General features: G+C 38.5%; 1 protein-coding gene across 1 annotated transcript; it reads right to left on the bottom strand.

Moving 5' to 3' along the window:
- Positions 1–19,338: 19,338 nt before the first annotated feature.
- On the bottom strand, positions 19,339–35,093 carry N4BP1 (NEDD4 binding protein 1). The gene is made up of 7 exons (XM_050311384.1): positions 34,671–35,093; positions 30,525–32,290; positions 25,945–26,075; positions 25,460–25,556; positions 23,681–23,788; positions 22,012–22,119; positions 19,339–19,938 (listed from the first exon to the last, which is right to left on the bottom strand). The coding sequence occupies exons 1-7, from the start codon at positions 34,908–34,910 to the stop codon at positions 19,623–19,625; spliced, it is 2,766 nt and encodes a 921-aa protein (XP_050167341.1). The 5' UTR covers positions 34,911–35,093; the 3' UTR covers positions 19,339–19,622.
- Positions 35,094–60,948: the final 25,855 nt, after the last annotated feature.

The following is a 60,948-nucleotide window of genomic DNA, read 5'->3' as shown; positions in this document are numbered from 1 at the left end:
AAATGTGCAGTTTCTCATAAAAGATTTAACTGGTATTAATAACCTCTAAACATACTTTCTGATTTATATTCAGCTGAAATTAAGAATGCATTTCAATAATAAAATCCAAAATAATCTGAGAGTTTACTTCAATTGGCCCATGCAACACCTCAGATTTTGTTTATTCCAACCAAACTATTGACTTGTCAAAACATGAATGTGAACAATTCCTGATAGAGGTTTAGTGTTATTTTTGCCAACCTCCCTAGAGACTTGAAAGAAGTTAGTTCTGAAAGACAATAATTTTCTGTCCATTCACATCCAAATCAAACCTCAAGACTTAGGGAATCCAAGAGACATAAATTAAATCATGATGATACTGTGATTGATCCCATAATCATCTCCTTGGGTGTCAGAGAATTCACTAGATAAAAACAGCAGTCCCTGTGATTACCACCTCATTAGGCATAATCCAGATCTTGGGAAAGGAGTTGAAAAGTGTTCCAGAGTTTGTGGAAGAAAGCAGCAGAGATGATGGTGACAGTGCTCGTGGCAAAGGAACAATGGAGAAAGTAAGACTTGAGAAACAATTTTCCTACACTGAACATTTTCCAGTAAAAACCTTCCCTTGTCAATATTGCTGGCAGAGTCTGATTCTTGAAGACAATGGGTTAAAAATGCATAAATAATGACAATCCATATTTGTGCAACAGTCATGGAGCTTTCAGCTGTCCATACCACTCCTTTTGTGAATGAGGACTTCAGCAATTAGGTTTAGAATTCTTAGTATCCAAAAATTTCAGGTAATAGTATTTAAATAAACACCTTTCATACCTGCTTCCATGAAAGCAAGTAATGACTGCTCCAGATACCATAATAACAGATTTCATGTGATCTCATGTAAGTCATTCTGATTGCTGTCTTCTGAAATAGCACTGTCACCTCTTTGCCACCAAAGTTATTTTCAGAAAGACCAATCATCTGTAATTACAGCTGACAACGATGAGAGATGCATACATAACTTCAGCTCTTTCCAAGCCACCAGCTCCTAATTTATGAGTACCCAGAGAACCCCCAAATTTGTAACAAGCTGGGAACATTTTTCTTGCTGGGCATGAAGATTCAGTGGGGCAGTTCAGTGACAGGAGGGAAAAAATACTGGATTGCCCTACTTCCAATTCCCACACGTTTCTCCTACATTTCTGACTTGGAACATAAAGTAGTAATATAAACATTTATGCCATCTTATGCAGCATAAACCCTCATATTGACCCTAAGGACCCTACAATAAGTCTGTACAGAGTAAAACCCAGACTGCAACACACAAATACCACCCATAGGCTGCTCTCAACCACACTAAAGGGAGATGCACACATTTCTGTGAGGGCAGAACCATGCACAGAATAATCAACCATCTGGAGAGGGGCAGGGTATGTTATGAAGGGAGTGGAAGAATAATAGATGGAAGTTTCTTGTTAGAGCAAGAAGAATGCACGCCCCAGGCTGCAATAAAGAACAAGATGTCCCAATTCCCATTGTCCTTAAGTAACCACTGTAGCCATCTCCACAGACAACATCTTTGTGGCATTAATGTCATGCTATTATTCAGGCCCTCCTCCCCCAAGTACAAAGACTAAACCTTCTAGCTGCAGTTTTGGTCACCTATGCTTTCATATATAGGTCATGTTAAAAAAAAAAAAAGAAACTCCCAGAAACCAGCCTATTTGTGTTCAGGCCTCCAAGAAATGCTTAGTTGGCGTAATTCAATTTCTTCAGTGTTGTATCAACAAGAATTCTGCTAATAAAAGAAAAAGTAGCCTTCGTGGTATGAAAAAAAAAAAAGGCGCTTATAAATGATTCATTATTTTTCAAAAAGCATCTATATACAGAAAGATGAGGTCAAAAAAATCTCTTGTATAAGATTTTTTTTTTTTTAGGAGTCAGGGTACCATTATTTCAGTAACTGTGTAGAAATTTGGAAGCATTTTTTTTTGTTGTTGTTGTAGGAAATGCTTTATGAAAAAGGTCCTTTCAGGCTGGGAATGGAGTGCTGGATTATAAACCATGTTATGCAAGCCTGCTGCTCCAGAAGCCAAAACCCTGCCCCATCAATTGCATAACCAGCTCCAAGGGAGATCTGAGCCCTGCTTCTTTATGAAGGAGCCTCCATGGAAATTCAGCAAGTTACCAGCCTTCCCCAGGCCATAAACAAGGCATTTACTGTCACTTGGCATTTACTGGAGCCAATTGTGCACAGTTTGATTTTTTCCCCCCTTCTCATTTCACAGTGTAAACAAAGAAACAACTTACAAAAAACCTGACACTAGGCAGACTGTCTCCTGTTGACACCATTCTGATCGGGGACTCGTATTGCCCCTTTGAAATGCTGAACAAGCCTGGAGGCTGCTGGTACAGTTCTGAAAGGAAGTGGGAGAGGCAAAAGCAAAACAAGATGCTCTGCAATGGAATGCACTAAAGAAAACCAAATATTTGAATTCCTCAAGTGTGGGACAAAACCTACTGATCTCACCCTGAACAACCGAAACCGCTACAAAAACCCCATAAGGCTGGTGGTATACAGGCATTAAACCACATCAGACTTCCCTGCAGATCAAGAGACACCTTATACATTCAGTTGCCATGTTTTTTCTGTACTATTCTATTCTTTCGAGACTGTAGCCTTCAGTCCTGTTACAGGGCATGCCAAACTCTTGCCAGCTTTGTACAGAGAAATATAACTGAAAGCACAGCACAACTTCCATTTCCCACGTACACCTGTTCTGTCTTGATCAGTATTAATATTTTTCTTCCTCGTTTGTATTTGCAATATTAGCAGTGCATTCCTAAAGCCTTCAGCACACATATTGTTCTCATCTTTACTGATTTAACATGCAGGATGCTGCACTGTTGCTTTTCCTTACAGTAAAAGGCAAAAGGAGAAAAGAAAGATCAAAAAGCCTTTCTGAGTACTGAGAGCCCACAGGGCAAGTTTGGTTAAGGGATTACATTTTCCATAGCCAAAACCACACAAAGGACTCTTATGAATATTGTTGTTTCTGAGCACTTCCCCCTCCTCCTTATTTCTTCTCCCATTGTCCTTTCAGTATCATTCAGGTTGGAAAGGATGACTGGGAGTTTCACTCCAACCCCAGACTGGGGTTAGTCTTAAGAAATACAGTTTTGCCAATTGTTTTCCTGCAAAGCATTTTGAAACACCTGAAAAAGTATAGCACAAATCATACCCATCTCTGAAGAAAACAGCTGCAGTCATCCAAAAGAAAAACTTACCATTCTCACACCATTATGTATCACAGTTGACTTGAAAAAATTAAACACCATGAAAAAAAATCAAGTTCAGTACTCCTAAGTCTCTAAGCAATTAACTGTAAGAAGAAAGCAATGTTGCAGTTTGTAATATAGAGCCCAGAAATCAAAGAACTGTGCACAGACAGGAAGCACTTGAAAAAAGGCCTTTTGAGTTTTTGGTTTCTAGGATTCCTTGGATATGATTCATAATATTAAAACTGATGAAGTTCACAGTCAGCACAAATCCCCCTCTCTCCCTTGAAGCAGATTGCGTAACACAAGTGATTGAGCAAACTACCCTAGATATCTTTAAGATTTATTCCATTATCCTGCTCATGGCTCAGTGTGGACTTTATTATAAACAACCAGATAAGCAAATGCAAAGATAAAAACTATGAGATACATTAAAAGGAGCAACATTACATGTGATAAACAAAGCACAAGCTGGCTACAAGAACTGTGATCTCTGAGTACCTACAATGCAAACCAGCTCTGAATAGGTAACTTTTCCCTCTTCACAATTAATTGTCCTATCAAAATAATAATCATTAGTCAGAGACTGATGATCTTACCTTGGGCACACAGAGAATTCCCTTTACTTTGCTACTTTATTAAGCTGACTACTCTCATTTCTTCCAAATCGCTTAAAAATCCATCTGCTTTGCTTTGAGACAGCTAAAATTCCCCTGAAAGACCATTTTGGCCATACATGTTCCCGTGGTGTTCTAAAAGTCTCTTTAAACACTGGCAAAATTAAGTAATGCATGATGGAGCTTAGAAACGAAGGCCTTTCCAGCCATCACCTTAACCCTCACATTGTTTTCTAATTAGTTACTATGTTTGAACCTCTGCCAAACAACACACCCTTAGCTAAGCAGCCGTTAAAACAGTAAATTAGGCAAGTTGTGCAATCCCTTTTAACTCTCTCAAGCCAAATAAATATTGCCTTGACATTATGGAGACACTTTGAGTAATCAAACTAAAATGTGGTCATAATATATACCCTGAACTGTTTTCAATTAATGAAAGACTCCTGGCAGAAGGGTAGTGTTCCAAAAACACTTGTTTTCCCTTGAAATCAATGGGAAGGAGCCAATTAGGCAGTTCTGAAAATTCCATTAGGTGTATCTGAATATTCAGTTACCAGAAATATATTTATAGCCAGAATTTTCAATGAACTGTAGTGGTCTGGATAAGCTGCATATTTACAATCCATTGTGGTAGCTAATGCTGTGGATTATACTTTTAAGAGAGAAATGGATCTTCTGAAGCAAAGGATATCCAAATGTATTGTTTGAATGATTTTAAAGAAGTCAATAGAGATCATGTCATAGTGTATTATATAAATTACTCACTTTTTTAGTAAAAGCATTGTGTTCCCAGAAAATAAAAAGACATTAGGACAGATAAACACAGATAAAGAACAGTCAGGCTACATCAAGCTGCTACAACAGCTTGATGTATAAGCAACTTGATCTATAAGCAACCTGTGGACCTTATTTTTAATCTGCAATATAATTTTCAGCCTAATGATCTCCACGAGCTCAGTTACATAGGCTGAGTTTACTTTCCATTCAGACACTTTCAGTGAAACAAAAGAAGTTACAGCTGTATCTACTTACAGACAGAATTTGCTTAATGGTTATAGTCCAGGTCAACTTTCCAAGATTTAGTTATTTATTATTAAACATATATTATTAGGTGATTGCAAATATAGTTTTATAAAGTATGTTTGTAATGAGCTCTACTTATTTTGTTGCAAACACCACCAGTCTGCACAAAGCCCTGATAAATGGTCAGTTATTGCTCCAGTTATAAAGAGCAGACCATGACAAATAAGTCTGTGCAATTTATAGGGGAAAAGATCAGCAGGTAAGGTATTTTACCCTGCATATACCAGAGCATTTCATTTGCTATCATACACAAATACATATGACATACATATAGAAGATACATATATATAAAACATTCTATTTGAAATAGGGACAATACTGAAAGGACTAAATGCAGGCTGACAATACATTTGTAAACATAACTACCAACATCAGCAGGTTACCAGATAATCCATTCTAGGATCATGCCATTTATACTTGCACAGGCAATATAAACAGTTGTGCAAAATATTTACTGTCCACAACTTTATAAGATGTCAAGTTACATTAAGGAGATTAAATCATGGTTTGATGGTTATGTTGAATATTAATATCATTGAGTGTATCACAAGATATTTAGGAAGGAAGAAGGAAGGGCACAAGAACAGTTGGTTAAGATGGAAGCCATCCTGAAAAGCAGCAATTCACAGGAAGACCTGAGGGTCATTGTAACCAACACAATTCAGCTCTTTGTGTAGCCTTTTAATAAAAAGGGTCTGCAATGCCCATATTAATAATTTTATTACTTCAGTAGTACTTAACAATGGATTTTTGCGCATTTTTAAAGAAGAATATCAAGTAGAAACACAACATTTGGAAAGACAACTTCTCTTCAACTACAAAAATATTCTGTAGATTATGCACTGAAACCTGTGCCTGACACAGGCACAGGAGGTTAACAAACCTGTTTTGCCAAAGAAAATTTTGTTAAGTGCCAGTCACTAAGCATGGGTATTTACACACTAAAAAAAACCAAACAACAAAAAACTTTTCAGTTCTGCTGATGAACAGAAATGGATGCAAGAAAAATGTCAATATTTCCTACCAGTGAGGTTCCACTGTTTTTGATAAACGTTTTTATCAGTGTGGGAGGCAGAAGAATCTCTCACCTAGCCATTTACTCATCATTAAATGGGTCTTAATAGCATGCTCTCTCCTAATTCTCCATCTGCAGCATTTAATCTCCCAGGATGCAAAAAGCTGAACCCTAGGACAATCATCCAAATTATCAGGTGAACTACAATTGCCTGTCATCTACATGTCAGGCTATACAATCTGCTGGCTGCTTGGCTTTAAACTCCATGAGAGTGCAATATAACTACATTTACTAACTACATAGCAGCATGCAGACTAATTATGAACACAGCAGAATGTTAGTGGCTTCTGGAAAACCAGACACAGCAATTCCTTGAATAGCAAACATTAAGTATTTAAAAAGATATTACTTATTTACAATTACTTACGCGTAATGAAGAAGCCAGAGTTAAAAAAACAAGCCAGAAATTTGCTTGATATTCAGTAAGAATAATTAAGTTGTTTTATCAAGGCATCATTTTGCTTCAGGATGTTTGTCAAATGGCAGTACTTCTACACACAATAGCAATATAATACCCTAAACCAACTTACAACATATGGATCCTATGAATATAAATATTACATCCTTTTCTTCCCCATATTCATTAAGAATGTAACAGCATGCCCATGACTTTGCCAAGAAAATCTCCTGCATTCAGTGGTAAAGAACACACATATTGAATTAGGCCAAATAAATAGAATACAAGTTTCTCTATCAGGATCAAACAGAATTCACCAAGAAGTTGTGAAGTTAGTTATTAGCAGTTTTTTTCTTTCACTTGCAGTTTCAAATCTGCAAAATTCAAGTCCTCTCAGGCTTTCAGTGGTTTTCTTTATATTTCTTAACACAATCTACATAACAAGGCTAATGTGATAAAGATGGCTATGTTAAATTTAATATTTTGCACGATGAAATGCAAGGCATATCATTTCCTATAAACCTCAAATGTGAAGAACTAGAGCTATAAGAGGTTAGGATTTGTTGCCATCACCAGCAAAATAAGGATATTTCCAAGATACATTTGCCTTAAATTCACTTTGTTTCAACCAACAGTAGCACATTCAGGCACAATTTTTAACAAAGCAACTCATTATATTATTAAACTTCCAGACCAGACTTTCAGCAGATGGAGTTAATTAAAAAATGCAGAGCACTTAGACAGGCAAAGAATGTCTAAAAAAGTTAAAAGTAAAATGTTAATACATGGAACATTAAACAATTCCATACCATTTGCTAATTGTGTTACCGTTAAGCAGATCTTGTCTTTCCCAGATTTACCTTGGTGACTAAACAAGCATATAATCTGTGAAATTTATACTCACTGTGCTAAAAACCCCCAATGACTTTCTGTTGGAAACCTTGTCATGGGCTATTTCCTGTTGATTTGTTCTGCTTAGGTATCTAGCTCTTTTTCATTGGCAGGATTTTCTGTTGCCAAAACTGGAATGTAGAGGCTTTTACGCTGGCATGCAGGTTTTCTGTGTGTGTGATCTTCCTGTTTTACATGTCCTGGCCATTCTGAAAATGCCAAATCAAACTGAAGTGCTGCAGAGTAAGATTATTTCCTTTCCACAAAATATACGATATATCTGCTGTGTCTGCAACTGTGTCTACCAACTAATGTATGTACATAAAAGCAACAGGCAAAGATGACCCTACTGAAAACCACTGTGGTTTAATTCTGCACACAAGACACATCATACTTGTCAATTTAACTTTTGCTCCACTAACAAATTCTAAAAGAACTTCAGGAAACATTTCCAAAATCACATCCAAACATGCAGTTCCTTAGACTAAAATCATCATCAGAAAGCTCTTCCGTACTTCCAACTTTATTATAAGCTTAGCTTAAAATATTTCAACTTGAACTTGAATTGCAGCTTGGTTGGTGTGTCTAAATTGGGGAAAACCAGTCAAGAGGCTTGAGGGGAAGTGTCCCACATAGAGGGACTTCAGACAGGCTAGTGGCTTTAGTCAGCAGAAACTTATGAAATTCAGCAAGGACAAGAGCAAGGCTCTCTATTTGGGGTAGAACAACCCTGTGGAAGAACACAAACTGAGGACTGTGAGCAGCTGTGCTGAGAAGGAGCTGGGAATCCTGGATACCTGCAAGCCAGGAGGGCCATCAGCATCCCGAGTTGTATTAGCAGGAGCAGGCCCATAGATCCAAGGAAGTGATTGTTCTCCCTGTCTTTGACACTCATTGAGCCAGAAGAAAGAGCACTGACAGAGCTGGAGAAGGAAAGCCTTTGTGGGGACTGGACAGCAGCTCCCTGGTGCTTACAAGGAGGTTATCAAGCAGACAGAGCAGGCCCCTCACAGTAACGTAGGGTGGAAGGATCAGAGGTAAAAGACAAATTGAGTCAAGGTTATATTGATTCAAGGGAAAAAAAATCTTTTGATCCTGGGCACAGCCAAGCAGTGGAATAAGTTGCATGGTCTCAGTTCCTGGAGGTTTTCAAGACCCAACAGCATAAAGCCCTGGGCAGCCTGATCTTGTAGTTGACCCTGCTTTCAGTAAGAGGCTGGACTAGGTGATCTCCTGAGGTCCTTAACTCAAATTAATCTTGGATTATATTGCTTTGTTAAGCAAAATTGGGCCCTATCTTGCACTAATTGTTAACCAAATGCAGCTGCAGGGACAATAAAAGAAAGTTAAGATCTTTCATCAAACATGCTTAGACTTCACAAAACCATTCACTACAGAGAGTGTAAGGAACACAAGTACTGAGAAAGTCAAAGTAAATGAAAAAACCACAATAATATTAAAAGAAAAGAGGAATAAGCCTACTAGACACTGGCTTTACTACTTTGAAAAGAGGAGCTGTATAGACATGATACTGTAATTCATGGAAACAAGAATTTTCATATCAAAGTTCTCATATCTATACATAAGGAATTCCATTTCTCCTATCCCTCTCCTCAAAAAGATACTCTGGAAAATTATCTTGGGGTCCAACACACAAGCTTGGAGCGTTGGTTTTGCTTCAACAGTAAGATTTTTGCAGTTCCTGTGTTTATGGGAAATATTGAATCCTATTTTGCATATATACAGCTGTAAAATCTCCCAACACAGGAGGATCTGTAAAGCCACAATGTGTTTTGTTCACTTAGATACACGAATATTCAAGGACTCTATATAAGAATTTGAAGTTAAGCAGATCTAAGTTACTGCAGGTGTAAAAAAATAAAGGTAGTAATTTTTTTGTGTTTAGAACTTGATGGGCATTCAACAACAATGGATCTTCAGATGGTTTCCTTGATTCTACAAATGAAATTCTATTCTTTATTTTCTAATTCAAAACCTTATATTTGACACTGAGTAGGCAAACAGTGGGCCAAATAGAACTAATAGCAAACATCATCAGCCTCTTCAATAATACATTTAGTGGAAAAAATTCAGTCCTGGAGATAATTTTCCCCAAATTTTAAAAAAACCAAACAGGCATATAGTCCTATTAGCTCAGCTGAATAACACGTGTGGGACTGGAAAGATGATCTATGGTGCTCAAGTTTAGAGTATTTCATAGACATTGTTAATGAAATTCACAAGGCTATAAGCTTCCCAAATAGAAATTTCACTGTCTTTGTGCCACGGCTTTTCTTTAATTTCTGAGCTATTTTTTTGACGGGAAACAGTTCCAGTAAATAGATTACAATGGGAGCTGAGCATCCTTGCTCAAATAATGAAATCTTACCCTGCCTCCCCAAGCATACTTGCAGCCTTGCCCAGGGAACACTCCAGTTTACCCCACACATAAACCAGCTGGGAGGTTCTGGAGCACTACAATGAATGCCTTCTTCCACACCATATGCTCCTTGCAAGACCATATGCCCTTTCTGACAGCCCCAGATTAACCCAGTTTGTGTGAACTCAAACCCCACACATGGCACCTTTGGAGGCAATAGGAATAACTAATAGAGTCCCCTTCTCTCCCTCTCAAAATAATCCCCCAAGAAAACAAAACCCACCTCCCTCCCCAAAAAAAACCCAAACCTACCCCCTCCAAAAAGCACCTCCCACCAAAAAGCAAGACACTCCCCCCAGACGAGAAACTCCACAGAAACTATTTTGTTTTCTTCTTTTAAAGTATTAGATTTTCATTTCAAAGAGAAAGGAAGAGATTTACCTTTTTTTTTTGGTCCATTTGAAGCAGAGTCAAGGGTGGATTTTCTAGAAGGATTTGCTTTATTAAACTAGTTTTATTAGTTAAAACATAAACCCCCAGATTAGGGCACTTACAAATTGGAACCCAAACTACAGATGTTATGATGATGCCTCTAGAATTTAGAAGGACATGTCTGCAAGTCTTCTCTTCTTCAAATCCACAACCAATTTTGTTTCATGAATTAAATAAGTGGTATGTTCAATATTCCATTTGCAAGTGCATTCACTGGGTCTTGCAACTTAATTAAATGCCTCACTAACTTCACACATCCAAGCATTTCTGCATGGTTGCTTCATATTAAACAATTCACAAGAACAAGAAAATACCACGAAATGCTTCTGTAATCAGATATGGCATTGTACTATAAATTACTCTTGTGTTATAGAAACTGTGCTAATAAATACAGAGGCAGCTGGTAGAGAAGCCTTTATGGTTAAATGGACCATCATCTCTTTATCACTGGTTAAGCAGAAGGGAATTCCTAAGGAGACAAACACTTGTAAGAAGCTTACCTCCCAACTGCCAGGCTGGGCAGATTAACAGCACTGTCAGTCACACCAGAGCACCAGGACTGCTCCTTCACTTTTATGCAAACACTCTGCTGCAGGGGTTAACAGCAGGTCTGCTCGCTCCCTGGAAGAAGAGGTTGACTTGGGAAACTTCTGAGTGTGGCCTTGAAGTTAAGTAAGTTTTACACATGGGCTGATTGGGGAGCCAGGGTGGACTGTGAGTCCATAGATTCAGTGTGTGAGAACCACAGCCTTGTCCTTGGGCATCTCCAGGTGTCTCCCGATTGCTGCAAGTGTATCGGTAATGATGAGCAGCCAAGTAGGATGTTGTTGCTTGCTTGCTGCTTTTTGAAAAGGATATAAAAGGAGCTGGGATTTTAATAAAGAAAGAGCTTTTTCTTATGTTGCCCTGAATCAACCTTCTTGTGTGGTTTTTATTGGACTGTCACGACATAATGGTGACACTCTGTTGCTTGCTAGTTTTGTATTTTAAATTCACAACAGCTTATTCTAGTGGAAGGGGTCCCTGCCCATGGCAGGGGGCTTGGAACTAGATGATCTTTAAGGTCCCTTCCAACCAGTACCATTCTGTGATATATAGATAGATATCATATAGAAATATATATATATAAAAAGTCACGTGTGTACCCAAATCTCAAGTAAACAATTTTATGCTTACTTTTGTAAGTAAGCAGGAGTTGCAGGAGTTAAGGTCTATGAGCTATGGGCCTGGAAACCACCAGCAAAACAAAGCTCCAGAGGGAGAGGGAGATAGGGAGCTTGTCAGGAAGCGTTTTCAGGCCAAGAAGACTCTGATTTCATATTAATCTAAGATCAAAGCATCAATACATTTAATGTGCCAAAGACATTCACAATGGCTCTGTGGCACACTTCATACTGGAAATGCTCTTTATCATTCTGTGCCAGGCTTGGACAAAAACAGACACTTTGATGCACACTGAAGTTTCTGTGAAATCATTTCAATGTCAGGCACTGCAACAAAATACTGAACTCACTGCCTTTACTACCAGTAAGTGACAACTACTAGTCCTGCTATCTCAGGACTCACGACTTTCCTATGGGCTCATTTGTTAAAGCACCAAACATGTGATGAACCTTCTAAACACAATCTCTGCCTGAACCAACAATTGTAATGAACCCAGTGCAGCATTCCCCACATCCTCAGCATTCAGGGTGCTCATTCCTGAGCAGCTGCTGCAGGACAACCTGCCTCATGTTGTCACCTCCAGCTTTGAGTCTCTACCCTTAGACCCCTTCCATCTTCACGACAGCAAGTTTAATCGTGATCAGAACTGGAACTGCATCCAGTAAGCTTAGCAAGTCCACAGTTTTATTACTGTGAAACCAGTCCTGTTTTTCCCCTCTCTGAGAGTACAAACTGTAGCCACACTTGGGGCAGTTTACATGGAAATGCTGCACAGCCACATGGCTGCAGTTGTGCATTCCTGTGGCATCTGACATACTGCTCCAGATGGTGCTAATGGCATGGGACCGAAAACACATTTACCTCCCGCAGTAAATCTACATCTGATTTGATTTCCTGAGGTAGTCACATTTTGGTGATACTGTATGAAGACAAAATACGGGCTTTTCAAAACTGTAAGTGCTTAGGTGCTAAAGCCACATTTTTTAAGTTACCTAGAGAACTGCGGTCTTTCAGAAGTATTTATGTACATATGCACTTATGAAAATGCCATAGAGTTCCTTCCTGTATCTTTAGACCTCTAAGTGTGCTGTAAAGCTCTGAGAACCTTCTGGAACAAATCCTGCCCTGTTAATGAAAAAAAAAAAAACCAAACCACCAAAAAACAGAAAAAAGGAGTATTGCTCATATATCTTCACATTGCCTACAAAATTATTCCAGATTTAAAACCAAAACCCATGACTGATGAATAGCATCCCTACTGAAAAGCAGAAAAGACTAAGAAAATTGAGCTCAGATAGTTTGATTTCCTCAAATTCGCATAATATTCCTTCTTAAAAATTATTAAACAGGTTCACTATATTAAGTGTCAAATTAACAGAAAGAGAACATGTATAGCACATTACTGTCACTTAGAAAATGTCTATATATTAATAGGTAACAATGATACGTATAAATAGTCATGTTACATACAGTGATGCAAATATTATATTTACCTTCTTTTTTGGCAAAATTTTGGAAATATTGTGAAGGTAACAGCTCTAACAGTACAAACTGTGCTTTCTCTACAAGATTTTTTTTTCCTATCATTTTCTTTATTACCATCTCCAACTACAGGTTTTCCAAATTGCCTAAGCAGACCTCTTCTGGCAAAACTCTGGACTCTTTTGCACTTCAAATTTCTTTACCCATCAGTGTAACTAAACAGTATGCACTTCTTCATAATAAGTCTCTAGAGTTTGCAGGTAAAGAATCCTCTGTATATCTCAAGAATTATTTTTAGTCTGAAAGTATTTTGTTCTGCAGCACCTTTAAAGGGATTTCTACCTACAAAAAGCTTTTGTAAATAGTTTAGCAGTAACTCATCCTTACAATTCACAGCACCACATTTTGATAAACGAACAGCTTGAGGACTCCTTGACAGTCTGCTTCAGTCTTGGGGGAGAACATGCACAGGCAAAAGTTCAGTCAAGTAAGTGCACTAATTTTATATCAGGGTTGATACATTATATGTAGCTTGGAGAGAAATATTACATCTAACTAGCTCAAATGGCATAGAGGCACCTGAGGATACCAATGAGAATCATAGCAAGACTTTTAGGAGCTATTTTTACTTTTAAATTAATTCTACTCTGAATCAGAGTTGTCATGGGAAATGAACGCTATGTAATGGAATATCGGGTCTAACCTGCTAGCTTATTTATAAATACACCATAAATAGCTACAATTTTTTTTCACTAAAACATTTTGATATACCTCACTATTTAAGATGCAGCCAGATGACTATGACCAACATGAAAATGGTCTTGCATAGGCATACAAAAATGTCACTTACAAGCTGTCCTTACAAATTAAGAGTTGGTCATATGTTTTTCAAGCTCCAAATTCTGACTTTGCATTACTGGTTTAATTTCTTCCCCATGCCCCAGTCACTCACCAGTGCACTAGAATCAAACCCAAAACATCACAGGCTTACCCTAAAGCAATAACTTCCATAGATTACTAAACCAAAAAATTGATTAAAAACAACAATCAAAACTACAAGATAACTAGAAAATTAGAGGAACAAACAAAAAGACAAGCAAGAGCCTATTGGTGTGGAAAGAAATGAAGGGTTATAACATTTTTACAGGAACATTACAAACTTGTTTAAGCTGCTTTATTATTTGTATATAATTAAATATCATATTAAAAGAAATCATAACCTCCCCTCCCAAATAGCTCCTCAAGCAGCAATTACATTCACCTCCTACCAGAAACATTTGAATAATGCCCCTGAAAGGCCCTGAGACTAAACCCACCAGATGGGATAGATGAGATATCCTGGGCTTTTGCATGAATTATTTCAATCCATCATCATTTGGAAGACTCATAGCTGCTGTAATACTGGAAAGCTTAATTTGATTTCCATTTACAAAGTAGGGCTTTGATGGATGCTATAAAACAAAGGATAACAATCTAGCTACCATATCTGTATCTCTCTGCATTTCTGTTGACAGCAGAGAACTGAGGGCTCAGACTCACGACCTACAACAGTTTAAACCAACATGCCAGCTGTGACAACTGGGAAGGCAACACACAGAATCCTGCAGGAGCAAGGGCAGCTGAAGTGAATCTCCTGCAAACACCATGGTAACACCATGGCCACTACAACACCTACTGCTTATGAATCAGAGCCCTCAATAATTAGTCAAAATTAATGTATTGAATGGTTTTAAACAAAAATAATCCTGTGCACACACTGAGATTGATAGAGACCCTGCAAATTAATTTCAAGATCATGCTTGTGTTGTCTTAAACCATTTCATGTCTAGTGCTATCTCCTTATTCATTTACTCAGAGTCTGTTTCCGGCTCAAATCTGGAAGGGAAAGAAGTCTGAACATTGTGAAGCCGTGTGTTGATGTTACTTGTTTCACAAGTTACATTCAGCCCAGGAAATTTCTCTTTAGATTAGGTGCTAACAGCTGATAGACACACATGCCAAGAGAATAAAAGTTTGGTCAAAAGTTAAAATATGACAAATTCTATTTTCCTAATGAAAAGAATCCTTGGGTAGCTACAAGTGCAACAGAAAACATTCATTTGTTCCCAGTGAATGTCAAATATTACTATTTTAATGTCCCTTCACTTTAGAATGTCAAGAATGTCCTTATCCATATTCTTGGTGTCCTGCCAGTAGGAGATCTGGCAAAGGACTTTGATGTGCCTCTTTTAATTCAAGGCCCTCTGCTGCAAAGATCTCCCACACAACGTATTTATAAACCACAGTGTATCTTCTCCTCCTTGCAAGAAAATATTGTCAGACCTTCATGCTCTGCCTTTTAGAGATTCCCAATTTCCTTCTGTCTTTGCAAAACACACAGCTGAGTGGGTGCAGTGGATTCAGGGGGCAGTGAAGCTCCTCACATGCTGCAGTCACACTCTGGAGTGGATTCAGTATCACTCAGTCCTGTGTGCTCCCAAGTCCTTGTCCCAGTGAAAGGGCTGCTCCCTTCCTGCCTCTGCTTTTGGATTCTGCTTTACCCCTAACCAAGTTTTAGGCAGCCAGCTCTGCTCTCATGCTGTTATGTGAGTCTCTGTGATGTCTTCTCCGATTTCTAATGTAATGTCTCTGAATTTCTGAATTTATCTTATTTATTTTTTTAAAATACAATTTCTCTTGTGCTGATATTGTAACTTTTGAAAACCAGAATTGATTCTAACAGCAGACTTCCGGCTGCAATTTTGAATTCAAAGAACTCGTATAAAAAGTAAATATGTTACTACTAATGTCATTTGCATATCAAACCTGAACTGTTAGCAAACAAAAGAACAGTACCTGAGCCAGGAAGCAAATGAAACCTACCACACAGCTGTGAGGATATCAGTAAAACACTAAAAAGACAAAAATAAGACCTACAAGTGAACTCCTGCACTCTAAGGCAGGGTCACTGTGCAGGCACTGATGTGTTCAGACATCACCCCCAGCACTCTCCATCGCCGCCAGAAGCCGAGCTGTGTTGGAAGGCAGGAGTGAGCCCGTGGCTCCCTCTACTGTCGCAGGAAATGTCAGCGCTAGTATTTCTTTCCAGAAACACTTAAAACTCTTTAATGTCCATCAAAACAATCACAAAAAATTAAAGAACTGAAACTCTCAGTTTGGGTTCACCTTTAACAGTCTTTGTAAGAAGGGCGTGTGCCTGTGTTTCTATATAAAACACATGCAAGGCAGCATTTTATTTTTTTACCAATAGCCTCTTGATAATATTTTGCTCAGCAAAGTTTTATTTTAAAATTAACAATACTAAGATTACTAACAATACTTTGCACACTGCATGCTCATTCAAAATTATACACTACTTGGATTTGAATCACAATTATTCCTACATTTAGTGACAAATTATAAGAAACTAAAAGTTAATTGGTGTATTTCAGCAGAACTCTGATGTCTTTGGACTGTAGTTTCTGGGGTTTTTTATTAAAAATACGTAATATTTTAATTCTCTTATGTACCCCCGAAGTATAATTTCTGAAACAGTTAAAAATACTCAAGTAGAAGCTGAAAAGGGGACCCAATGCATTCAAAACTTAAAAAATGCTTCATTTGAACATGCCATTAAATTTATATAATGCAATCTGACAGAATTTAGCTATCCATAAGGCAGACAGCAAGACCTGGTTTGTCATACACAGCTGCAGTTTCAGTAGTACAATGGAACCACATTCCAAACATAAATGCATGCACACACAGGTGAAAAATGTACAAACCTAAAATCCACCTGTTTTTTAAAATCCATCGTCTATCCCGTGTACGTGAGCACTGCAGTATTTCCACTTCATGCAGACCTAAATAACAACATATATGTGCAAAACTGAGCACACAGAGTAGGTGTCAGGAGCACTAAGAGTACTTTGAACACAGTGAGTTGCACTGTTTTAAGGCACTTGGGTTTCTATTCTGTGATAAAAAGGAGAAACTGAACACATCAGAGACACAACTACTTACATAACCAGACTCCAAATACCAGAATACTCTACGATAGCTTTACTTCTCAAGGCAGATTAGGTTTGAATCTGCAAAGTCATCATTACTCAAAACTGTGTTTATGAAAACAAGAGGTCCTGTACATGAATTATAGCAGAGCTAAAGCTTCCCAATAAAACAGAGCCATCCAGGACATAAATCAGGCCCAGATCTAGAAATAGCATTGGGTGCAGCTACACCAAATTCTAGCAAGAAAGGCATTCATATCAAATACAGCCTGCAAGCTTGCAAAACAGAAGGAAACTCTGCCAGTATTAGAAGGACACTGTATGAGTCACTGTTTGTCATGGAACTTTCACAGGCACTTTCTCTGCTGTTACAAAAGGCAGTTCAGAAATGCTCTTCCAAAACACAAGCTCCCCTAATATGGCACTGAAACAGAAAGAAAAACAGCAGCACTGGCACTGACTCCTGGGACTCGTTGGAGCTTCACTTGTTTACAACTGGAATTAAATTCTTTACATGACATTCTCTTAAAACTTAAGAGAAAAAGCTCCTTTCAACAGAAAACTGTTGCATTTGTCACAGAAATTTTTACTCAGCCTCACCCCAGGAATCAGAACAAAGTCTCAGGACTTTACCCCTTTAAAGGGAGGGAGAGGGAAATGCCACATCGCTCACATAGAAGGGAAGGTTCCTGTTTTTTTCCACTCAAAACACTGCTTCTAGTTGTGTTGTTTCAGCAACCAAAGGTTGAATAGCTCAAAGCAAATGCTTCAGAAACAGACACTACACAAAGAAATAGAGAAAGAAGTACTGATCTCTTCACTCTCACAAGCAGTGACAGGACCCAAGGGAACAGCCTGAAGCTGAGTCATGGGAGGCTTAGGCTGGGTATCAGGAAAAGGTTTTTTCACCCAGAGGGTGCTTGGGCACTGGAACAGGCTCCCCAGGGAAGTGGTCACAGCACCAGCCCGAGTTCAAGAAGCATTTGGACAACAGTCCCAGGCACAGGGTGGGATTCTTGGAGTGTCCTGTGCAGGGCCAGGAGTTGGGCTCAATGATCCAGATGGGTCCCCTTCCAATTCAGCATTTTCTATGGAATAAAGATTATGTGTATCTCCCCACCAACACCTAAAAACTGAACACATGCAATCAGGATGTACATAAGCAAGAGAAGACAAGTTCTTCGAGGAGCCTGTTCAGACATGCACACAGGTAGAGCAAGGTGAAACTTCGATGATTGTGTAACAGTAGGTTAAGAACTACTTGGCAAACATCTGCTGGTCAGAATGGCTCTGCCCACCTGAATAATGAATTCCCCATTCATTTATATAGAATAAAATTTAATTAAGATGTGTCTGTTTGGATGTAGAAACATATTTGATGAACTTTCTTCATCCTCACTTGTATTTTTGACATGGTGTAATAACTGTTCCTAAAACTTTTTTTGTTGCTGCAATTCTCTTTCAGGTTGCTTCTGTTAAGGGAAAAGCAAGACTTCAGCTTCTGTTTCTGACTTCACAAGACACATGAAAGACCACTAATGCTTTAGGGTAAGGCTCAGTACATCAGAAGTTTAACATGGGCTCTTGTAGCCCACATTTTCTTTATAGTCCAATTTGATTTGATTAATGTGAACACTTAGCATCAGAAACTGGTTAAAGGGAAGGTGTAACAGATTTCAGTCTGTACAACAAAGACACAGACACACAGTAATCTTCACTTTGCTCCACTCTTGAAAGTGGTCCTGTTGGTCAGTTTTCATAAACTGTGTTGCTTTTTTTCCACATTACTTTTGGGATAGATCCCAGAAGAGATTTAAAGGGTGGGAGCTGACTGCTAACTGCAGTTTATGAACTCTGCATAAACATGTCCTTTCTATGTAAACAGCATCACTTTCTGTTAACATCACAACATTCAGGCTTAGAACAGGCAGGGCAAAGACAAACAGGTATCAGTGCAATTGTTAAAGATACTAAAACTACTCTGAAAGAGTACTGATGGTCAAGAGAATTTCCAACTCAACAGCCAATGTAGGTATCACAGATCTTTTAAAGCATCCAAAATATCTTCTATTGATGAAAGCTGTGATTTTATATTTTCTCTTATAACTACTCCAACACAGTATTTCTCAGCTTGAATGAACAGACAAATGGATTTTCCTGGATTTCACTCTGCAGGCACTAAGATTTACCCACACATACAGAGCTTCTTAGCTGCCCAAAATTTCAACAGGCTGTTTAGTATCCCGAAGTCATTGACATAATGCACAGTTTTGCCATAACACCCTTACTGATTCCTCCTGCTTGGCATTCAATCTTCCCTTACAGCATCCCAAGCACTTCCAAAGGTGGGAGCGGCATTCCCGGGCATCCTCACGGTCGCACTGATGCCACCTGGTGGCAGCGCTGGGGCAGCGCACCGAGCCCACTGCTCCCACACACAGGGCTCTCTAAACTGACAGGATTGTTCCCTTCTGGGAAAAGGATTTTAAAAAAAAAGTACCAACAGTCCATTTAAAAGTAAGTACTGCTACTGCTTTAATAAACAATTCAAGTGGAAGAGAAGATTTGGGTTTTTTTTTCATAGAAAATATTACTACAAATCCGTAGTAGCAGCAGTTTTTAATTTACTAAACCCTGAAGTCTATTAGCAACAGAACATACACAAAAATATCTTTGTTTATACAAATAAAATTACATTTTGCATATTCACAAGGTAATATAACAGAGTAACATTTTTCTTCACATTGATATTCGTTAGTCAGATCAGTGGTGATATAAAAGCTTTGTACAACACTCAGTCAAGCACCATGGCTGACAGTGCATTAAGATCTCTCATGAATGGATGAGACGACAGTATCTGATCAATCTTCTGTCTTTGATCATAATCAGGAAAGATTTTTATCAGGGCTTCCCTGAGCTGCACTGTTTCTGAGGCAGATCTCTGTGGTGGATGAGCCTCTATGTTTTCTTCCAGCGGAAGCCACGGTGATGAACGGCCATCTCTGCCTTCTGGCTGTCGACTGCTACTGGGTGCTTTGGGGATGAAGAAAGGTGCCTCAGAAGAATATTGTCCACTGCTCTGAAAAGTCTTCTGTGCTGACCAAGAATCTCTGTGGAATAAAATAAAAATGTTTATTAAATGAAGCTAAAGGAGATGGTAGCTGTAGCAGCCCCTGTACAAGAGGGAAATGTGTCTGACTTACACTTCACTGCTGCTCAGCCAGTTCCTGACTGGAATCAAGTGACAAACTTTCTTTCAAAGTGAAACAAGACAGCAGGTTTAGCAGTTCTCAAGTTGAATCTGGCACAACTAAGAACACTGATATCACCTCAATACGCTGTGAGTACCTTACCTGACAGAACACAGCAAGAGTCAGAGTTCATTTTATGAGGATATGGCTAAAAAGATACACTGAACACATATACATTGATTCAGAACATTTGAAAATACTGACAGATCAGAAGGGTTTCCAGATGCTCCACAAGACTGTTCCTCACCTATTTTTGCTCTTGACTGTGAGCTGTGCTCACATTTAGATCAAAGCCTTGTTTCCCTTATATAATATCCTTGATGGGGCAATGAAGTATTTGTAGCAATGTCAGAATTTGAATAGTCTTCCTTAATTATTGAGATTTCATTTCAGACTTTGAAAAGTTATTGCTACTCTACAAACTGCCAGCACTCCAAAATTTAAGGCCCAGTCTACTTCAGATGCCACCAGATAACACAGAAATGTGAACTGGAACTCATGTTACAGTCCAGTTTCCTACCACCAAGAGAAGGAGTATGTAAATTATAGAGCTCTATTTAAAAGCATTTGGGTTATGACACTTCCCATTACTCACACAGAAAGACTCTGTAATTGCTCAAGATTCTTCTAGTTTCTGATCTTATTCCTGGTGCCATTTATGGTTTCTGCATCACTGAACTCATGTAGAAAAGTCTCAGGGAAGGAACAAGATTAACTCTTTACACTGGCAGCTTTCTTGTCTTGTCTGTCCCCCCCTGCTCCTCGTGCCAAACAACTCCAACAGAAACCAAAGAAACCCCAAAGCCAGTTCCAGTTCCAAGTTTACAAATAAGAAACCGAGCTCTTAACAGGCCCTCTCAAAGGAGCCTCTCTCCATTCCTACAGTGATCACACTCACCTCTCAGAACAGTTTCAATTTCATTTTTCCTCAGACATGGGCAGGTAAAACACAATGTTCCAAATAACATCTCATAAGGGTTTTGTGATAAAGCTTAAATATTTTCTTTGCATTTCCTATTAGAATTCTAGAACTGAACTTGCTTTTTAAATGTCAGCACGCTTATTTTCTTATCAACTTGTGATCTATTGGTATATATATGTTTCACTTTCCTCAAATGTTTCTAATAGATGAGATTCTTCCTCATTCCAGGTATTAAGTACAGTTTAAGAATTGGCCTTTTCTATTGCCACGTTTTAATTACCTCACTTGTTTTTAAAAGCGCTCTCAGTACTTCTCAGAACTATTAGCATCTATTATTGGTAAGCTGGTGAAAGAAGAGCAGATTATTTTCTTGTGCAAAAGAGCAAACTAATCTTCAGGTCTTGGTAGTTGATGCAAAGCACCTTCATACTTTGAATACGTGCACAGCTAACAAGTACGTTAATCTTAAAGGAACGATATATGTTCATTAGTACTTATAATTATTACTCAAATACAAATGCATTTAAAAACAATGCCTCAAAAGCTGTTTTAACAGCAGTACTGTACCCTCAACCACCAAGTGAAACACCTCTCCAGTGACAAAAAAGAGTGCAGTGTTTATAGCACCTACTGTCCCACTGTAAGTGACCCACCAAGGTGTTTGAGATAACATCAGTGTCATCAGTAGGATGTCTGACTACCACATACCCAAATCACTGGCACCTCAGTGTGCTGTTAACACACCTTTGCATGAAAGCCACCACAACCAAATCTCAAAGGAAGTTCTTGTCTTACTTATCTTAGTTCTGAGAGACATCTTGATTAGACACAAATGTCACCACCAGTTTCTGGACAGGAAAAATAAGTTTGTTGTTAAGCCAATAAATACTATACAGTGCTCCTGCTTAATTTTACTGTGCTTTTACAGTGTTTCAGTGAACCAGGTAAACAGTTTATTTCAAGTGTGAAATCATAACTGTGTCAAACAAAAGTGAAAACAGTGCTTATACCTGGGACAGCCTTCACTTCGAAGGAAGTCATCTAATCTGGGTCCATTTCTTCCCAAAGGATCATCAGGAACCATAAATATGTCACCAGCAAAAGTGTACTGGAGCAACCTGCAAGACAGTTCTTTCAGTGTTATTAAATAACAAGGGAGCACACCCTTGTCCTTCACCTCTGTAGCACGGGACAAACTGCCTTAGAGTAGGGGCTATACATCAGGAATCACTGAGGTTTAATTAGTAAAAACCCAAGAGATACAACCAGAATTCACTGTCAAAATAATCCAATGGGAGCTGAGAACTCTTCCCATTACACTGCAGAACACAGAGCTTCTCTTTTTTTTTTTTTCCCGACAGCAACAGTTTTATGACTGCAAATTTTTGTAGCAAGACCAGGATGGAATTTTCTAGGCCATTAGAGAAGATTTTCTGGTTGTTGTAACTCTGCTTCCTCGTAAGGATCTTCAGTCATGTAGCTAAAATGCCTGTGTTAGCAGAAAGCCACAAAACTAGCAAACATAGCATTAGCTGTTTACAGTTAAGACACTAAGCTATTTTTTCTGGAATAATTTTGGGATGGGGGGGTGGGGGGAAGAAACCAAACAAAAACCAGTTAAACTAAAATTTGTCTGCAGGGAGAGAATTTGGTGCAGCGGAATTTCCCCAGAAGTAAAACTAAGAGCAGATGTTAACATAAGCTCTTAAAAAAACCACAGACTCGAGATGACGTGCCAAGTATTCTTGTACAGTTCTGTAGAACAGAACCTGACTTGGGTAGAACTCACTCAAGAAACAGTGTAAATACCTACAAGATTAGCAATATCAACTCCCTGTTCTCCCAGCTATACTGGGAGGACCCAGGGCAGTCTGTACTTATTTCATTAGATCTAGTCTGATGTACCTTCAGAAGATGTCAGTGGGAAATCTCAGTAGCAGATTGTTATAGATTGTTATACCTTAACAGTAAAGTGATCTGATTCAACTGAAAGGGAAAAAAACAAAACCCACCCAAACCCAACAAACAAACAAACAAAACCAAGGAAACTATTTGCACAGAAGAAACAGATTCCACAAGCTGAGGCAGGGATATTTGATAGCTAAGTGAACTCAACCCAAGGGACACTCAACATTTGCAGGGAAATGGCTACATGGACATGCTGCAAGTGCTCATTTTGTTTAGCTGCCAATCTGTGGTACTTGAGTAAGAAGTGATTGATTCTGAAACCTCAGAAGTGATACTGGGTGTGCATCAGCTACTGTGTCTTCTTGAAAAAAATGAACTTTTAAACAAGAAAGGCTGTTGAAGTGGACTGCAAAGTGTGTGCTCCAACAGGATCCAACACTGAGCTTCAGAGGTGCTGAAGCTGTGCTGTTACACCAAACTCCTATTTATGCGAGCAATTACAGACATACATTAGAAAATATGAATAATAGGAACATTAGACTACTCAGCACGTGATTATAAGGCCATGAATCAACATAGTGAAACACAGATAGTACTTTCTCCAGATCTAGCAGAATTCCCTGATAGATTAAGTAAAAATAAAATTAAAAACAAACCCCAAAAAAAACAAACAAAAAACAAAACAAAACAAAAAACCCAACATGAAGGCCGAGTGCCTACAACTGGAAGGACAGACAGCCTTTTAAGACTTCATAAAAATTCAGTGATTACCTTTTTTGAATAATTTCTCTCCAGGCAAATGATTCTGTCACAAATTCTCTGAAGTTATCATTAGTCACAATAACACCCCCAGTTTTATCAGCAAGGTGTAATAAAAACCTGTAAAAATAATGTCAAAGATCATTAAGACTGCTTTGCTGAAAAGGATCCAAAGATCTAGAAAACCAAACGTTTCATCATCCAAAAGCAATCTGTTTGCATGAAAACAAGCACTTTGATTACCAGGAAATGACTCTGTTTTGACCCACCTTAACCAATGTTTTGAGTAGCATTTAGTGCAGCAGAGTCTTTATGGGAGGTTTTCTTCCCGTAAAACCAACCACACAAGCAAAACCTCCCAAGCCCCATGATCTCAATATCTGAAGAGGTGAAGGGCTTGCTTTATGGAACAGTACAGTTTTTGTTACACATTCCAGCACAAACTCATTGCCATATCCTTTTTTCCTCAGCATTAATATCTATGTTCTGCAAGACAGTGTTATGCATGTTACTTGTTTGTTCTGTCAACAACCTTGTTGTTAAATAAATTCTGACAAAATGTAACTACTGATTTGTTTAAAAAACCCCCATATTTGCTTTCACTTTAACCTCTCTGAAAACAAGCTTTTTGCCATTTTAAACTATTTTAGAGATGAGATAATAGATGGTGTCCTTTTAAGGAAAGCATACACTTGTAACAGAAGTGTAAATATGTTATCACAACACTTATTTCCCCAGTAATCTCAACTGTAAATACTGCACCCATAGCATTTCATATGAAAGGCTGGGTGTCTATAAAACATTAGTGTGTAAACAACTCCAAGCTGGCTGCCTGGCACCTTTTTTTTTTTTTTGCTACAAGGTTAATAGTTAAGAAATCAGAGTTGCTGTATTTTAGCAAGAAAGATAAATTAGGTACATTCTATATACTTTTGCATATCAAAGTTTTGAAACCAGCTACTGGATTGTGCAATCTAACAAAAATAGACCTGCCCATGACACAAGAACTTGATAATTTTGTAGTCAGAAAAATAAAGTAGGAATGGTTATTTGTAGGAAAAAGACACCAAAACCCAGCAAACTGCAGTGATCTGCAAAACACAATTTCAAAGCTGCAAGCTGTGCATCCATGGAGAATTAGGAAAACTGGTTGTGGATAAAGGAAAACCCAAATAACTCAAGCAGCAAGTGCTTTTAACTGTGTCTCAAGACTGGGAAAATCTGGCAAAAGGAAGAACCAGGAAACTCCCACAACACAAACTCCTAAAGCTCCACTGTTTTGTTCACTGAAAGATGATCCCCACATTTTGAAGCTGATCTTTGGTGCTCAAATTAACTTGGAAATTTACTGTTATAAATACACTGCTCCAAATACACAGCAATGTCTTTATGCCACCATGGCATCGAGAAAAAAATGGAGCTAAATTGTCACTGATTTACGCCTCCAGTATAAAAGGCAATTTAGGGTTAGACTGAGGATCAGGAAAGCACAAAACCATTACTGGAAGACCAATTTCCTCCTCAATACATAGTGACGACATTTGAAATGGACTTTTGTTTTTTTAAATAGCCATGAAAATTTGCCATTTTCCCTGACTTTCTGAATACACAGGAGCGTTTCTTGCAACAGCAAAATAATGTTACAGGTGTAGAACTCAGTCTTAAGTTGGATGCATAGCTCTGCCTAGAGAGGTTGCAGAACTAGCTAATAGAACCACTCACAAAGCATTACGCTTTTACAGCCATTAGTCAGGTGTTTAAAAAGACTTTAAAACAATGTATGTTCTGTACCTGTCATCATGAGAAGCAATTCTTGCTCCTAAAACCATCCTTGCAGGGGTTAAAGACAATATTCCAACATCCTGGAGCTGTGTTAAGAAATCCTGCTCTGTTAAAACATGATTTGACAATTAGTCTGACATATAATTAGCAGAGAAGATGGGCTATTTTTGTACCCAATTATCCATAGAAATGACACTGATAATGGAAGAACTGCTAATATTATAAAAATGGGGAGAAAGAGGTCAAAACTAGAAATTAAAGAGCAAACAAAAACCAAAGCCAAAAGGCTTCCACTCAATGGCATCCCAGTTTGCCTAGACAGCATTTCAGTGTCTCACACTGCATACAGAAACCCAGTCACACGTGCTGAGCAGCCAGACTGCTCCTGCTTAACGTCCTATGAAATACTCCTTCCCCAGTCATTCTTCACAGAAGTATCCCAAGAAATAGTTACAGTCTGTTTTAATTAAAAAATATTAGGAAGTTTCCCTCACCTGTAATGAAAGGGTCACGTCTTGTTCTCCACTGTGGAACAAACACTGTTATATTTCTATGGCCACGTTTCCAAAAGTAGTCAACAGCTATTGCAATTCCTCGACAGGAGAAGAATTTCCTTAGACCATGACTGGGGGTGAAAGAGAGAAAAGGAAGATTAAATTCACTAGGGTTTTACTACTATGAAGACAAAAAATGGAACAAAGCCTTGCAAAGTGAAGCCAAAAGTTACACGAACAGCCTCAGCAAAAGAAAAGGCAGATGGATGTTAGAGATGAGGAATCATAAACGGAAAGAGATCCTCAGCAAGGGAACAGATACATCACTTGGCAATTGTATAGATCAGTCTCCTTTTAGTTGCTTGGGCACAACAATATTGGGCTAATCAGAAGTGGGTTTAACTTAAAAGAAGAGGTCAATAGTGATGGGTTTTGACATCTACAGAGTATGTGTGTATATATATATAATTATATATATATATAATCCAAATACAGTCCTACTACAAAATAGAAGGCCTTTGCTTTACCAAAGGTTGACCAAGGATTACATCTGTGAAGTCCTCTGACAATTCATGATACTAGGGACTCCTCTCCCTTCCTTTCAACAATCTGAACTGTTGTTCTAAAGCAAAGCAATGAAATTTCTTTGAAGAAGGATTTTCAAACACTTAATTTCTGTGTTAAACTTTTTCCTCCATTTAAAAATATAAGATGTTCATTACCTGTTTTTGCAACTCACTTAAGTGACTTTCCAGAAAAATCAGCTACTGCCTAATATGAGGGATACTAAGATTTGAGTTGATGACCTTGCAAAATCCCTCCCAACCGGAATTCTCACTGATCCTTTATGCCTATTTAATACATGGCACAAGTGTGTCCTTTACCAATGAACTGTCTAATCAGACTCTGGGAACTGAGTTTCTGTGGAATAATGGGAAAAGAATTTTAAAATAAAGCACAGAAGATAGCATCAAAAATACCTTTAGAGTAAATTCCTACCAAACACTATTAGCACTTGACATAAAGGCTAAATCCAGTTTTCATTCAGAAACTTTTCCCTGCATGTTTTCATGGATTAGAGGTCACACTTAGACAAAACAAAGATATGCTTTGCTAGAAAAGACACTGATTGAGCACTGAGGGCATGAGCAGACAAAGCATTTCTTGCAAAATAGTGCCCAGTCTATGTTTTGAGTCAGATGTTGAGTCACTGCAAAGTTTTTGGAACAATAAGTGAGCCAGTTGTATGAGCATTTGAAACCACTCTCCCAGTTAATATGCAATTACTTATTATAAACCTAATAGTGAGCCCTGTTGTTTTTCAACAGACTCTTATCTTTAAACCCTAGTTTATCCTACCAAGACATCTTCCCAACAGAATGGTCTTTAAGAGACTTCCATGGAAATATTTTACAGTGAAACTCAGCTTTCAGTAGCATTCATTTATCCTTTTTCAAGTTTGTAAATTCCTTTTAAAATAAATTTGCCAAAATTTAAATCTATTAAGATTCTCTGAATTCGGAGAGTAATTCTTTCTGTAGAAAGGTAGAAAAATGACTAAGCTACATCTGAAACATAAAAGGCAAAAGTCTGACTTACTAAGAGAGTTTCCAAAGGAAAACAAATACTATGCCACACTTGCCCTCATAAAATTAGTGATTCTTGGTGTCAAGTACAGTCAAATAAAGGAATGCAATTACCATAAGAAGCACAAAGTAGCAAACAGCAGGTTGCCTTCTCCGACATGCAATGTTTTCCCTTCGGTTTTGCCACTAAAGTACTGTTACAAATGAGTAGTTTGGCAGCTTAAAAAACTCCATCAAAAGGTATGGGCAAAAGCTGATTTTAATGTCAAGTTGTCAAAATACAACTTTACGGAATTTAGTGGTAACGGTCCCTCTTGGGAACTTGTGAAAAGGAAGTTCATTACCTACTACACAGATTAAAGCATACAAAGGAGGATCAAATTAGAAGCAATTTGGAATAATTCACACCCAAGCTGGGAATGCAAAAGCAGGTGGATGAAAAGATAAGAGTGCAAAAGGGTTTAGCAGTACTTAATCACCGAGTACTTGAACATTTACAAAGCGATTCCATTTACAGGGCTCACTACAGTCATAGCAGTGACCTAACTAGAGATTTGAGATGGTCACATTCATACCATAACCAATTCACATGCACACAGGTAAAGCAATGTGTGCCCCTATTTCTCTGTCTGGAAAGGTACCTAAGAAAAATTGACCTCAGGTTCAGTGGACTGCTCACATCAAATCCCTTCACGTTTTCCAATAGGCAAGGGTTGCACCTCAAGAGGTGTGGAGTCTGGTGGAGCCTCACTGCCAGTGACAGCCCTCTGAGTATCACAGACTTGAGGATTTGTGATTTCTGAGCTGTGTCCAACTCACAGGGAGAGCTCAAAGGGCCTCACTCAGGACGGCTCTTTATAGGGTCACAAGATGATTGACTATGGTCATCAGTGAGTTTGCATCCTGGCAACAACCCAACTCAGTGACTGCTGGGCTTTCCTCATGAAGTGCAGTAACCATGAGCCACAGTTCAGGTAAATGGTTTACCAAGGCTTCCAAGGATAATTGCTTATCCTTTGTTTCCCACCTTGGCTGGGCAGCTGATGTTTCTGATTGTTCCCACCTTTACTATGCAGGAGCTCCTGGTAGGATCAGGGAGTGCCTCATGGCCCCACTGATAAGGTCAGGGGACATTTCACTGCTCAGCCAGTTTGGTCAAGGCTTATCAAGAGCTTTTGGGACTGCAGAACAGACCCAAGGAGGAGGGGGAGCAGGGCAGGGGATGCACCACCCCAAGTACATATAATTTACAAACTGTTCTAGCAAGATACAATTCCATTCAGTTATTCTTTCATTCTGAGTTTCTTCCACATTTTAACAATATTTAATTTATAATTACTCAACAACTATCTGGATATTTCAGTCTGCTTCCAAAGACCTGTTTTCAGCATACAAAAAGAGGTAATTTTTAGCAGCTAGGGTAAACTCTGGGCTTTCTATCATTCCACAAGCACACTGAAAGTACAGATAAAAACACAGCAGTGTCCTGCACATGTCAAAAGAAAAAATTCTACAGCTTCTTGCAGTTTTCCAGACTTAGGATATAAGGCAAGCACTGGTTCAGAAACCCATATAGCATTAGGCTAAGCATGAGGGTTACACACTAATACCCATGCCCGTAAAAAACCCAAACCAAAAGCCCACAGTACTCAGTGCTCAAAAGAACCCCGAAACAGCATAGGCATGGAAGCAGCTGTCTGTAATTTCAGGGTACTGAGAAGAAAAACTGGAGAGGAAAAAAAAAAACCAAAAAATTCAAAGTAAAATTGCAAACCAATTCTTCACTTTCTAAGATGGAAGAAAATAACGAAGCTCTATTCAGCCTGAAGGAAGCTGCACAATACCTACATAATAAAACCAACAGGCCCCCATGCATTGATTATTTAGTAGGACATTTAAATATCTCAATGGTTCTGCTCATTTGAGGCAGCTCTGTCCTTTATGTTTCATAAGCAGTTTTCACTTGGTTGAGCAGGAGGTGTTATATAACCTCTTTTTGGGGACTGTATGCCAACACCCCTCAGGTACTCTGCCCTGCTCTAACATGGGGTGTGTGCACCCCAGCTGGAGTGCAAGGCAGTCATTGATGGATGAACGCAATGAACTCCAGTAATGAACATATATAGTTGGAACATACATGTATATTGGGATGTATACTCAAAGATTTCTTTATTCATGGGGTGTTCAATCAAAAAAAGTTAGGACACCACTGCCTACAGTACTGTCACAGTCAGAAATAAGATGTATATTCACCATCTTTTAATCCACTGGTTTCAGATATATTTAGTTGTTAAAAAAAAAAGACACAAACCCCCATGAAATGATCATGAAATACACACATGAAAAAAGTATCTTCATATTAAAAAAAAAAAAAAGACAAAGAGGATGCGGTACATTTGTTATTTCCCACATGACCCCCACAATTTGCATCTTTCCTCCACTAATACATATTTTTAAATGTTCAAGGTAGTTTATGACTCAGTTGCAACTTGCACTTTTGCATCACCATTTTCTAAATAACAGTCTGAACAACGAGGAAATGTTTACTTTAAAAACTATTCACTGTAGCAAAACACTGTACTCGAATTAAAGCAGTGTCAAGAGTTATGGGTAACATTAGGCATTCCCTTTAAATTTAGTAAGATTATAAAATGACAGAAACCCTTAATTCTCCAGTGACTGACCAGAGGAGCTATATTGCTGCCAATCACGAGGGACTATCTCTGAGCTCTGAATGTGGTGAAACCAAGTCAGCACCTTCTTCAATGAACATGGCTGCTCTCAATCTCAATTTTTCATTATGAAGCTTTACCAAAACTCATCAGTGCAGCCATCACTAGTAGCTGAAAAACCCTGCAGTGTACAGGACTGTTGCTCACCAAAAACACAGCCAGCAAAAACTTGACACGTGCCACTGCAACCTCTTAGCCCCCATTTTATTTGCAAGATCACTGAACTGTTAGTAAAGAGACAACTGAAAATAACAATACTCACGAAATTGCAACATTGCTTCCATCAATAATTATGTGCTTTAAATACGGTTTCCCAGGCTCATTTTTCAACTCCAGTCTGTATGGCTTCTTCAGAGAGTCCAAAAACCTTTGAACTCCAGTAACTGAAGGATCAGGATGACTTCTGTGCAGTCCCACTGCCTCTCTCTCAGGATTTGAAGGATGTATTTGTGAAGACAAGAAGTGGTTTGGGACTGAATTTTCACAATTTGAGGTTTGGGGAAGGCGTTGGTAGACAGATCTCGCTTGAGCAGAGCTGCAGTGTCCCAGTCTGTCCTCAGAAACAGGATGACTGTTCTGTACAGCTGAGGGTCCTGTGGATTTTTGATGAACTGCAGTTTTACTCTTAGTTGAGGCACGCTGCACATCTGAGCTCCCTCTGGCTACAAAGTCAATGTCTTTTAGTGCTCCAGCTTGTAAAGTGCTGAAAGTTACACTGCCATCAGTTTCTATATGGTTTGTCCTTGAGCTGTGACTCTTACCAAGGCAGTAAATGTCTCTCTCCTTACAGCACAGAGCTGAATTTTTGCTGGAAGGGGAAGCAGGTTTGCATACCACTGTACGCATTTTATCTTCTGTGTCAACTTGCATGTCTGATACATCTGTTACTTTGTGATATTCATTTTTTGTCTCCTTTGAAATATGACTGGATTTAAGTGGACTTTTCCTAGAAATACATTTGTTTTCTAGCTTTTGTGAATTCTTTGCATTATTTCCTAAAGGTGGATTGACAGTTCTGGGCTTTTGAGATGATTGTTCACATTCTTTTTGAAATTTCAAATTTTCCTTTTCAATTTCTTCCAGCAATATTAATGGTTCCGCAGATTGCCCTAAGATACCAATAACTTTTTCTACAATATTTTGTGAATACCCCATTGTTCTGAAAAAGTTCACAAGAATCTTATATTCCATTTCCTCACTGATATCATCACCTTCTTTAAGGCAATAAGGAGGATCATCTGATTCACCACACCTATCTGAGAACAGATCAATAACTGTATCACTGTCTGAACGATTGTGGTGTGAAGAAGATTTCACTTGCTGATCATTTTCCAAAGAGAACTGCTTTTTAGAGAGCCTTTCCTCCTCATCAGATGATCTTCTTTTACATGACTGCCTTTCTTTAAATGCTATTGCCTCTGACGGAGACTCCTTTATGGGAACAAAAGTTGTTTCAGGAGCATCAGAAAACACCGTGTCCATTTGCTTTGTAAGCTCAGTTACAGGTGTGCCAGCATTGTTTCTTGCTTCCTCACCACCTGCCTTTCCATCTCTGTTTGTAGCAACTACTTTGGAAGCACTGGTCTGTGCAAGCCCTCTGGGGCTTTCAAGACCTGTGAGGTCAATGATATCGCTCTCCACTTCACAGAAGTCAGTTTGGGTGAGGGCCAGGAGTTCTCTTTTTAGTGCACTAGGCAAAATCAGTAAATCCATTGTATACTTATCTGCATGTGCTTCCACAAATTGCCTGAATTGCTTTTTAATCTCCGATTCCTTGTCATTTAGTAAGCTTTCGTTATTCTCAAAAAGCTTCACGAACTGCTGGACGTGACTTTGAGCCATAACAACAGCTTCTGCACCCCCTTTAATAACGAGCAATCCCATTTCCAGCACTGTTACATCAGCACAGGTATCCTGAATAAGACTGTTGAGAAACAGGCTCTGAGCACCAACAAAGATGCAGTGCATGTCCTTTGGGTAATATTCCTTTTCTTCTAGTTCAGGTTCACACAGTCCCTTGATATACTCCTAAAAGGAGAAAGAGAGGAGAATGAATAGTTGTGAAAAGCCAATATATTGGGTTAGTTTTTATTAGGTCAGTAATGGTCAAGTACATCAGAAAATAAAGCAAATTTAGCATAAGAAGTGCAGGAAAGTAAATAATACTGCCAGTAAACCGGGTAACAGAAATAAAACACAGTTATCTGAAATGATTTTTAAATAGACCTCACAGAAGCCTTTTATATCCTATTGTTTATAAATAAATTTACTTGAAACTGATAGTGACAGGGTACTTAAGTTGTAGCTCTAACAGTTTAAAAGACAAGTCAAAAGAGACTTTTTTTCCCATCCCCATTCTTTGGTCAAAGAGAACATACACTTCATGAACAAATGCCTGCCACTGGACAATTCTACCTAGTTCATAGACTTGAACTTCTAAAACCAGTTTCTAAAGAACACTTCCTAAGGCTTATTCCAACAGTAGCTATCCTATATTTTTGTTACTGATAAAGGACTGAGAACTCCAGGCTCCAGACAGTTCTGTATTCCTGAAGTCCAGGTTTCGCAAAGATAAAAAAAAAATTAAAAATCTCAGTGCTGTTTCTGCCACCTAAAAGTTACTGCAGTTAAATTCACTACGCTAACTTATTTAAAATGTGTCAAGAGTTCAAAATTCTGTCAATACACTATATTATTTTTTATTTCAGGTAGCATTATTTTTCCCCAAACTGCCTCTTTCTGTGCTTAAAATTCTGTAATGCAGTGAAACCAGATTCTAAACTGCAGTCACTGGATTCACAGACTCCCAAGTGCACCACGTTTTAGTATCTATCTTTACTCTCAAAAATTAAACTTATTTTAAATGGAACTCAAAGCCAATACAAGGTAATGAATAACATAACAGCACTTCCTTGAGTTGGAGTTACATCATCACACAGGTATCAAGGCACAGCAACACAAACTGCTTCTGCAGCAACGCCAAGGGATTATTTTCCGTGCCTTAGTCATCAGACCACTGCTTTTGCAGAGCAACAGGACAACAGTAAAAAGGATACTCAAAATCTGGGAACTTGGTTTTTTTTAACTAAGCAGCACTGAAGAATGAATACACTGTGTGTGACTGATGAATTAAACCACGAATTGCTATCACCAAATCCTTTAAAGGGAGACAATGAAGATGTACTGTTGACTATTTTCTAGCCAGTAATTCCTCCAGATAGTGTCTGAAAACTGCTCTACATGCAAGTGAATAGCCTTCTTCATATCCTTTAAAGTACCCTTTAAAATATCAGAAGTAGGAAACATTTTGTATGTTGTTAGGAAAAGCTACAATTAGAAAACTGAAGTCTTGTGCCATTTATTTCAGGCTTTAATTTCCTGGAAAAAAAAAGAAGTTGTACTGCAAATGCCTGGAGAAGAAGAACAGCTGCCTGTCACAGTTTCTGGAGTTTGAGCCCATGCAAACCAGTTTAGTGTAAATGTCAGTCGAACAATTCAATATTTATAGTATTTTCCTTGCAATTCTTATGCATTGCACAGTTAGGGGATTAAGTTTTTGGAAGCAGACTGCCAAGTCTGTGAATTAAGTCCCAAAATACACGCTCAGGATCACCACAACGTATTTAAACAAACAGACGGACAAACACCCACATACTGAGATTTGGGGTTGGAAAGGTACCTTCAGCCCACCCAGCGCTCACACCAAGCTCTCATCACATGACTCACACAGCTCTACTTGCCAGGTTCGCTATGAGTAATACTAATTTCAGCATTACTGCTCAGAAACTCCCCCCAAAGGCTCGCTGTACAAGACATTTAACACGTGTGAAGATACTTCACAGCAACCGGTGTCCCGGTCTGAAACAAACAAACTGCGCTTAGCGTGAAGAGACAAAACTCTTAACTTTTTTAGTGTTCGGTCAAGGAGAGCCATCTGCTCCAGCAGATAGGGAAGAGGGCGGGCTCTGACCACGATTCCACTAAAGAAATATCAGCTCCGTTAACCTGTTAGCCAGAGCTTCGCTAACGAGGTATTAAATGCCACGGAATAGGTGAACTTTGTGAGGCAAAACATGGCAACGCCCAAACAATTCCCGAGGGATTTCTTGACTTTGGGGGGAGGAAGCGGCGAGCAAAGCCCGTCCCGTTCTCCCCGGTGTGACCTGTCCCCAGCCGCGGGCGGGAGCGCCTCACACCGACGGACTCTGCCCCTCCCAGCCGGATTGTTTCGCTTTGTGCCCTACGCTCGTGTCAACACGGCCGGAGACTCCCTGGCACCGGGCACACCCCCACCTGCCAAGGCAGCGTTTCCTGCTGGGGCTCCCGTTTTCCTCCCCGCTTTTCTCCCCCGTCTCCCGGGCCCGGCCCGGCCCCAGCGTCTCTGCCCCCCCACCGGCCCGGCCCGTACCTTGGCGCTGCTCACGGCCTTCCCTCCGCCCGCCAGCTGCACCCAGATCCTGGCGGCGGCGGGCGGCGGCAGCGCGGGCTGCCAGTCCCCCTGCGCACCCAGCACCGCCAGCCGCACTTCGAACAAGCCCTCGATGCGGCCCCGGCTGCGCTCCAGCAGCCGGCTCTTCTCGGCGGGCACCGTGAACTCGTCCAGCCTGGGCGCGGGCGCGGGGCCGCGCGGTGCCCGGCGCGCCGCCATCAGCGCGGGGCCGCTCGCGATGCCATCGCGCCGGGAAAAAAAACAACGACGACTCCGGGAACAACAACACCGGGAACAACAACACCGGGAATCACCGCGCCCTCCGCTCCGGCCCGCGCGTCATCACCCCGCGACGGGATCCTGCGGGGACCACCCCGGCCGGCGCCGCCATCTTTAGCAAGGGCGGTGGGGACATGGCCCCGCCCCTCGTCGGGACCGCCCGCCCACAGCCAGACACGGCCCCGCCCACAGCCAGGCACGGCCCCGCCCACAGCCACTCCAGACCCCGCCCCGGCGGCTCCTGGCTCCGCCCCCCGCGAGCCGCAGTGTGGGCGGGGCCGCCCCGCCCTTCGCCTCAGAGCGCCGGGGTGGGTCAGGCCGGGAGGGGCCACAGCGCTCACCTGGCCCCGCCTGCGTCCCTGCTCGAGCAGGGTCATCCCAGAGCGCTCGGCGCGGGGTTATGTCAGGATGCCTGTGATGTCACCAGTGCGGGAGACTTCACGTCTCTCTGGGCAGTCTATTCCAGTGCACGGTCACTGCACAGTAAAGAAGTTCTTCCTCGCGTTCGGGCGGAACTTGCTGTGCATCAGTTTCTGTCCCATCGACTGGAGCCTGGCTCCGTCTTCTTGGCACTCCCCGTTTAGATGTTTATACGCACTGATGAGGTCCCCTCTCAGCCGCCTCTTATCGAGGCTGAACAGTCTCACCTCCCTCAGCCTTTTCTCGTCAGAGAGGTGCTCCACTCCCCTAAACATTTTCTTAGTCCTACTGCCGGACGCGCTCCAGGGGCTCCATGTCTGGTGCTGAGGAGCCCAGAACAGGACACGGCGCTCCAGATGCCTCCTCTCCCCGCCGCCTCCCGGCTGTTCTCTCCCGGCTCCCCCATCCCCACCCGCGGTGCCCCGGCCGGAGGCGGGCGGGTCCCCTCAGCCCTCATGGGACAGCCCTTACGGTGTGCGCGACCTCGCTCTGAACACGCTGCTGGCCCAGTCCTGGGATCGTCTTCTTGGATTTCATTTAAAAACAAGTACAAGGTTAATCCCTTCCTGATGGTAGGGGACAGCAGTGTAGCCCCCATTCCCACACCGTTATTTCTGACAGCTCGGAAAACAAAGAGGACATAGTTTTACTTTTAAAAACCAGTCACAACCCCCCCTTCTCCCCCAGACTCTTAAAATGAGATGTGAAGGATAACATTAGTTCTTTAAAAATATCTCTGGTACTGCCGTAGACTTTTGAGTGCCTGGAGTTAACAATACAGACCAGCTGTTGTACAAAGAAGTAAATGCCTCAGCTCCTTTCATCTCCTCTCAGACACAGGTAAATATTTTCCTTGTTCCCCCCAGACTACTGGATTCCCACTAGTTTTGTCCACCTCTTCAGCATCCCTGTGAAGTTAGATTGTAGTAGCTGTTCATTACACACAGCCTCTAAAGGGAGGACAAATATTTTATTGTTGCGTATTTAAATGTACATGTTTTGTTTTCGTCTACTTGCATGTTACACCAGCAAAGGATTAATACAAAAATACAAAATATCATTTTTAGAAAGGCACTTGTATCCCTGATTAGAACTTTTTAACTAAATGAGAGTTTGCATCTCTTAGTACATCAGAAAATCACACCAAATGCAGGTGTTGCTATCTATATTTTCCTATCTGAATTTGAAGTGTTGTATCTTTGAGTCAAATACAGCATTTGTCTGTGGCATGGCAAAATGGAAAAATTTACATTTGTGAATACCCTGCATTTACACACACACACACACACACACACACACACACTCATTCTGCACAGCACAGGGTTTTGACAGGGAGTGGTCATATTCCAGAAAGATTATTCCCTGAAGTTACTTTCCTGAAGATTTTTTCTGTTTTTGTTTGTTTGTTTGTTTGTTTTGCTTTTGTTTTGGTTTTTATTTAATGATTTACATTTTGCTTTCCCATCAAATTATGCTACAAAGTTCACATAATAAGAATGTAATCTAATATTCAGCGAGGCAATTCCTGAGGTGATTGGTGCCATCCACTGTTAAAATGTAGCCACTGCAGCCAGCGTTGCTTTTAGTTAATGCTTACAATTATGTATGTATTATACAAATGAAATTGTAACCAAGGAACTTTATAATAAATATGAAATTTCCAGCATTTTGCACACAAAGTATCATTAAAAGCTGAAAGAAAATTCTTTTACCACGTTAACACAGCCTTTTGGAATATCTCAGCTAAAGGAAGGCTTACTGATTTAGAGATGAAGTGGGTAATGCTTGGTGCTGTGGATATTTTCTTGCCATACTGTGTGTTATAAAACATGGTCTCTCTGCTGAATTTATTGTAATCTGTATATTCTATATATATTCTTGATCAATCTGTATTCAAATGTCATTTACAGCATTATAATGGTCTGAAACATGCTCTCAGGGAGGCCATTGTGAGTGTCTGCTGGGTAGGACATGATATTCTAACATCCAAAACAAACTAAAGCCCTTCTGAAGAGAAAATGTTATTGAAAAGGTTTACTAATGATTACAAATATGGGACATTTATTAAAACAAGTTGGAACTTTTCCCCTGCATTGTTGGGATTCAGACTAGAAAAAATATTTACATCACAGTAATTTTTTTACTTTTTCCTTTTTTTTTTAGTGCAGCCTGAATTTGATCTTCCTCATACTTAGGAGAAACTGGAATTGCAAGCCTTTTGTCACAAGGTCCAGGGGTACAAAGCCCAAATCTGAGCTAGGTTGAGAACACCAGAAATGCTCTGACATTTTACAATAGGCTGCTTACAAAGTGAATTTGTCAGGGAAGAATGATTTTTTTCTTTTTTTTTGATCCCAAGGGCTTTTCACAGTAAAATATCCAAAGTGATAGGCCTTATTTAGTCGGTGGGGAAATATCACTTTCCTGAATCTTTGGTTGTATCTTGTAAGTTTATTTTAGTGCAGGAAAAGTGCAATGTTTAGCTGGTAGCAGTCAAAGGAATTGGATACACCCAATGCCTGCTCTTGCATTTCTGCTTGGCCCACCAGTGGGATAAATTACAGGTTGCTCCAAATGTGAGTGAGTTGCTGCCAAGTTCACTATTTATGTTACTGCTTGGGAAATACTGTAATGGTAATGTGTAAATAGGGTTTCTTTTCCTTCCATGTGTTACAACAGCTTGCTTCAGATGCCTTGTGCAACTTCTTGCTCTTTATTAAAATTTCTGCAATTGAAAATAGGTTCCATAAATTGTTTTATGAAACTGGGCCTTCCTGGATTGCTTGGGCTTGAGCTACGTACTTGAAATAAGAGCTTTTATGGTTGAAACAACAAGGAAACCAAATTTGAAAATTGTCTTTCAGATCTATGTTGGGTAAATGAGCTGTGCAGTCTACGATGGTGCATTTACAGATGGTGCTCTGATCCTCATTATTAATGTTATGGTCTTCAGTGGGGTTATTTGCATGCATAAACTTAAATATTTGTTCATTGTTTGCTGGATGGGGGCCTAAAATACTAGAGTATAAAATATGCATGAATATGAATAGCCGAAGCTTAAATTTATAGTCATAGCACAGATACTCTAGCATGTTTTTTTAAAAAGTGATACCTCAAATTCTATATATTTCAGAAAGGAATATATAGAAATATGTATGACTAGAACTCTCAAATCTTGTATGTAATATACTCATAAAACTTAAAACAGCCTCAAATTCTCATTTAGAAATTTTGGTATATGCTTTAACTACGATTGTTGTTGTTTATAGAACTGCAGAGCAAAAAGCAAAAATTGGTTTGAAATAAAATGATTCACTGTTTTATAAAGACCAACTTCTAGGTCTTATTCAAGTCCCCAGTTATGCAATGACAGACATTTATGTCTGCTCGAAGCCCTTTTAACACTTGTGATTAAAAAGGTTTCTCTTTTGGAGAATTTATTGCGTTGGTGACATCCTAATGAGCTCATAGATCATCAACTTTAATATGAAGAGGCAAACTTGTGGAAAGTAATCCAAGGCATGGATTCAGTAATTAGTAGTTTCTATTAATGAAACATTTTGTCCCTTAATTTTAGAATTAATTACTTTCCTTAATTCCAAATTCCTTTCAAAAGAATCTGTTGTGAATAACTGAATCTTTATAAAAGGCAGAAAAGACAAAAGCACTGCAATTACACATGCATCAGTTGTTTGGGAGTGGGTATTGTTTTTCTTTTCAAGTAATGGACTCCGCATTTGGTTTTTGAGGCTTTTTGATTGTGTTTGCTCAAGTTTCTTAATTAGTTACAAAAAGCTGCAGGTGTATTGGCAAAGACTGTTATTTAGGCTGGGAAATGTTCCAGGAGACAGTTTTGTGAATTGTTTTCTTTTAAAATGTAAATATTTAGCTGTATTATTACCAGTCATTTTAAAGGTTCCACACTGTGTGGCTGCTGTGTATTTAAACACTGCAGCTTCACTTGAATGATTGACAAAACAAATGATAACCTAAGAGTGTAATCTCTATTGTGAGAGGGGATTGAGCACTACGAAACGACACGTGGTATTTGAAGGGGTGCCACCCCCTCGCAGCTCTCTCCGAGGAATACAGAGCTCAGCTTCAGCTGAACTGCTGGAAAAAGGGAGCCCTGCTCCGGTGCCACCCTGTCAGCTCATTTAAAATCGGTGTACTTCATCAAGGTTTCTGCAACTGCAAAATTAAAGCAGTATTCTTGCTAATCCTATAATGGGGGTTTTATAAAGCTGTTTTAAGTAATTTCTTTTATAGGTTATCAAAAGTTAGACTCAGACTCTTGAGCGTCATGAGGGTTTTACAACTCTTGCAGCCAAGTGTTTGTTTTTTGAATATTTTCATAAACATTTCGCTACTGTTCTGACTACAGGAATTTAAATATTTTTAAATGTTCCTGAACTGATTTGAAAATATTCTCTTGACATAATGATACATATGTTTATGTCATATAATCCTATAATTTTGAATAGAATTTGTATTTTGATAAATCTCACCACTGAGCCTGTCTTGGATCTGATTAATGTTTAAAGGGTAAACCATCATAAACATTATTTTCCTATTGTTGATGAGTTGCAAAGTTCCCCAAAAATGAGCACAAATTGTTCTAAGCACATGTTTCTCAAAATACAGGTGCTGCATTTTCAATTTCTTGCGCTCTGACAATGAATGAGGAAATTTTTTCATTTCTCAGACTTGACTGCAGAAGTGTCCTCATAAAAACCAGGTAAAAGCTGCTCCCCTTGTATCAGTGTTTCATTGTGCTTTGGGCTGAAAATGACCAGTGTAAGGTCATCGAAATATTGTCTAAATAACGTCAGAACACATGGTAGGATTTGTGATAAAATAGGACTTTGTAGTGAAAAAGCATGCCTATTCATGTCAGCTCATTAGCTGGGCTTACTGATTTAATTTTCTTTATTTTTGTGCCATAAGCACTTGTGAACTGCAGCCATTTCACTCTTCAAGCCTTGAACAGAGATAGGTGATAGCAATTTTGAGATTAGATGTGTTTAACAATTGTCACGAGGGTGCTGAAGGTCAGATCAAAGGCAATAATGGTCCCAACATATATTTATGTAAGTAGTTTACTTTGAGATAGAGGAGTTCAATCTCTCCAGATACCTTTAAGAATTTGGGGGCTATTTTTCACTTTCACTGGTGGAAATCAGGAGTCAACAGTATTGATATCATGGGCTCTATTGTGGCTTAAAGCAGAACCAATATGACGCTGGGAAAGGCTCTTCAGTATTTGATCTCTGTTTCCCTGAAAAGTGTTTCAAACAATAATCTTGTTGCTTTACCTGCCCATCAAGAAATCCATTATAACAGTGGCTGTGGCACCAGAACTAAACACCTGGCTTGGGAATTGAGCTGTGGTCTTCCACAACTCCAAGGCTGTTAATGAATTGTGCCAAATTGCTGGCTGACAGCAAACTCAATCCTATCAGTTTTGCTATTTGAAAAATATTGTTACAACGTAAAAGTTATTATTTGAAGTTTGATGTAATCAGATATACACAAAGAAAAAATATTGAATTAAATCTTCGTACTTTATTCACTGAAATGCAAAACTTCTGAGAAACTTAGATTCTGTGTTCACTCTAGATGTTTATGTTCCTCAGAGTTTCCTCTACAAAGAAAAGGCCCTTCATATATTTTAATTAAAAGCCAAAGAAGAAATAAATTGTCTTGGCATATGTCATGCTAATGAGCACTGGTTAGTTTGAAAATACATGTTCATTGGTTTTACATGATAATTTCCCTTTGAACCAAAATACCGTGTTTATACAGAAACATTTTCTGGGAGCAGTAGGGGGCATCATTTCCCTTTTGTAATTCTTCAGAGACATTAACCTCGTGCATTATGTGTGCAAACGGAATTGTCTTTTTGTTTATGGCATTAATCCTGAGGTTAAGGTTGGCCTATGGTGAGCAATAATAAGTTTAACCTTTGACTCATGCAATAAGATGTAATTTATTATTTCTAGACTCTTTATAAGTCCCGTTGCCCTCACTTCTGCTAAAGATAAATTGAGACAAGTGAGCATTTGATATCAGTGATCTTTACATGCAAGACATAAATCTAATTTACTTATTGTGTGAGCTTAGTTTTTATCCTCTGATTAAGTCTTTTAAACTGTGCAAACATTTTTTGTTTGTTTGATGTGTTTAGTCGATTTTTGTAATTCATAGAATGTTTGGTCCTTCACATAAAGTTCAAACCAGTAAATATAAATCCTGGAATATCTAAATGCATAGAAACTTTATGAAATGTGGAAATAGAGCAAGCAAGCTACTCGTAGGCATAATATTTACTTGCTAAGTAACTGAGATCAGGAGAGCATTTTAAAATTAATTTTTAAAGACAATTTAAAGATGATTAAACAACTAGCAGCATGTAAATAAATTGGTTTTGTAGCCATTACTATTCACTGATAATGTATATGTAACTCTTAAATATAAAACCTATTTTTTTTAAATTGTAAGTGAAACAGTTTTTACTTTTTTTAAAAAAAACCACTGTTTTTAAAAACACCTTAAATGTTTGTGTTGCTTTTTTGTTTGTAATTGAAGAAATTTATAGCAAGTTTATGATTCTCCATGCACTTCAAGCAAGAAAAAGAACATCCTTTTAATTGTGTATTCTATGAGTACTTAATCCTTTTGTGTATGTTGAGACAGTGCTGATTCATCAAATATATTTGGGTGGGGCGTGAAAATGCTGATTTCATAAATGATTGGTTTTAGGGTAGGATTATTCAGGTAAAATGATCCAGGCTCATGACCCTCGGTAAGACCAGAACGTTGAATCTCTCTTTCCCTCATCTTAATATTCTTGTATTGGGACCTGTTCTTATCACATAAAAGTATTTGTCAGCATATATGCAGCATGTGCAAGTGAAAAGGCAGGAAAAACTTGAATAGAAATAAAAGTTATTTAATGCTATTTTGGAAGAATATTAATGTTCAGGAAGATTCTAAAATATATTTCCCAGCCTGGTTTTAATGTTCTGGAATGAAAAAAGAAAGTTAGACCACATAATTGCAGAAACTCAAACCATTTATAGGCCTTTCACATGAAAGCTTATATAGAAAATACATGTGTAATTACATAATCTGCATGGCAGGACTGCCCACAATCACTGTGTTCAGTCTTCCCAACACCGAGGGCTGGTTTGATGGTAGTTTCAGTCCCGCTCCTAATTTGAAGAGTAATTGACAACTAAAAAGGCTGCTGCTGATGCTGCCTGTAAGATGTGCTGATGTTTGAATCTTCCCTGCTTTGTTTAGCAGGAGTTGTCTTTCAGCTGAGCTTGCTCACGACAGAAGAGCAGTGAGTGGGTGAGCTCAGCTCCTGCCGGCTGCCTTCAGGTAAGGGATGGGGAGAATGTTGTGAATCCAACAGGAGCAGCTGTTTCTCATGACACACAGTAGACAGTGATGGATTGTCAGAGTAATTAGATTCCTTACAATCTTAGAAGGGTAATTTTGAAAATCTTCCTGCAGCCTGCCTTTCACAGATACACTTTGTAATTTCCCTTAAGTTTTAATTATTTTAGATAATGAACATGTAATAGTAAGAGTTGAAGATACCATCATTTATGCAGGTTTCATACACTACAGCATGTTGGGTAGAATGTGCTTAAACCTGAGTTTAAGTGAAAGAAATGTTCTAATGAAGAAAGGAAAGAAGAAAGGAAGTGCTCTTTTTCTGCACATGTCAAATGTGGCATTAAAAAAAGATTAATTTATTTTTAATAGACTGAGCTGCCTTATTTGAGAACACAAAAGCTGTGTGAAAAATGGAGGGTGTGCTGGTTGTTGGTGAACCAATAAAATGTGTTGTACCAAGCTTATTATTCATTCTGTAACACACCATATCAAATATTTGCAATAGATACCAGATTCTAAGATTGGTATTCCTCCTCGCAGGATTACAGCATCAAGGGATGGCAACTTCCACTTGAGCCAAAAGTAAATTCTTCAGCTAATGATTATAAACTGTTACTTTAGATATTGATCTGTTGTTAGAATTCATGTGGAATTTGAAAATTGTACAGACAGGAAAGTTTCTGCCTGCCATGAGCGTGTGTATTTGACTCATGAATGTGAAATAAAGTGATTATCTTTCCTTACAATAGTGTGGCCAGCAGGAGCAGGGCAGTGATTGTCCCTCTGTGCTGGGCACTGTTGAGACCACAGCTCAAGTGCTGGGCCCAGTTCTGGGCCCCTCAGTTTGGGAAGCACATTGAGGGACTGGAGTGTGTCCAGAGAAGAGTCTGGGTGAAGGGTCTGGAGAACAAGTCCAGTAAGAGAGAGCTCAGGAAGCTGGAGGGGATCAGCCTGGAGAAGAGGAGGCTCATGGAGGACCTTCTTCCTCTCTACCACTACCTGAAAGGAGGTTATAGGGAGGTGGGGTTTGGCCTCCTCTCCCAAGTGACAAGGGATAGGACAAGAGGAATCAGCCTCATGTTGTGCCAGGGGAGGTTTAGGTTGGGTATTAAGGAAAAATTATTCACCAAAAGGGTTGCCCAGGCTGCCCAGGGAAGCGGAGTAGGGACGATCCCCAGATGTATTTAAAGGACATATAGATATGGCACTCTGGGACACAGTTTAGTTGTGGACTTGGCAGTGCTGGATTAATGGTTGGACTCACCGATCTTAGAGGTCTTTTCTAACCTAAACCACTCTATGATTTCATCTGCTTGAAAGAAATTGTCCCTGTGGACCCAACAGAAATGATTCTAACATAGTTGTTACTTCTTTTGCTGTCAATGTATTTTCCCCAAGTCAATTGAGAAAGTCAGATTGGTAGTAGGAGGGAAAGGAATGCAAAGAAAAATACTGATTTGAAGATCATAGTCCTACATTTTCTTTGCTGGACTTTCATCCTTTATATTCTTTCTCAGAATGGTTTGTAACAAATGGCAGAACTATAAAAAAATTTAGTTTGAAGCCTCTTTCTTAATTCAGATTTTTTTTGTTTGATCAATTGAAAAAATCTGAGAAAACAATAACATGCGATTCATGACATGTAATGTCTGCTGTGGATAAGACATATGTATGTATAATACATATATATACAATAAAAATAAAATGTTTATATATACAGTAAATTATGTATTATGCATACAATATATAATATATATAGTACATATGTTTAAGTATAATATCTGTAAAATTTATATATCTATATTATATAATATAAACAAAAAAATTAACAAACTCTCAGTAGCCATTTAAAGGCTAAGGTCAAGTGAAATGTATCTCTGAGCTCTGATATCTGAATATACAAGCTAATTTTTTTTATGTGTTCCCTTGTGCCCTTTTCATATAGAAGTTGTAATCACAGAATGCTTAGAAATAAGTTTGCCACCTGTATGGGGAAAAAAAAGCTTCCTTACTTGTCAGAGGCAGCAGATATGAAGGTCTTTCATGAGACTTTCCATTTTACTAAGTAGAAACCTCTTTCCACTGGGTGGATAATAATTCTGACAGCTCTTCAGGGTTCATATCAAGTAGTGCAAGTTTTTCTTTCGTTTTGAAAATAAACCCAACAGTGCTGAAGAGTATTGGGATCTTCATTCTACCTTCCTTTCCTGGGGAGTTTCTCCTTACTTAGAGCAGGCTTTTTGAGGTCAAAGAAATGGTTAGCCTTTAAAAATCACGGGTTAAAGTTTGGGGAACAAAAAAGTTGTGGCTCATGTGGAGAAGAGAAGCACTTTGGTAGCTGAAGATGAATTAGAGTCTCACAGCAGGGAGCTGCTGCTGACCTGTTACCTCAAATCATTCCAAGGCTTTTCTGGGGTGGACATTTGCTCCAACTGCAGCTGAGTCATTGGTACCTGAACTGGTACAGCTTCTCGTGCAGATACTTTGGAGGAGTGGAATGATTCCAACAGGGAGAAATTCTCCTGGTGCAATTGGAGTATTTAATTGTCCACACGAGAAATCTGTGTTGGTGCTGCTGCTTTCAGCGGCTTTTCGTTGGGGGATATTCCCTTTTATAGACAAACACCTAAATGATGGGAAAATTCAATGGGAAACTATAAAGTGAGTGAAAACTTCCTCTCACACAAATAAAAGTGAAAGGCTTAGAACTATTTTGAAATTATCTTATGTGGGAGACGTTGTATAATTGTGGTGGTTTATTCTTTCCTCTGAAATCTGCACTACTTTGGCCACTGGCCATTAGAAGAATTGCATTCTGACAGTTTTGCCTTTTTATAATCCTACCAAATACTCTTAACTACCCAATTAAGGCAGTTTCTCTTCCACTAACATGCTTTTTTCCCTTGTATTTTCCTTCAAGACTTTTTTTCCTGAGTTTAAATACTTGAATTACTGCTTCAAAACGACAGTTGAACATTTTTAGATATGCTGAGATCACTTCAGGTGATTTTTTTCTGATAGGTTGTTATGACTTAAGGGCTCTACAGATCCTAATGCAGTGGCATCTGAATGAAATTTCTGTGCATGTGGAGCCTGGCCCTGGGTTTCAATGTGTTGTCTTTTCTCTCTCTTCTTTTTGTAACACAAAAAAATATTTCTGGGAATTTCCAAGGAGTACAGTACACTTCATTTTTAGTTGTCAAGAAAGCTGACAGTTTATTGTGGTAACATGAATAAATTATTCCAGGGTTCACACTTAAAACAAAGGCTGAAATGCCTACTTTTTTTTTTTCTATTTTTTTTGAAGCTGACATTTTGAATTTTTATTAAGCATAATATCACCTGGATACACACTGCATGAAAATATAAACTATTCATAATGAATTATTAACCCAAAGCTTTTACCCTTTCTTAGATGCACTGGAGTTACTCTGCAGGATGCTACAGGGATATGAATGTGGGAGAGAATAGGGGGTTTCTAATAAGATGTATAACAGACTGCAGTATCAGTGGATGTCATTGTTCAGCTGTTATTTTCCATAAGAGAAAGTTTTTTTATTACTGAGTGTTGTGCAGAGACCTCTGAATATATAAAGAGAACAGGAGCACTGAAGAACCTTTTCATATCCAGGGTAACTGCATAGTCAGGATTGTAGTTCAGATGTAGTCAGTAAAGCTGTAATGCAATTAGCCACTGAATTTAGTACACATATTTAATAATGATATTTAAAATGTCAAAGTTTAACCTTGTTTGAAGACAATCTTGTCTGAAGTTGTGTCTGAAGAGCTGACAGTCTCTGTACACCTCTGCAAGATGTTTTGGAACAGTCAACTTGCTCAAAACTGAAATAATCAGTTTTATACATGATCCTTCAAGTTAAAGTTTGGTGAACATGGTGGTAGGTGGTTTGGAAACAGCACAAGTGTACAGGCAGCACCTTTCTAAATAAAGAGGGCAACGTTTGTCCTGTGTTCTTTGATTTGTTTGCATTGGAAGAATGACTGAAGAGCATCAAGGCAAATGTTACAATTTGGGGAAGGCTGCTACTGATTTCTGGGGACTCTGAATTGTATTCTAAGGCTCGTATTACTGATTGTCAGAAGCTGTAGAATATGATGGGCCTGATTTTTTTTTGCCACTGTAGTTCTAGAATACCAAAATATGTGGAGTTGTATAATCAGCAAACTCCATAAAAGCACCGTGACCTGAATATTTTGAGAAGACTTTTTTCTCTTTCTTTTTCTACTCCTTTAATGTATCAACAGCAAGACCTTACTTTAAAAAAAGAAAAAAAAGTCAAAATTACCCAAGTGGTTGAGGAAAAACAAATTAATCCTTAGACAGTTATTATACAAGCCTCAATCCCCCGGGTTAGTTGACATACAGAGTTGGAGAAAATGAAGTTTAGAGTATGAAAAAAATATGCTGGTACTTAAACCCTACCTGTGATCTTTTTCAGGGTTGTTTTAGGCTTCCTAAGCATCTTACCCATTTGCTGCCCAGTAGCTTTTTTAGACAGTGGAGTGCTGGAGTCTTCTCAATATATACCTACATGAAGATTGTTTTATTTGAAATCCTATTATTTAAGATGTGAAAAGGTGCTGTCCCTCTGACTTTCACCATCTCTGGCGAGATTCTACTTTTAATTTTTAAATAATCATCTCCACTGTTTCTTCCTATACCTTCTTTCATTTTTGGTTGACATTTTTAACCTTGGGTTTGTTAATTTTCTCTCTTTAGTTTTTATTAAACTGTAGTACGTAGGAGTAGCAATTCCTGAGTGGCACTGCCATCAAACCTATAACTCCCTCAAGGCCACACCTGAGTTCTAGCATATAGCCTTACAAATAGGAATAGAAACACAGTGCTAGGGCTGCAGAGCAGTATCAAGAGGTGCAACTAGGGCAGATATTAAAAAAAAACCCACAATTTTTTTCCTTTCTTAAAAAGGAAGTTTGAAGGTTCAGTTGAACTACTGTTTGCTTTACATGGAGCACTAAAATGAGCCCAGCAAAATCTGTTCTGGTCTCCTCTAGTCCAGAATGTTTGAAGAGTGAGCGGCAGAATCACTCTCTCCACATTCTCTGCTGTTGTCTTGCTTTAGAGCAAACAGCACTGTTTAAAGGCTTCTGGACCTCACAGATTCTTGTAATCCTTCCTGTGTACCTTCATGACATTATGAAGGTCTATTTGATTTGTCTTTTTAGCTGCAAAAACTTGAAGTTGATATTTAGGAATTCTTTTACTCGCTGAGATAGCTGGGATGAATTTGACCTCAAGTTTGACAGGTTTCATTCAGCTCAAGTATGGGATATGTTTACGGTCCTTCAGCTGGAGTCAAAAAAGTCAAAAGTCCCTAGGTACATTGAATAATTTAAATATATGTGAAAATGAGTTTGAAAATAAAACCTGAAAGAATTAGCACAGTGCCTATTTCCAGCTTGTAACACAGGAGCTTAAATTTCTGCAGATCAGAATGAATTAAGAGCCTTTTTTTTTTTTTTTTTTTTTTGGGTAATAGTAAAGTCACCACTCAGGAGACAGCTGAAAATCTGGGTGCAACTTGTGTTTACAGACCTCTGATTCCTGATTTCCATGAATGCTCATAATTTTTAAGAAGGCAGATATATATTATATTTTTTTGAAAAAAATCAGCAGGTATTTCTCCCCATGAATGTCCAAAACAGACTGATCTCAGGGGAGGAAAATTTATTCCCCTTGATTAACAGAATCATCATTACTGTTATGGTGCAGAAAACAGTAATTAAAATATAGTTAATATAAGCCACCCTCATTTTGAAGCTGCCTCAGTTTGCAGCCCCGGGGTAAACCAAGTAATTAAGTTTGGGTAGAGCACTGAAGTGCAGATACCTGGGAACAGCTAAAAAACAAGGATTTGGACAGTTCTGGAGTAAAAAAAGGACCCCATTAGATCCCAGAGTACTGTTTGTGACCCTTAGTGGATCCACTGCTCTAAGTGATGTTAATACTACATACAAGAGTTGGATATTTTACACGTTAAACCGTGGCAATTCTCTAGGATTTCCAGCCCGTGCTATGAAAGTAATGTCTGTGCATTCAAGAACCTGGTTGGAGCTGGCAGTTGAAGTGTCTGTGATTGCAAAAACACCCACCTTGTTGCAAGCTCAGACAATAAAGAGAAGTCACTTCAGATGAATAAAAAGCAGCAATTTGAGTGATGCTGTGGGTGAACTGGTAATGGAAGACAGGGAGTGTGAGCAGATGGGGTAAAGCTGGCCTTGGAAATAACCACTGCCATGGGCTGAGTAAAACAGGCACAGGATCCTAATGACATAGGAAGTTGCAGTTAGGGACACATCTCTGAGGCTAAAACTTTGTGGATCTTGATATTTACAGGGAAGATAAATACATGACCAAACCATTCACCCCTCCAAAAATATGTGGCCGTATTTGTCTCCTCAAGAACTGTGCAAGAGTTTGAATGAATATTTCCAGTGTGAGTGTCGGTGTCAATCCTGGTATTTCATTTGGGCCAGTTACATTCTGGTGTTTCTTGTATCATAGCTGGGATGTAACATATCCTAGCAATATATGTATATGTACATAAATATGCTGGTTGACATACATGCCTTGTTTTACTGACTGCTGTGAACTGAGTCTGCACGGAGAAATTTATCATCTATAATAACATCAGCAGGGTTATATGTTGGGATTTTGACTCCAGAAGACATCAGTGTAGGTTCTGCTGTTTCTTCAGAATCCCTGTTTTAGTACTATTTTCACCACAGTTTCGTTCAGCCTTCCCTTTGCAATATTCTGTTAGGTGGTGTGTCTTCTCACTGAAACCAGTTAACATATCTGATGGGAAGAATCTAAGAGGATCCTTATCTTGTTGAAGAAAAACTTGTGTCAGGTCTTTTCTTTGTGGTGAAAAAGAACAGAAATAAACCCTGGGTTCCTGGGCAACAAATCTTCTCAATAAAAGAATTCCTATTGCCTATGAATATATCTGAGGTTTTGCCGAGAGCACTCTGGCTGCCACATTTTTCTGTACTCACTGTGCTGTCAGTAAAGTACTTTATTGTAAAATTCTTTGGGACACTCAGTCCATAAAGCAGTACAATACAGAACCAAATTCCATTTTATTTGGTTTCCTGAAGTAGTACAATTAATTTTTAGTAAATATAAATACTGTTGCCAAAGTGATCTGAAATCATTCTGTTTAGGCAACTGAAAGTGTCAATACAATGTTTTTCTGAATAGCTAATCTGAACACCAAAAGCAAATAGTAGGAGATTACATTGGTAGGAATGGTTAGAAAATATTATGATGGACAGTATTTTTCATGTGCTCTCTCCTCACTGTGTTTCAGTAAATGTTTTTGTTACAATTCTTTTACATTCTTTTGCTATGCAAGAATTACAAACCCATAAAACCAATGGGATTACAGTGGCATAAAATCTGCATGTACATAGAATTATCCAGATATTTTAATGTGTTGAAATGGCAGAAGTTTTGTGTGAACATTGGTATGTAATATTTCATATTTTAACAACTTGCAATGAAATGCATATCTGCTATATTTTAGCACTATACAGCATTCAAGACATGATTGAGATGGCAAAGAATTACATATAAGGATGAGGAAGTATCCCCACTTGTGTTCCTTTTCCTTCAGATATTTTACATTAAAATCTTCTGCTATCAATTTATAAACTTTTGACTTTACCAGACTGACTCTTAGGTATGCTGGAGAAGGGTTTTTAATTTTTTATTTTTGTTATTCCATAACCAAAATGCACAGAATCAGCATTTATATATCATCTGTGATCTCACAAGAGTTGATAACTGTGCACTGTTTGGCTGATTTGGGAAAAAGATTTGTTAATATTATATTGAAATACTTTGAAGTGCCTATTTACTTAACCAGCTTATTGTCCTATGTACTGCATACAAGAAGATTTGTTTCTTGTGATAATTTTTGAGAAAGTTTGTTGGAAACATGCAAAGGAGTACTTAGGGTATTTACCCTAAATATTTTGTCCAAAATCCAGTTATAAAGAGAACTTTGCTTGGTTGTTGTAGTTTGAGCATTGAGTTTGTCCAGGTTTAAATGAGGACAAATTTTGGATCAATGACTCTGGCCTTTTAGGAAACATGAGCATATAGAAAATGCTCTCAGCCCTGCAGCACATACAGTTTCCTAAAATTTAAAATGAAGTGCAAATTTATTTTGCCAGTCTGGAATTTAACTCCCTTTTAAATAATGGCTGCTATCTTTATTGATTTGGGGAATGTCCTAAAGAATTCAAAACCAAGTCAAACTTCCTAAGAGTCAGACTGTAGCTGTGCTCTGAAGGTGCTGCAGATAATAGGAGACGTCGATTACAAACTGAGCACATCTTGTGGTTTGTTGAGCTCACAGAGCAGTTTTTTGTTATCTGGAACCACAGCAATTACTGTGCAATTTCTCAGTTTGTTCCCCTCTCTCCCTGCCTGTACACTCTGTCATTCTACTCTGTCTCCCACACAGCTGATAACTATTCTCCACAAGCTCAAAGAGGACTGGGTCTGTGTCTGTCGAGAGCAAAACTTAGTGCATGTTAGAAACAGCAGAAGAAACGCTGAGGGCGATTTTCAGGCAATAAGATGGGAATTATTAGTTTAGAAATAAAGAGGAATAATTCAAACAATCATAACAGTGTGCCATAGTGCCAACATGAAATTTAAAGTGCAGGAAATACAGAAACCTCAGAGAGGAAATGCATAATTTGGTCAGAATGGAAATAGCTCTTGTTCTCATTTTTTGAGTCAAATTGCTTATATGAAGTCCAATCCTGGTAGTCAGTAAGAAGCATTTGGCCAATTTCTTGTCTTTTGCACATACTTCACACTGGTTGAAGTTGAATTATTTTAGCTGGAGCTGGTTTATATCTGTGTAAGTCCACAGAATTTCCAAAGAGACAGAAAGAGGTAAAAATGCTGAAAATAAAACTTAAAATGGTTTCTACTATAAAGTTTGTAAAGAGATAATTTTTTCACAGTTGACTCACTTTTAGTGTTCATCTTGGTGATTTACTTTGTGAATTTTTTTCTTGGAAAAAGAAAAATGTACATATTGTACATATAAGAGAAAGAAACAAGAGTGAAATTCAAGCAAAGGTTGTCAACTGGTCTTTAATTAATTCACCAAGACTCGGTGAGAGGTTTACAACCTGAAACAGGTATTATGAGCTGAGAAATAAAATGTGCACTTATGCATTTATGCATTTACTTAGTTTTAGATTTGCTATTTTCAGATATTTATTGTTGTTGTATTTAAAAAAATTCTTTCTCCCCTAAATTAATGTAGTTATTTATTATCTATAAGCCTAAATCTGGCAAACACTAACAACTTCTTAATTTTTCTGCCAAGTTGTGTTCTTTCAAGTTCAATTAGATCCAGTGTTATTTATTTTCAAATGGCAAAGCCCTTAAATGAGATTTAGCATCAAAGTGACCAAAAGAAAGCACATGAATTCCCTGTTGCAGTAAAGGTGTGTGTGAAGGATAGACGGGGAGACGCACCATGAGCTGAAGATGAACTGTAAAGTTTTGATTGGGATGTGGAACAGATGCTGTTTCTGGCTGCTTATAAAAGATCCTTTCTATTCTTCTTTTCAAAGGAACTTGAATTCATGTTACTGTGTCCATTACACTTTTAAACTCCCGAAGAATAGATTTTGAAGTGTGCATATTTGCACAATATATGCTTTTCCTTGTGATTGGCATTATTATTTTTCCAAACCATTTCCATGCCCAAAGTCCTCCAGCAAATTCACAGAACTACAAATTCACTGTTTGATTCTTGGCATTTCTGTGCATCCTCAGTGAAGGCTGAAAGGACAGGCTGTGGTTTGCTGAACACACAGAACTAGAACTACTGCTGCAAATGCTTTTGCTCCTTGGGCATTCTGTAAAGTGAGAAGCCCTTATAGGGCTTCTCAATCAAGGCAAAAGGTTACCTAAAAAATATTTTCTCAGTAGCAGAGCTTTAACTTATGAAAAACTTTAAGAATATCCACTGGGAAAATCTTTGTTTCTGCAGCTTCATATTTAGATTACAGTAGCTGGAAGTTAATTAGCCCTGCTAGCCTTTTTCTTTTGGGCTAATTAGTAAGAAAATGGATATAAGAAGTCAAAGTCATTTTGAGAGAAAGAACTTCAAGATTTTTACAGAGCAGTCCCTTTGGAGGATATTATCTCCATAATGACCATAGGATGCTTTCCATTCTGACAGAATGTAGTTCTACAGTCTCTGGACTCATTTAGACGACATCTTAGTCATTAATGATTTCAGGCCTAGCTGCTTGCAATTGCCAGATGAAACCACATGACATGTTGTTTAATTATGCAATGATCAGCAGCCTTTACATTTTAATTAGGGAGCCACTGTAATGAAGCCGTCCCACTTTACATATGGCTTATTGGGCTGAAAGGTTTTCTTTACTAATTGGTTGTTTGGAAATGGAATTTTGACACAGCAATACAGGTAGACTTGTCTTCACTTCTAATGTGTTTCCTGATCTCTTTTTGATTTGGCTAATTAGTGCTAATAATTTAAAAGCTGCATGGCATTCCGAAACTCCCGCTGTTTACTATGTGTATAGTAGTTTTGTAAAGAGACTTTAGTACTGTTAGTACATGGTGACACACTGCTAGTGTCTACTCACAACTTTCTTTGGTTTTGCAAGATCACAGGAACTTTAATGTCAAACTAATCTTTCAGTTAGCTGTGTGGGAAACAGATTCCTGATGCAAGGAGTTTAAAGAACTCTAGTTTAATAACCATTTTCAGTACTCTTTAGAGATTATTTGCTTGGGAAAATGCATGATTTTTTGAGTTTAGGTTTTCCAATGATTAATTCATGAATATATCTGCAAGAACGCCAAGGTCTCCAAAATAATGAAAGCATATCCTTTTCATAGCTCTTTGTTTTCATTTCAAATCAAAGCTGTCCTGTTTTTTTGTTTACTTTTAAAAAGAATAGTGTGTTCTTTCCACTAGGTTTTTGATACAATTTTGACAAGTAAAAAATTCATTTACAATAGAGAACCAAATAGGTAAAGTTTCCATCTCCCTCTGCATTATATTACGTGATATGATAAGCAGAAACATTTCCCAAGCTGCTCCACCAATCCAGTCCATGTGCTATTCCTATTTGGTGTTTCATTTTATTTTAACAATAAAGTTGACAGAGTTCATCCCAGTTCCTCTCAGGGATGGCTGTTTATGAGGATCCTAGCTCAAAAATATTTGGCTCTGTGTCCTTTCTCCCTTAAAGCTATTTTTGCTTATATCCAGTTGGACAAAATATAAGTTGCTTCAGTTAGTCAAGAGACTCCACAGGAGTGTTTCAGGCCAAGGCTGCTCCGTTGTTAGAGCTCTCTAATAGTCAGACTAACACTGATTAAATCTGGGGTTACTTCCACACGGCTCTCACAACCCTTCTTTGCAGCTCTTCAGAGCACTCCTTTAGGGTTTCTGTTCAGCATCTTCTGACAGCTCTACAGGCTTTAGATCCAGATGAGTGTCTCTAAAAGCACTGTTTTGTTTCAAAGATTTTCGTACATTTCAGGAAACCGACCCCATAGCTCTCCTTGTAAAGTTGGTGGAGCTGGGACGTATTTCACTGTGTATTTTTATTTTCATTTTGCCTAGCAAAACAAAGACTTGAGCACGATGAGGTGAATTTACAACACTGATAAAAATGAGTAGCAATCTGTCAACGACGGAAATCTGACAAGAACTTGCAGGACGTGCTATGTAGCATTGGAGTCATTTTATCTACCATGTTACAAATATTTATATGTATCACTATTGTCAGTGTCTTCTGTGGAGCCATCCAGATTCCTAATTTGAAGTGAATAATGTTTGTAGAAGGTTGTCTTAATAATTTCTTCCTCTGCTTAATATTTTTGTTTGTATAACTTATTTTGTACTGGTACTTGACTTGGTCGATATTAAGTAAGATGTTGAGCACTATGAGTGTTGTTAAAATAAAATAAAACAAAATAAATAAATTCTTCTGACAAAACTACAAATGATTTAATTATTACTAGATGAGGTATATTAGAATGATGTTAGAGCAAGCTTTCTTTTCTCCTGATCCCTAACAAGTTTTTATAGTAAAAAAAAAGTTGCAAAACATTGCCCTTTCATAAAGAATTGTAGATAACTTTTGTTTCCTTCAGTGTTAAAAGAAAAGAAATCTCTGTCTAAAATCTGTTTCTGTTGGTCATACATATATTTGAAAAATACCCTCCTTACCATCCATCTTCACTTTCTGTTCTATTTCTAACTCTCTCATACTAAGCTCCATCTTTCTTTTAACAATGAGTTTCTTAATTTTTTTTACTGCAGTAGACAACCAAAAGACCACAGAGTCGCTACATTTTATGAGCTATTGCACTGAAGTGATGAAGACGGATTTTATAGATCTCTGGGAGACCTATATTGTTATTTATCTATCAAGACAACATTCATCCCCATCATATGAATGAATCTTTTCTGTATCACTGTTTTACAGATAGGCAGGAGAAATGCAAGTGTGTCTCTCTGCAGAGAAACACCTCAGAGAGCAGAGTCCTGAATTTACACCATGCTTTCTTCTAAGTGTATTCTTAAGGCCCTTCTCAAAAGCCAATAAGTTTCTCAATAGTCTTGCTGAATGGGAATGAACCAACAAGTTGGTTGGTTGGTTGGTTTTGGTTTGGTCCCCCCCCCAGTCAGAACCTCATTCTTCTTTAATTGGTATTACTTTCTAAATGTTATGCTTTTCCATTTTCGTGGCAAATTAGCATGGGAAGCATCAGCAAAACCCATATTGTTTCTGCATTCCTCATTGGATTGGGACCTGTTTCATGAATAGTGTTTTAAAGAAAATGGACATTTTATTATTCTAACTAACAAATACTTTCTGTGGTTCTTCAGTTCTTCACGGTGCTGCTTTTGCTGGGTTAGTTGACTTAAAGGTTTAGCACATCTCTGCAATAAACAAGTGTGTTGGGCATGTTATTTGATGAACTTCAAAGATTTAAGCACTCAGCTCTAATTACTGATGGTTTTAGCAACAGCACAATAAAGATAGGCTCCTGCTTCACTAAATCAAAGAAATGTGACTGAGTGACTTCTGATCCAATTGTTCTCATTTAGTTCAGCTCTCACAAACGTGGTAGTAAAATATTATTGTGGCTTGAGTTGACATGAAACACCATTGCCATCAATCAAATAAATAAAAAAAAAAGTCTGAGGATCAATACATTACACAAAACTGGTGGTTTCAGCCACTTAATCAGCTGCACATATTTCTCAGTTTTGTTTCCCTCCTGCCACTTTTTCTCTCCAACTTCTACTTGTTTGGTTTTTTGCTTTTTTTTCTCTCTCTCTTTTTTTTTTTTTTTTTTTTTTTTTTTTTTTTTTTTAACACTTGTCATTCTGCAATCTAGTGAAGTTTAGCAGCTGTTGAGATGAAAGGAGCAACACTTCCCAGTCGGGATGATCTGAAAGGCACTGTTACTATATAACATTCAAGTGCTAATGTTACTCAGTAAAGCTCTGCACCTTTTACTTTTTCAGTGATAATAATAATCTTTTGTCTCCCTGCTGCTCCGATTATGCACACTATATTGACTAGTTATGATTGTGTGGCTTGTCAGCATTCCAAGGTTCTGGATTGCAGAGACCCCGCTATATGAACTCACTGGGAGCAGCGAGGCAGGTTTAATGGGCAAGCTGGATGAAGCATGAAGCCAGCTGGTGTCAGCTGCCTCTTAACAATGGGAATATGTATCAATCACTCAGTGTGTTATTTTTTTTATTGGGGTATTTTTGATCTTTGAGGTCCAATACCAATAAAACATATTTACTGGGATTTAAAGAGGCAGCACTATTTTGAGGGAGGAGATGTTCCCTACTGTCTTAATTTAAGCCTGTGCTGAATGGATAATCTTCAGCATTGCCCCTTCTACTGACAGGAAGATAATTCAAAGGAAACTGATGGAACTAAAAAGAGATTATTGTCGTTGATTTCTGCAGAGAGAGAATCTAATGGTTTCTACAAGGACAAGGGGTTTCTTAATTATATACTCTTTATTTTCTTAAAGCAATGTAACTTCAGGTTAGAAAAATGATTTAAAATACCCAGCAGATTATCTCAAAATTATCAGATCATCAGATTGTTCTCTGAGCTTGTTTTTGAATAATAACTATTTAATTATTTACATTTGTGTTAAAGAAGCTCAAGTTACAAATCCAATTTCCATTTCTTGATCTTGTAGATCACAGACATTATATGCTTCAAATGAACCCCAAACTACCCCGTGCACTGTAAAACGTGTAATTTAGTCCAGGCAAGATGTTCAAAGTTTTTGCACTGCCATGGTGAAAGGGAAGAAGATGAGGAAGAGGCCACAGAGGATGGACTTTGAAGACAAAAATGTTGTAGCCAATTAGCTAAAATGTTACAATTGGTGCATACTAAACTTGATAGGCTCATTAAGCATTAAAACTCCTTGACATTTCCCTGTTGTAGTGATAAATAGGAATGAACATTTTGCATTTTATACTTTACTAAATCATATGTCTTTTTGGCTTCTTCATCTGTCATGTTTTACATGTTTAATTTTGCATCCATTTTATAAAAAAAATCAACATTAAATATTCTTTTTTCTTCTTCTAATTATCTTTCTTTGAAAAAATCCTAGTTTTGTATCAATGATATTGTTTAGTTCTAAAGTTTAATAGTTAATGCTCATTGTTAAATTGCCAAAAGGATATAGACTAATTTAGCATGTCAGTGCTGCTTGGTGAAAATGCCATCATTAGTGATCCATGAGTTGCAGAGAAAAACAGAAAAGAAAGGAGGCCAACAGTCTCCTAAACACCCTAAATGATTTTAAGAACATTTTTATTAAAGGGGGTTTGAATGGAACCCTCCTTGACATAGTTATTTATATTAGAGCATCACCTTTAAGTAGAATTACAGCCACACTGATTTAATAAATAGGAAAGAACAAAAGGTAGATTGTGAATGAGGTAGTGTTAGCCTTTTTATGTTAATGACATTAACCTCAGGACTATCTTTCTGTACTATTCCAAGTTCTGAAAAAACCCCACCTGGGTTGGATATTAGTGCCATGAACTAGTGAAAAAGACTATGTTTCTTCCTTTTATCTTTCATTTGCATTCATAACCAACTGGTTCAGAAATCCCCTTTTGATTTTTCAAATGGGTTTTCTCTCTCTCTGAAGAGGAAAGTTCCTGATATGTCCTTATTTTCCCTAGGTTTTTACAGATCAGCATCGGACTAAGAATTGCTGACTTCTGTACTGGGTTCAAGGACAAGGTTCAGTGGCCTCTGTGGAGGCAGTTCAGGGCTGTCCCATACCAGGTTCAGCTGTTCCCTGCCAGCTTGGCAATAGACCCACCAGTAGCCAAAGTCAAGCTGTTTCAAGCAGTTTGTGCCACCTCTGTGAAAACATATTTAAGAAAGGACAAAAGAATGTGTAGAAGGAGGGAACAGAGGGAACAAACAACGAGATGAGAGGAACAGTTACTTGATGGTAGGGCATACATACCCCCAGAGGGACTGTGGCCTGTGGATAAGGCTGTACCAGAGCAGGTTCATCACTGAAGGGACTGCATCCTGTGGAGGACCCATGCAGAGCATAGGAAATGAGTGAGAAACAAGGAATGGCAGAGAGAAACCTCTGTACACTGGCCTCAAGTGCCTGCACTGCTCATTGCCTCCCTGAAGGGTCTGAGTGCAACCTACAGCAATAACGAGGGAGCAAGGAGAGGTGTCTGGAGTGACGTAATGAAGTTGAGCCTGGTATTTTCCCTAGGCAAATATTTGTCTTCTTTGTTTACCAGCACCCAAATCAGTAATTAAATATTTATTTTAACTGGCAGTAAATCAATTTGTTCTGATTGTAAGAGAGGTTTACCTTTTGGCACCTTTTTGACATGCTGGAATATTCAGCCAGTAGCTAGATACATGTGTGATACTGCAATAACCATTTTTTTCTGTCTATCATGAAATTAACTTTTAAAGTCTCTGCTAATTACAATAAGACCACTTTTTAAAATTCTGACAGTCTAATGGGACTTGAAATTATGATTAGCTCTCATGCTAGATAGACCATAGTAGTCAGTGAAGTGCTACAGACACTGCAAACACGAGGATAAGCTGTCTCCATGCTTTATTTGTTGTTCCCATGCTGAGGGCTTCAGGCTGACTTCATGTCCCCTGTATTCTACTACATAGGATGTACCAGCTCATACAGTGGCTCTCATTTAGGGATATGGGAGCTGCCAGACACTGTTCAGTTCCAACACCTATGTGAGAGACTGAACAAAGCTTCCAAAGAGCACTTGCAGGTTTACTCTTTATCCACCTTCTAAGCCCTCCACACTTCTGCAGCAACATGTAGTGCTCCTGTAGCATAAGTGACTCCACCTCTCCTCTCCTCTTCTCTTCTCTGAAATCCCTTTCTCTTCTCTGAAATCCCTTCTTCCCTTCCCCTCCCTGCACCATCTCTTTCTCTCTCTCACCTTCCCCCATCTGCCCTTTTCTTCAGGTGCAAAACAACCACCTTTTATGTTATGGGAACTCTATTTATCTCTTTGGAAGTTGTCCCAAGTTATCTTGCAATTACATTGCAATTTTTTAAAAAATGTCATTGCTATCACTTAAAACACCTGTATATCATCATGCAGTTCCTATATTTTTCTTGGAAAAATTTTCAACCTATGCACATTTCAGAAAGAGATTCAAAATATTTACCCCAATATACTGTGTATCTAACCATACAGTATGTTTTCCCTATTTTGTAAAGAGGGTGAGAACAAGATAAATCCAGCTCAGGGAATGGAATCTAATAAATACTAAGTTTTGATTCTCCTTCCTCACTATCTCAAACTTCAGCTTAATGGACACTTATATTTCAGGCAAGAAATATCTGTAGTAATCATAGAGTTGTAAAAAGAAAGCATTTGGTGGTGTTTTCTCTGCTTTCCTGGTTTAAATGATCTTTTCCTTAGTGTTCTCTTTTTTTTACAGTGGCTGTATTCATCTGTCATTCTGCTTAAGCAGTCACTCTTTAGGTCTTGATTACCCTTGCTTTGGGCAATCCCTTCTCTTTTAAATAATATGATGAAAGCAAATCCAGTGAGGCTTACACAATGAGACCTTTAAGGTGCTGCTCAATCCTATTTGGTCTTGCTGAGACAAAGATTGGTCTTTCCTTTCACAGAATTCGTGATCACAAACACAGTTGTTATTATTCTTATAAAAAGCAGCCTATGATGCACATACTTAATAACTATATCAATGCAAGGCACTGGAGTGGCTCTTTCTGATGCTGCTTGATTTACTATTAAGAGAAATGTTTGTTGGCACCAGGGAATAAAACATTTCAATTGGGAGGCTCACTGCAGTCATTCTGGACAAATACTGTGTTGCCTGTTTCTAACTCAGTTTAGGCATGTGCTTAAAATGCATTTATTGGAATGGAGTCTGAAGAGGTGGCTGAAATTAGCACATTTTTTAAGTGATCAGTGAATTTTAATGCTTTGATATCTGAATTTATGGATCTAAGCCAAGGAATTTTTTCCTATCGGTTTTGTTTCCATAAAGTTCCGCAGAGCTACATAAACATAGTCACTGAAGATTTCTAGGTTTTATCATGGGGGTATCGACACCAGAAAAAGAAGATAAAAAGAAATTTGAGGCCAGAAGAAAAAAATGAGATTGGTACAAGTAAGAAGAAAAAGTTAAATAATTTGTTAATAAGAATACTGAATAATGCAAATTCCTAAAATGGAAGAAATTGAATAGCTTTCTTCCTGCTGAAAAATCTGTTAAAAATATATAAAGAAGCAACAATAATTTGCACCAATGGTTTTACAGGAAGCTGTGAGATTTTTTAATAGTGAAGTTTCTACATCAGAAGGGCAAAGTTAGGTTTGATAGAAAAACCAGGTTTTTGTCTTAGACAAAGTTTACAAAACCTGCACAGCCATTTCTTTTGTCTCAGCTTTGAGATGCTTGTGCAATATAAATATTGCAAACGTAAAACTTCTAATCACAACAGCATAACACTCCACTGATGACACCTGCCATCAGT

The sequence above is a fragment of the Myiozetetes cayanensis genome, unplaced genomic scaffold, assembly GCF_022539395.1.
Source record: "Myiozetetes cayanensis isolate MyiCay16 unplaced genomic scaffold, myiCay2020 scf16, whole genome shotgun sequence".
In the NCBI taxonomy this organism is placed as follows: domain Eukaryota; kingdom Metazoa; phylum Chordata; class Aves; order Passeriformes; family Tyrannidae; genus Myiozetetes; species Myiozetetes cayanensis.
Note: the sequence above shows the minus strand (reverse complement) of the source record. Positions and strands in the feature narration are given on the sequence as shown.

Coding starts and splice junctions, on each gene's coding strand:
- N4BP1 (XM_050311384.1), bottom strand. CDS start 34,910: ATGGCGGCGCGCCGGGCACCGCGCGGCCCCGCGCCCGCGCCCAGGCTG. Junction 23,789..25,459: donor ATTGCTTCTCATGATGACAG/GTACAGAACATA, acceptor TTATTTTTACAG/GTTTTTATTACACCTTGCTG. Junction 19,939..22,011: donor CGAAGTGAAGGCTGTCCCAG/GTATAAGCACTG, acceptor TTTATTCCACAG/AGATTCTTGGTCAGCACAGA.